We start from the raw sequence: 71500 nt of genomic DNA, 5'->3' as shown, positions 1-71500 counted from the left end.
TGAAGGGACACTCAATGGCCCATTAACAGAAGATATCTCCTGGAGGGAGGATTGGTTGTAGAAGAGATAAAGAAAACTGCCCAATGAACAAAAGATAACTGCCCCACCTCTAACAGATGGTGAAAGAATACACACCCCCAGCCACATCTTTTAACCTAAGACACCTTCCTAGGTGGAAAACTGCTTTTCCAGAGAAATTCAAGAGCAGGAATAGTAATAACAGACCAGGAAAAGTGAACATTTTTATAGGAGGTATTCTGCTCAGGGAGAGGCTCTCAATGAATTGACCCAATCCTAGGTTTTTGAAGGTTCAGTTGTCAAAATCCTGGATTTGAAAGTCCACTCAGGAGTGCTGGAAATGAATGGTTCCCTCTGCTCTAAATGGCAATTTTTAACTGGGGATGAGCAGTGGGAAATGCAGTTTCCCTGGACTGACATTGTCTTCCAGGTGTCATCCTCTTCCATCCTTTTCCAGAGAGAAGGTTCCAGTTGCCTCCACCTCATCTCCTTCCATGGAAATGCTGTTCAAATTCCTTACAAATGTTGAGCTTTTGTATTCCCTGTGCAGAACAAGCCTTCCCAGGATGTTTGGCACCATTTCATCCTCTTATCTCCAGAAGATTCCTTGCCTAGAAATCCAGTAATCACCAAAATCCCTTTTTCCACATAGAAGTCACTCAGACATTCATCCAAATCTGCAAACAATGCAAACAATTCCCTGGCACCAGGGAGAGGTGCTGACTCCAGAGAGCTGGGAATCAGGGCCTAGTGTTGGTTTAAGCACTCGGCATTGGATTGTGGAGAGATGAATGAGCCAGAGCAAAATGGAAGGAAAACACTGAGAACTAAGGACCTCAACAGGTTGATGGACAGAGAAAAACTGTCTGGAAGTAGCAACAGGGAAATGCAGGTCCTGCACCTGGGGAGAAACAACCACCACAGGCTGGTGGGGGAGCTGCTGGAGCAGTTCTGCAGAGAAGGACCCAGGGACAACAAGGTGTCCCTGCCCAGTAGAGTGACCTGGGTACAAAGAGCTAATGCGATCCTGGGGACCATCAGGAAGAGCATTCCCAGCAGGTCAGGTAGTGATCCTGCCACTCTGCCCAGCCCTGGCAGGTACCTCTGGAGTGCTGTGTCCAGCTCTGGACTCCTCAGCACAGCAGGGATAAGGAGCTCCTGGAGCAGAGTCAGCAGAGGCTGCAGAGCTGAATAAGGGCCTGGAGCATCTCTCTGATGAGGAAAGGCTGAGGGAGCTGGGGCTGCTCAGCCTCGACATGAGACACAGCTGAGAGGGGCCCTCAGTCCTGGTGTCCCTGTGTGCAGGGAGGGCAGAGCAGGGCCCAAGCTCTGCTTCGGGGCCCAGCAATGGCATCAGAGCCACGGGCAGGGTCTGATCCCAGGAACTCCCCCTGCACAGGAGGCAGAACTTCTTCTCTGTGCAGTGCCCAGCCCTGAGTAGAGACCAGAGAGGCTGTGGAGTCTCCTCCCTGGGGATATTCCAGAGCTCTGTAGACATAATCCTGTGCCCTGTGCTTTGGAATGGCCCTGTTGAAGCAGGGAGGTGGCACCAGTGACCCACTGTATTCCCTCCAATCTGACCCATTCTGGAGGATCCCTCTTCCCATACCTCCTCTCTTTCCTCACCTCCTGCAAGCAGAGAACAGCTGTGTTTTCCTGCCTTCTCTTGGGGCTCTTTCATACCTCACCAAATATCATTGCAGATAGACAAATTACTGTGTTTACATTGCTCTGTTTACAGAAGATGCTCTCGATTTAGGGGTTTTATTATGATACTTTATTTTTATGGCTCTCCGCATGATCTGTTTGTTGGCATAAATTTGAGTCAAAGGTTTCATAATCTGATTATGGGGAGCAGGGCTTGGGAAGAACTTATAAAACACTCAGAGTCCAGCAATGCACCTGCATTCCTAAGCACTGGCTGGGTTTGCTCCTTGATTCTCAACAACTTCTTTCCCAGGGCTTTCCCTGGAGAAGAAAGGTTCTGATGGATCTGTGGCCAGGAAAAGGGACAGAAAAGTAACACAAAGACTTTGAAGACTTGTTCCTTAACTTTTAAGGTGTTCTCTGCCTGTGCCCAGTGACCCAGGACCTGCCTGTCCATGAGTTTAATAGGTCCATTGTTACGAAGCAGAGTGATGCAGACTCCCCAGGCAGGTGCAAGAGAGAACCCTTCATTGCAAAACCAGGCTTTTTTAAGCAGTTAGGTCTTTATCAGTTACATTCCATTTAAGCACAACAAATGTAATTCAACCAACCACCATAAACCACAATGTGAACATGTAATGGTTATATAACTTGTTTTTCTACCTCTAATTCAGCTGAGTCAATTTCCCATAGTCCTTTTGTACTTAGCCAAAGTATCAGGCCTGAGCCATGTTTTTACAAGGCTAACAAGGGCCTCATTTTGTAAAGTTTTACCTATACCAAACATCTTCCCCTTCATTTTTTGTGTGAAGTGTTCATGTACCCTAATGCCAAAACAGTCTGCACCTGTAAGGCCATTATCTTATTAAGACTGTTACTGGTGATCTGCTGGACACAGGATAAGATACATGGAATACAGATCACAATCAATAAAAAACTCATCAAATACAACCATGCCACTGACAAAGAGACCCATAGCACAGGGAAACAAAAAGATGGTGTCCAATGCTCCCAGGAAGTGGAAATAAATGGCTACTGTTCCAAAGTTCATATGGCTGGAACTCAGGGGTTTTGCTGTTTAAGTAGCAGGAAGTCCATTAGCTAGAAATGCTGTCTTTGACATTACTGAATGTCTTTCTGGAAGCATGGAACAGGGAATAACTGAAGAAGGTCAGCAGGAATGCAATAACGTGATGGTGGGTGCAGTGGGACACAAGACCTCTGTTGGCAGGCTGCCTTCATAAGCTTCCAGACACAGCCATGTCCTGGCAGTCCTTCCCCTGCTCCTGCGTTGGCCACGAGGGCTGGATTGTGATTAGGTCATTTCTCCTCTCACTGGGCCTCATCTCCTTGGAGGCGATCGATGTTTGTCCAGACAAGCAGGTAGCCACTTTAGACGTGTTGGCAATAAAAACACATGCCTACCTTCACCCCTGGGTTAGTAAATCAGCTAGGCCTTGCCATTGCACATCCAATTGTGGATCTTTATGTAAAACTTTTAGAAATCGGTTCTGTCACGGCGGATGTTGTTCAGAGTGCCGTGACCTTCCCGAAGAAGAGTCTTGAAAAAGACACCTCAGGGGCACGGGCACGTCTGTGCTCACACCAGGTGATTTCAGCTCTTCTGTGATCTGGGCAATGCAGAAGGAGAGACAGGGTCTTCGTGTGGGGTTCCAAGGAGAGCCTTTATTGAGCTTCTTCCTCAAAAGGATCCAGGGACAAAAGAGCCACTCAGGCAGGGAAAGCAGGGGTTTATATAGGGATCTCAAGGGGCAGGACAGAACACCAGGGCAAATGGGATGAGGGCACAGGGGTGGAGCAAGGGGGAAGGGCCAATGGGATACAAGGAATCATCATAAAAAACCAAAGAATTCTGGGGATGCTCTTTTTGCTCGCCATAACCAAAGGGTTGTGGCTTAGGGGTCAATTCTCCAGGGGAGTGCAGCTGGCTTTTCCTTGGCCAGATTTCTGGCCTCTACAGGTTCTGCATATGCAGTATCGCTCTGCTGGGGACCAAATTGATGATCTGCTTTCAGAAATTCTTATGTAAGTATTGCATTATCTAAATGTTCTTGAGGAGCCATATTCCCCCTTCTTTGCTTTTTTGACAACATGTGCATCTCTCACTATGAAAATGAAGGCAACATAAAAGTAAAGAAATACATATGATAAAGCAATAAACTCACACCAAGCAAAAATAAGCAAGGTATACATGTAATAATCAGCACACAAGAAAAAGGATCGTGATTTAGAACGATACATCATCAATTGCCTAAATACTGTACCATCACCTAGAGTCTGCAATAGCTGGCAAGCCCTGTTTCACAATGAGGACCCAGAGAACCATTCCCAGGAAAGGTTTCTAGGTTCACCTCAAAAGGGGGTCCGGCTTTTATAAGCCCAATTTGGCAAGTCAAAGTGACTGGAGTACAGTTTTAGTGCAGAAAACACCTGGGTCTGTTGGCATACTTCCAACCAGCTAGGGCCGGGGCTTGGCCAGAGCGAAGGTCTTAACTGGAAGAGTCTCCCTAACATATCCTATGAACAAGCCTCTAGTAATAGCAGTTGGAAAAGTTCCTTAAAATTATACATGTCCTGCAGATAGCTACCAACAGTATGGGAAAGTTTGTAAAGCAGCTATGGGAAAGTTTGTAAAGCAGCTGGCTTTGTCATTCATCCTTAGCTAAGTAGTCAATGGTACCACAAACAAACTCCAAACAACCAAAGCAATTCATATGTGTCAACCTCAAATAATATCCTATGGATAATGCCCATTATGAAAAGTCAGTGAATTCACACTGTGACATCAACAACATATTCAGAATCATTAATACATCAACAGTAACCATCCTAAGAAATTGAGATTATGTTTTTCCAAACATCTATGCATATCTGACAATAAAGCAAAATAAAAGCAAGCAAGAAAGCACTAAACAGCTTACAATTAATAGCAGCCATAATTTGGAATTGTTACTCATTCCTCTGTGCTACCTATGGAAGATAAAACAGCAAAGATTGTTATGAACAATTATGTTAATTGATCAATGTAGAATGTTTATACCCATAGAATTTTCTATGAAATTAAAGAGCTAATAAACTGCATCCTCACTATTTTTACACAAATTTATATCTTATATTCTTAAACAGTTGCTTGCCAAATTCTTCATCATAATTGTTTCAGTCAGTTCCATCTTATCTCTATAACAAAAGAGCTGTATCTTGTAATTTAATGAGCATATTTCAACAGATCTTAAACTTAACGTCACCCAAACCTAACGTCACCCAAACATAACAAAAAGTATACCTAACAAAACTTAAAGTTAACATAACTGAAACAGAACAATAATTTATCTTAGTAGAATTTAAACTTAACAGAGCTTAACAATCAGACTTAAACTGAACAACACTTCACTTAAACTTTACAACACTTAAACTTGACAGAAATTAAACTTAACAGAACTTACCCTTAAAAGAATTTAAATTTAACAGAACCTAAACTTGGCAGAACTTAAATGTAACAGAACTTCAAATTAACATAATGTAAACCTAACATCACTTAAATTTAAAAGAACTTAAACTTAACATCACTTGATTTTCACAACATATAACAGAAATGAACCTTAACATCACTGAAACATAACAGAACTGAAAATTAACATCACTTAAATTTAACAAAACTAAAGCCAGAGTTGAGAGTGCTCCTTTAGAAGTTTCAGATACAAAAGAATTTAACCCATTTTGACTCCATCATTACAAGAAAGCTGTTGAAAATTTGTCAGACAACAGTTAAGTATCAATGAATAATGTGCAGGCAAACAACTGATTTGTAACAGAAATAGCAGCAACATGGATTTACTGGAGAGATTATAAAGGTGTGGCAAATGAATTGTGATTTTATATAATTTAGTTTTGATAATAGATCGTGGTAAGTGCAAATATTATTGAAAATATCTGTTCATAGTCAGGACTTTTGTGGTGTAAGTTTGCCAGGGTTTATTCAAGTGCAGCTTTACTCAGAAAAATGACAACAGTGTATATCTTGCCAAACTGTACTTCAAACCTGTTCAGTTCAGAGATGGTAAGACAGCTTTTCAAGATTGTCTGTACAATAGACTTGAGCTTGGACTGTTAAAGGTAATGAGATATAAATATTTAGCTATAAAACATCAAAGACCTATATAATACTGCCATAAGTTTTGCACATGTAACTCGGTTATGTCAGTGGGTGTGTAAGAGTGACATGTGGAACTAAACTGCTACAAAGTCATGGTTTCAGATGATTCTAAATGAGTGAGCTACTGTTTACTGTATTTGTGGTCCATCAATTTAAACTGTTTTAATATCAAGTCCAATTTCAATTTATAAGTGGCAAGTAAGAATAACTATATTTGAATCACTAAATAGCTGTACCTAACCAAAATGCTGTCACATGTGTCTTCGTGGAAAAAGATTCATAAAAAAATTACTTTATCATAGCTGCGAGGTAACAAGCAAGCAAACAGGTGAAGCCAGCACAATTCTGCCTACATTTACAGTGGAGAGTCGTGAGCTAATTATATCTAATTCTCTAATAGCTTCTGCAGATAACACTCAGGGTTTGCCTTCACACAAGCAAAGGAATGCCTGATTTATGAGTGGCATTAATTGCTGTGGCTTAACATTGTGTTCCAACAATATCCACCTGAAATATTTCCAAGGAGGAATCTACTGAATTTTCTAAGGAGCCACAATATCTTACAAATATTAATCTTCCTGTCCACAAACAAAAACATTAGCCACATAGTGATAAATGTGGCTCTGAGGGTAATGACTCGCAAATATTTTTCCAGGTATACAGATTTCTAATTTTTGTGGTAACAGCTAACATCATTATAACTTAGCAAAGGATTGGTATTAATTCAGTCCAATCAGACTTTTAAATCAAAATTCCTGAAAAGGCAGTATTCATCCCACATGGCAAGTTTTACCAATCATGCACTATATCAGCATTTCTGTTGAAGAATTTAGACCTTGCTAAGCAGACTCAATGCAAGAAATTACATAATGCAAACAGCATGTGGAAAGACACTACCGTCACACATCTAGCTTTGCATCTCTCCAATAAACAATCCTGTCAAAATCCACAGCTCACTGAAAAAACACGGTTAGTTTTAACAGAGTTCTGGTAATGATGTCTGTGTTCTGGGGTTAGAGTGTGCAGTGTCACCTGTTAACTGAATGACAAACTCTCCTGTCCCACTCTCCACAGGTGTCTGATAATGGAGTAGCCTAAGTCCTTGTAAGTGGGTTTGCACACAGTAATAACCAACAGATCTCCACGTTTCAATGCATCCTCTTGCCATTCAGACAGCGATGTGCTGCAGCATCAGCACTCTGTGTGCACTGTAGCTCTGCCATGCTGCCCCTGAGTTATGGTTCTGGGGTTGGAAGAATAGGCTGACCCAGGAGCTGCAGGGATGCTGTGTTCACCTGTGCGGTGCTCCTGGGACACTCATTGCTGCACTGAGACAGAGCATCAAGAAGGTGCAGCCTCTGACCAGGGGAAAGCCTCTTCCTCAAAGGGAGAGATGAGGAAGGATGAGGTGGAGGGTGAACCAAAGCAATGGTACTAGTTCTGGAGACTGGGAGAAATAGCTGCAGATGCAGTTGGACTGCATCTCTCAGTGCAAATCCCAAAGCAGTGCAAACATGTAACAGAAACACACTCCTGCCATTGCAGCCACATGACATGGAGAGAGACCAGCAGCAACACCATCAAAAGTTGCCCAGGAGCAGCCTGACAAGGAGCAGCCTGAGAAGAGGCTGCAAATAGTGCCTAAGAGCCCTTCTGTGGCTCTTAGGAATGATAAATTTGGCATTACTCAGCAAAGAGCCCCTGCTTTTCCCCTGCTGCAGGATGGCACATGCCATCCCAGAGCTCCTTTAAAGGGTCTGCAGCTGCAGACCTGCATCAGCAGCGGGGTGTTGAGAGAAAATAGAGTTAGATGAGACAGGTAAACTGCACCTACATGAAAAGCCTGGAATGGACTCCACCCAGGACCTATGAGCACCCAGAAGCAAAATGTGTAGATTCTGATTAAACTGCAGAAAATAGTTTAAATGCAACTGAGGTCCTTTGCACAATCTAAAACATAAAAGACAGTTTTGGACGCCAGGTTTCAAGGTCACATTCTGCTGGAGAAGCAGAGACATCTTCCAGATCCAGAGGATCCTCAGCTGCAGGGAAATGGCCCTGGGAGCCTGTGATGCTGGATTTCAGTCCCTCTGGGCTGTCTGCAGAAGTAGAGAAGAAGGAGAGCAACATGTAATTAGCCGATTAACTTTGTGCCAGAGCAGAAAAGCCCCTGAAACAGCTGCTGGGCCACAGCTGGAGCAGAGAGCCTGCCCCGAGCAAGGCAAATTTTGCTGTCATGCAGTGGGCATCATTTGACACACACTGGCTGGGTACCGTGTCTCTCCCCATCATTTCAAGAGACAAAGAGAGGAGATGGTTTCTTCCTCCTGAAAGATAAATGCCTCCAGATTGTAGCCACTCGACAGGTCCACTGAAATTCATCAGTTCTGACATGAAATGAAAGCTGTAATAAATCTCCCTGTTGAATAGGAGATCAAAGGCAGATCATTAGAGTTCTTGGATTACCCAGTGAGAATGCACTTCCATCAGCCACTGTGCTGCCAGTCCCCTGTGTCCAGAAGGACCCCTTTGACAGTGCAGCTTTGACTCTAAAGAAAAGGACAGCTTTCCTATGAGAAGGTCTGGGTTGTGCCCCTCTCCTTTATCCACCTGTTCCCTGACTTCTGTCAGACAGCTCTGTGTGGCTCGTGTCCACGTCCTTGGCAGCCACAAGAATGAAGTGGGACATTGGTCCACCCCACAGGCACAGCAGAAGAATTCGGTGTTGGCCAAGGCCTCAGGGAAAGCCCTTCCCCACATCAAAAACTTCCTGCATCTTTTTTCCAGGGAAGGGAAGTCCTCCCCAAGATTTGGGAACTATCCCAGCTCAGCTGCTCTCCTTTAATTAAAGACAGACCTCAAGAGCCCTGCAACCCTTAAGTGAGACCAGGTGTCCGTGTCACTCCTGTCTCTAGAGGGATGTAGGATGTTGTACTGATTTTCCACTCTGTTCTGAGGATTCCCAGCAGGAATCAGGAGCAATCTCTATCTCAGCCTCTCAAAACATATTTGTTGGCAGCAGCCAACAATATGGCCACAGTCTCAATCGGCTCCACAGGGAAAACATCCCCCTTTCCCAAATCTGTGTGAGCTAACCCCTTCTCTCTGCTTGAGCCATGAGATCCCAAACTCAGCCAGCCCCCTGGGCTTCCTGTTTTCTCATTCCAATCTCAGTAGCCATGTTCACACATCCAAGCTGGCATCTGTATGTGGGGGCAGGGGAAGGTTGTGCAGGAGGAGCATAAGGTAAGGAGGCTTCAAAGCTGCAGGTGGTGCCATCCTATCAGCAATACAGCTGCTGGTCCACCCTTCCTGGCTCCTTGGTGCTATCAGGGAGGATCTTCTCTCAAGTCTAATGCTGATCTGGTGAGACAGTTGTGCCTAAGACAGCTGGAGGATGCTGGAGAGCAAATTCTCTAAATACTAACAGCATATGACAAGTAGGTCTTTTCCAATGCCCTGGTCTGTGGATTGCTAGGTTTTAACCAGAACAAGCTGGAAACATCACCCGATGTCCCTGGCTTAGCACAGCTGGGGCACAGACTTTGCTTCAGGTGCAGCAGAGCTGGATCCAGGCTGTGGGCTGCATGCCTAGCAGTGCCTGGGGACAACAAGGGGACCAAGCACTGCGGAAGACACACAGAGGGAATTTTATCTCCATGCAAAATATGTTGCACACAACAGAATGAATTTCAACCCTGGAGAGATTTTTTTCCCCCTGAGACCAGGTTTGCTGAGCTTAGGTCTGAAATGAGGGACCATAATAAGTCCATTAGCTTCAGAGGAGTTATCTTGAGCACATAGTTCGGCCTGTGATCCTTCATTTTAAAAAGGGCTAAACACAGAGAGGATGTAGCAGTGGAAGTGAGAGAACCTCTGCCATTTTGCACGGCTGAGATGTGAAAATCAGTGCTGGGGTGAAAGTGGGGTTATGTGGGACTTACTTCACTGACTGAAACGTGATCCTGGTAATCAAGCTTCTCATGCTGTATCTGCTCTTCTGTTCTGCAGGATGGAGCATGGGGTGTCTTACACCAAAGGGTGTCTGGGTGTCCTGTGATACACCCAACCACACAAGTTATCTTCACTTGCAGGGTATCCCAGAGAATGGAAAGTCCTGACAATACACATATTGATACAAGACATTGAGTACCCTGAGAAGAGACACTTGGAGTGGACTTTTACTGGGTACCAGCCTGGCTGGCTGCAGGGAAATATCTGCAGCTGGGCAGAAAGCAACAAAAAAGGTCCCAGCACTGGGGCTCCGATAATGAAGAAACAACCCTGCAATTTGTAGCTGAGCCCAGAGTTTTGGAAGTCCATCTTCTGACTTTTGAAGTGCAAACCAGCACAACATCCCCCATTACCCAGCTCACCCTGGGAGCAGCCCCAGCCCTTTATGTCACCTCCAGCACAGAAGGTTTCCTGGACCCCTGAGCACAGCTCCCGCTGGACACTCGCACAGATGAAACTGCTGAGCAAGATCAAACACAAACCATTCCCCAGGCTCCTCCCACCCCGACTGCTCCAGCTGCCTGATAATCCCTCCGACTGAAAGGGAACCTGAACCCTGAGTGGTTTTGTGCACTGGGAAATGGAGCTGAGCCCCTAAACCCTCTTTGTGCTGGGATAATGGTCCCAGTGCCCTCCATCCCCACACTGTTCTGATCCCCACTGGCACTGACCAGCCAGGAAGATGAGCTCTGGAGCTGTCACCCCTCTGAGCTTCAATCCAGCATAAACCAAACTTTTTGTTTGAGGTAGTAGTTTAAAAAAAAAAAAAAAAAAAAAAAAAAAAGCATATGTCTTTGATCTTGAATAAAGCTTTTATCACAGTGCCTTCAGTCCCAGTGAGCGAAAGGGATTATCTTTCTTTCGCACAAAAGTTCACCTCCCAGTGCAGGTCACGGGAGGAAGATTTCACTGGATTGGGAGGCATTTTCTCCAGGGCATTCACCTCAAGTTCGGCAGGCAGCTGCTCCCAGGGAAACCTTTTTATGAGCTAACCTACTGCCTCAAATCCTTTCACATGCAAAGGGAACAAAAATAAGAACCCTCCAAAAGAAAGAAGCAGACGCAAACTCCCTGACAATCACTGCCGGTCTCATTTAGCAGCAAAGACCTCAGCTCAGCATCCTGCCAGCTCTCCTAACTCCCAGTGAACAGCCAGGACTCAGGGAAGTCACTTGAGGCTGTATTCAGGCCCAAATCCAGCCTGTGTGCAACCAGAGTAGGGACTGGATTTAGCTTTGTGCGGGGTCTACTCTGGATCTGGCCAAGGGTGTCCCCATGATTCTGCTCCTCATGTCAGGCAGGCTGGGTCCATGAGGATCATCCCTTTACCCACAATAGATGAATGCCAGAGGTGCTTGCTGCCTGGAATGGGGCTCATTACCTGTGCTCTGCACCTGCCCTGCCTATGCATCACACAGGCAGTGCTGGATTTACCAAGACTTGCTTCAAAACTGCTTCCTGTTCCCAGGATCTGGCAAGAACTGGGGGCAGGAGGCAGCATCACCAGCACACTGTGACCCGCCCATGGGGGCACACAGGTATGGCAGGGCTGCCTAAGGTGCAGCACCCACCTCCGCTCTCCTACAGCCTTTGGGAGCCATGGGGAGCAGAGTACTGCTGGCCGCCTGCTCAAGGAAGGGTGCTGTGGTGGTAGAGGCCCAAGTTCTCCCTCTCCCATGGACAGGGACATTAATGGAAGTGACAAATATGCTTTGACATCAATTATGTTGCTTTCTTGTTCAGCCAAGAAGTAATTAACTTAAGTGAAGCAATTAGGTAAACTTATCAAGGGAAGTTTGCAGTACCTTAAACAAACAGCTAATTGGGATAGGAAGGAGTGGAGATAAAAGGGGATAGGGTGAAACTCCCGAAAGGGTCCCCAGGGGCTGAGGCTGCTGCAGGCATCAGTTCAAGAGGGAAATTCTGCTATGAGGATGTCTAGAATGAAACATCCCTCCTCCCATCTGTACCTCTGAAATTGTCCCTCCTGCTCTTCTCAGGACACAGGCAAGAGGAAATGACACAGCCCCAGTTGTCTGCTAAACGTAGTGGTAAGAGATGAAGTGATCAGTGGGGACCCCCACTGTGTACAAGAGACTGTACAAGCAAGTCTCAAAGCATTTGCTGATAATAACAGGTAAGGCAGAAGATGGACATGGACACTCAGTGAGGGACTCCCTGCAGGGACAGGAAAGACACAAGTGGCTGTATCTCATTCCCAGCCTTCTTCACTAGAGGAGCAAGAAGGGCTGGGGTGTTCTGCTGAGACAGATGGTCACAGGGCTCCATCCCATGGAAAGGTAGGACAGAGGCATGGAGAGAATTGCCATGGCCCAGGAATACTCCTGGAAGCCCGTGTGCTCCCAGGACCCCATCACTTTATAAAAGACATAAAATTCTGAAAAAGGTCCCTCAAGAATGACAGAGAATCAGCACAACCACGCCAGCCCCATGTCATGTGTGGGAATGGATGGTGTGTCCCCCAGCCAGTGCCACTCCCTCGTGCAGTTGGTGCCACCATACTGCTCAGCTGTGTCCAGTCCACTGCCCTACCTTTCAAGTCAATGAACTGCTAACATTTAAGATCTAATTTCCAGATTTCAGAAGAATCCATAGCACAATCTGCTTTTAAAGGTTGCTAAGGTGTCAAATCAAAATGCAATACTATACATCATTAATGCACCCCTGTGTCGCAATGAAGCTGGAATATTTTAATCACTGAATAATGAAGTCAATACTCACAAATCTCAGCTGTCATTAGAAATTCACATGCCTCTGTGCACCCTGCTGGAGAGGAAATTTTGCAACTGGACTGGATTTACCCAGAGAAAGTGCAAGCAGAAGCACCGCAGCAGCAGTGGGACACAAGTGGATGGGTTTTGCAGCTCAGCTTTGTGACCAGCAGTGAGTCAGCAGGCTGCTCTGAGCAGCATGATGGACTTGTTACAAGGGCATGTAGTGATAGGACAAGGGGGAATAGCTTTAAACCGAGACAGAAAATTTAGATTAGCTATTAGGAAGAAATTCTTCCCTGGGAGGCTGGTGAGGACTTGGCACAGGTTGCCAGAGCAGCTGTGGCTGCCCCATCCCTGTAAGTGTCCAAGGCCAGATTGGACAGGGCTTAGAACAATGTGGGATAGTGGAAGGTGAATATAGTGGGTAGAATGGAAGGAGTTTTAAGGTCTTTCCAACTCAGATCTCTTTGGGATTCTGTGATTGCTAAAAGAAAGAAACTTGAGCTAACCTGTAATGTGGTTTCTGGTAGAAATAACAGTGGCTGGAGCATTTACAGTTTGGATGAGCACTGGGGTTTTGAAGCGAACACTACCAGACTGCTCACCTTGGTACCAGGAGAGTTTTGTCCACTCCCATTGAGGACAGCCCAGAGTGGGAATGCCCTGCGTTCAGGACCAGACACCATCCTAGAGCTGGAAAAGTCCTGGAGACAACATTGTGGAGACAACCAGAAAGGGCAGATCTGGAAGCTGGTGAACAGAAGGCAGAAGGGCAAAGTTAGAACAGTTCTGTGAATGCTGGGACATGCCTGAAGGCAGCAAGAACCACTGTGTCCCTGGCACAGATGGAGCATGTGGCTTGGAGCTGCAGCAACCACGCGTGTGGGAGGAGGGCTGGTCCTGCTAGGGAAAAGAGGAACACGCATTAGGCACTACTGAGTAACACCAGCTTCCCAAAGAAAGGAAACCCCTGGAAGCACAGCATCAGGATGGCAAACAATCATGGCCAGCACAGAGGCTGAACACAGAGAGAGGTGCTGATGTTTCTGCCTGCTCCGGTTAGGATGTTCACAGTGATGCACTGCTCAGGTGTGTGGTCCCACCACTTCTAGGACACACCTCATGGTGTGACAACAAGTCTGAGGCCCCAGCATTGCAATGGGGCTGCTATCCAGCTGGATGTCTGAATACTCTGGAACCTGCATGGTCAGATGAACATCACCAGGACAGAGGGACAGGACAGAGGGACCCATCGCTTCATACTTCCAGAGCTGGGTCCAAATCACATTAAGACAGAGCTGGTAGGACCTGTGGGAAGTGGAATAGGTGAGAAACTGCCTCTTTGTATCATCATAAAAGAAGGAACAGTCATAACAGTGTTCTCACAGGGCTATTGCAGTGGGTACAGAGCTGTCAAATGGTCACCTGAACCACAGGAAACCTCCCTGGCTCTGCACAGAGCAGACTGAAGTACCACACATGCTGGATAAGTGGCATAACTTTGAGTCAGACATTCCTCCTTCGGGAACCTGGTGAGACAAACTGTCCACCTTGAGTTGTCCTGCTCCAACCTGTCTTGGCAATAGGATTGCACTGGACCCCACATTTAAAAGTCTTTGGGTTTTGGTCCATTTTTTCTCTAGCTGAAGAATGGAAGCAGCACTCTTGAGTTCAGGATTTGCTTAGACTGGAGAGGGACATTTTCAGGGGCATTATAGTGACAGGACAAGAGGAAATGGCCTTAAGGTGAATGAGGGTAGATTTAGATTGAATATTAGGAAGAAATTCTTTCCTGTGGGGACGGTGAGGTCCTGGCACAGGCTGCCCAGAGAAGCTGTGGCTGCTCTGTCCCTGGAAGTGTCCAAGGCCAGGATGGATGGGGCTTGGAGCAACCTGGGATTGTGAAAGGTGTCCCTGCCTGTGGCAGGGGGTGGAACTAAGTGGGCTTTTAGGCCCCTTCCAATTCAAAACATTGTAAGCTTCTATGATAGTTCTCTGTTCCAGTTAGAGAAACACAGCTAAAGCCATGAATTCAATCCTCAGGGGAAAAATTGAAGAGATCTGTCAAAAAATTGCAATCACAGAATCACGGAGTAAAGAGACGTTGGACAGAAGCTCTGAAAATCACCTAGTTCACCACAACACCCTGCTCAAATCATTGTTGTACCTTTTTCTCCCAACTTCACTAAGCCCTCAGAGATGGCACGCTGGTGGAGCTGGTCACATCTCAGGGTGTAACAGCACAGAGGCACAGCAGGACATACAGCTGGCATCCTATGGGTGACATCAACATCAACAGTGCCCATCGGATATCACTTCTGTTTCACTCTTTTTGAGGTAATGATTTAACTGCTGGAGCTTCCTGGAACTGCCCCCATAGATAAGGGGGGCCTGGAGCAAGTCCTGCCAACTAATCCCTAAATTAATTCCAACATGGACAACACCATAAGCTTTGCAGCAGTGTAACAGGGTTTGGCCCTCCAACAGTGATAGCCAAAATATTTACTTAAATCTGAGGGGATACAGTGCTCCAAAGGGATTTCTTTCCCCCTCAGACTGCTGCAGAAGTGTTCATGTGGGTGGCAGAGGATTTTCACCTTTAGTGCATGAATCCAATCACCTCTGAAGAGGGGACCCTGAGTGAGTTGGACCAACATGGCAAATCCCATTTCCTCATCGATTTTCTTGAAGGATGCTCTGGAAGTAGCTGGGTGTATGTATTTGTGTGAACAAGGGATATTAGAGACTCATGCCGTGAGATTATATCCAACACCAAAGGTTGTTCTCTCCTAAACCCCTCTTTTAAGGCGTTAACAACTTTAAAAAAAACCCAACTCTTTGTGCTGGAGATGTCTCAAGCTTCATCACAGATGAAAGGGTTTTTTGGGGAAATCTGAGTCAAAGTCTGTGTGGCTGTGTTCTGCATTATCTGAGCTTGTATTAAAAAAAAAAAAAAAAAAAAAAGTGAGGCGGGGGAAGCACACTCTGTTAATACTGTTTGTCATAATCCTCTTCTTCCATCATCCTGCCCAGCAACAGCTGCTTGGGTCTGCCCCTGCTGCTCCTCTGAGAACGGGCTTGTGTGTGCACCTTCCTGCTCCCCTCTTTCCCCTTGGAGCCATCCAGTGCCCTGATCCACCTGTGCATGCATATAAGATGCCCTCCTAGACCACCCCTTAGGCAGGCAGCTGGGAAACTCTTGCCCCCCCATCACCTCCCTGCTGCCTCAGTTCTGAGTTCTCTGTTCTCAGTGCCAGCAGGGCAATCAGTAATGCCAGGACATGGCAGGAAGTAAAGAGGCTCAGCAGACAGTGGAATCATGCGGGCCATGATTCCACAGGGTTGTGAGGGGAATCCTCATCCAGCCTGTCCAGCACATGCAGTAAAGAGCATGGAGGAAGACTCGGCAGGAGAGCTCTCTGAAGTCAGGGAGTGACATGGCACAGTGGGTAGGGCCAGAAGAAAATGGAGCAACCCCTCAATGAGCAGAGACCTGCCTCAAACACACAAGACTAGAGGGTGGGGATAGCTCGCCTCAGAGCAGGGAGAAAGACTGCGCCAGCCCTCATCACTGCCCCAAATTAAACAGCTTCTGCAGGTGAAACTGCCAAAGCCTTGTTCAGGGTCCTCAGAGCTCCAGCAGTGTGGTTTCCTCCAAGGCACTGCCAGCAGTGCTGGGGCTCAGCTGGGCGCAGGGCCAAGCCAGCAGAGATACTCTGAGGATCAGAGATCACTGGAGATGCCAATGTCTGAACCCTCAGGGCCCAACCAGTGTCCCCAGAGGGATGAGAAGATCCTACAACTCCTGCTGAAGCCTATCACCAGCTTGGGGCTCCATTCATCCCCCTGACCTGCAGTCATTGATTCCAGCTGATTTTGGATTCTTTTTGCTTCCCATCATGGCGGACAGGAGTTTCCATATTTAAACCAACACCAGTAAGTCCCCACTCAAAATACAGCCAGAGGAATCCCCCCCAGCCCAGGGGAAGGGATTGTTCCCAACAGGAGACCCCTCCCCGCAAGCACCTGGCCTGAACACAACCCCAGGAATGAGCTTGTGACACAGAAAAAGGAAATTGTGTTCGATCGCTCTGGCAAGATGAGCTGCCTGCTCCCTGAGGGGAAAGGGGACTGCAGGATCCCTGCCAGTGTTGCAGGGTTTTGGAAGGGGGAGAGCAGCCGGGCAGGATGAGGGACAGGAGCACAGTAGTCAGTAGTGTGTGGGGCTGTCCCACGCCTATGTCCCACATCCCTGCTTGTGCTGTGGCTGACACATGGAGAAGTGCAGGGACCTGAGCACCCCATCGCTTCCCAGGGCTGCTCTAATATGCTCAAAATAATCTCTGTAGCATCTGCAATTCTTTGCCAAGTGCTGAATCATCTTCCTGCAATATTTGCATTAGGAATGCAGGAGTGGTAGAGCCCTTTGCAGAGAGCCAGGGAGGCAGGGACAGGTACTGGCACCCAGCTAGGAGAGTATCAGTAGGAATGGGCTCTCTATGTTACCTGCTGTGCTGGGCTTCCTAAGTGCCAGCACTTGGCAAACACCTGGGCACATCCATGAGAGACACAGGCTGAGTCTGAACACATGGCAATGCTGAGGGTTTAGTTTCATCACCATGAAATGAGTCACTGTCAACTCCCAAAGCAAGTCCACTCTGTCCTCATCCTCCAAGAGAGCTGTAGGGAGACCCAACCTCACTTGTGCAAAGCTCCTGGAATCCCAAATTCAATCCCCTACCATGGATTCCCATCAGCTGCATCAGCTCTTGGCCAGCTTTACCACCAATGATGTGAACCAGCTCACTGGGGGAAACAGCAAAGCCTCGCCTTTAAAACAGAAAAACTCTCAGCGCCACAGAGAAATGGATGAGTAAAAGCGGTGTATTTATTTAGACTTTGACAGAAACTTTGATAAGAATCCTACATTGGGGGATTTGAAATCTTTGAGCATATCCTGGTTACACACAAGGACACAAGAACTCATGTGTATATAATAGATCTACTGAGATGTGGCAGATAGCAAAGGATTATCTGGGTTAGTCTGTGTGAGAGGCAGAAGGGATCTGCGGAGGGAATTCACTGTTCACAGAGACCGGCTGTGTGGCGAGGGAAACACCAGTGGTGATAAACAGGAGTTCACACTCACCATGGGGATCATCTGACCTGCTCCTGAGTGCCACCAAACTCACCATCATCTATAATCCTGCTGGAAAAAGCCCCTGTCTACCACACAGCTCAATAATAACAGCTTTACATGCTCAGAGACAAAAGAAACAACTTCAGGTCTGAAGTGCAATGTACTAAACCAAGGTGATGTTAGTATGGCATTAAGGATCAATAGATGGGGCAGCTCCGCTCTAAGCAATGTCTCAGTGGACCCTCTGAAGAAAAATAAAAAGAAAAAAATAAAAAAACCACAAAAAAGTGGGTTTTTTTCCAGTCATCCCACCCATCTTCTACCCAGAACAGAGCCCTCCTTGTGACTCCTGCAGAAGGCCAGAATGGGAACTATTACCTGCAGCTGTAGACTTTCCAGATGTGCCTCTACACATCCCTACAGAGAGCAGAGCATGGGCAGACACATGTTGAGAGGTGCCACCTCCGTAGCATGAGCTTTGGGAAGAAGGTCTGGGTCACGGCAGACATGGGAAAAGTTGGTGTAGGGCTGGGGTGAATCGGCAGGGGACCTAGTCCAGGTGAAGAACAGCAAAGTGGAGGGACAAGGATGGCTGGCAAGAGCTGGAGTTTAACTTTTCCCTATCAAAGTGGTGGCCAGAAGGCCAAGGTCATCAAGTAGGTGACTTATGACCTTGGCATCCTTGGGCAGAGAAAGATTCACATGTTAAGGAAAGACATCACACCCATCAGCAGGTTCAGCACAGCTGGAGGGGCACAGATTATCTCCCCAGGCAGCCTGAAACCTGAGGCAGGGCTCTGCTTACCTTATTTCAGCCAAGAGGAGGAGGGCAAACTCCATCTCCAGCAGGAAGCCTCCAGTGGGTGGAAAACCTGTGAGCTGAGACAATTTTGCAGAGTCCCAAGCCAGATCTAATCTATCCAGACAGACCCATTTGTTGGCTGCTCCTTTGTGCTGCTAGGGAGGATGTGCACACCAGACCCATCCTGGCCAGCCCTCCCCATCAACAGGAGGTTCTGGGGACAGCAGGAAAGTGTCTAAGAGACAGAGAGAAGAGCTTTCCATATGCTGCAGGCCTCTAAGCATCCCTGATCCATGGGATGAAGGAACACAGGCCAACAAACTTGACCCTGAGCTCCCTGGGAGCAAGACACAACAGACTGACTACTCCCATTAGAAGTGGAAAGGTCACTGTCTGGACTGCCCGCAATGCTAGGCATCTCCAGGGTGTCCAAGACAAGTGAAATAAGGCCAGTCTAAGCATTTGCGCTCTGCACAGATCGGCCCTGACTAGTGTTGATGCTCTCCAGCACTTGCCAGAGAGCAGAGATGGCAGTGAGCACCAGCACAGGGGTGAAGGCTGCCACCAGTTCACTCCTCAGCCATGCCAAGCAGTGTGAGCTCCTTCACTCTTGTACTCTTTGGCAGATTTCCTATCTCTTGACTCGTGCTGGTAGTTGTTTCCTGCACAGTCTCCAGTTTGTCATTTACATGTCACATGCTGCTGTGGTGAGCAGCTGTAGGCAATGACATGTCATTGCAGTAACACTCAGAGTAGGGGCAGCAGAGAATGCCTTCTGACCTGCCAAAAGCAGCTCCTAAAGCCCATAAACATCGCTCAGGACTCTGCACACTTCTAGTTTTGACCAGCAGCCCTCAGGATGCGGTTACATGTCTGACCAGTTCCCTCCTGTCCTCATGCAGCCAGCATTGCTTCTTCCCAGGCACATGATCTGACATTTAGCAGTGCTGAGCTGCTCAACTGTGTCCATGTGCTGGGCAATTCAGATCCTACTGCTCCTTACTGCTTCTTCAGCCTCTGTCTCAGCAAGGGCTTTCTGTTTCCTTGCAAGTCACAGAAACCAGTGCCATGGCCCAATCCATGGGTTTGTCCCAGCCCCACTCTCATTGTAGATGAGAGCTCTGTACCACAACTTACAGAGCATCCATGTGTCTGCTATTACATGTACTAAGAACTACACTTTATCAAGTTTGCTTAACACGATTAGAAGTCTGGGTAGATTTCCTACTTTGAGTGATCATAAACAGTGCAGGAAAAGAAAAGCAAGAGCTTCTACTCCCAGTAAAAGGAATTACTGTGTTAACACAGGATAGCAGGAATTGTGGTGACTTACTGAAGGGGGCCCCATGCAGCTGATGGTACTGGGGGTTCAGGCACATAAATGGAGACACAGCTGAGCACCCATCATCCAGCCTGCTCCTCCCCAGGACAGAAGGTCACGGAGCCCATCTCCTGGGGACATGCATTAGATCTCACTGTCTGCAGCAAAACACCAAAATTTGGGAAAGCCCCTCTGGCTGCTGAAGCAGCTCATGTCTGTGTTGTGAAAGGGCACTCAGGTTTGCTGAGCTGGATGGAGGCCACTGGAGACATCACTTCCCTTTTCCAGTGCCCAAATTAACTGGGGACATACTGGCAGTGTGCCAGATCAATAATAAAATTTGCCAAGACATCAGCATCAGCTGGGGCTTGTCCAAATCACAAGGAGGGTTTTCAGACCACTGGTATCCATTTTTCTCCTGCTCTCCCTCACAAGAGGCTTCAAGGAACATCCAAACTGCCTCTGTGCTCCCGCCACTGCCATACCTCACTTCTGAACAAGCAGCAGATCTTTGCACCTAATTACAGACAGGCTGTATTTTAAAATTATAAAACCTTAACCCCAAAATGAAGTCTAGAGCACTATTTGCATATACTGTGTTAAAATAACACCTGGGGGCTGTGAAATGACACTTTACATGGAAAATGTCAAGTGAGGGCTGCTCAGGGCCACTAGTGTATCCAGGGCACTCTGCCTCCTTCCAAAGGATCCCACAGCAACAGGACAGACAGTGGGTTACAAATGGGAGCTGTGCAGAAAACAGACATTTCCTAATGGTCACAGGCTTAGTCCTGCACCCTAAATGCAAGGAGATTGTGCTGGTTTTGGCTGGGATGGAGTTAACTGCCCTCATAGCGGCTGATGTGGGGCTGTGTTTTGAATTTGTGCTGAACACAGGGTTGATAATATAGAGGTGTTTTTGTTATTGCTGAGTGGGGCTTACACAGGGCCAGAGCCTTTTCTGCTTTTCTTAAGGTCATGCTGGGGAAGAAGTTGGGGGTGCATGGGAGGTTGGGAGAAGGCACAGCCAGGACAGGTGACTCAGACTGACCAAAGGGATATTCCAGACCACATGACATCATGCTCAGTATATAAAGCTGGAGGGAAGAAGGAGGAAGGGGGGGACATTTGGAGTTACGGCGCTTGTGTCACAATCTGCTCAGAGGAGTGGGGTGTCGTGATGGTTCGTTTACCGATCCCAAAAGTGTAAAAAGGCAAACAGCAGGAGACCATCAGTTTAATCACAACAAATGCACCTTTATTGTAGAGTGCCAACAGCAAATGCGATAGAGGGATCAGAAAAGGAGATAAAAGATAGAAAGAAAAAAGACGGGAAAGGGGATTATAGCTACCAATGCAGATGACATCCTCACTGGTCCAGACAATGGAGATCTGTCTTGTTGCGTCGGGGAGAATCTCGAAGTCTTGGTTATCTCAGGGGTCTTTTACAGTCCTCCGTCGAAGTGGGGGAACAGGCAAAAGACAATGAAAGTCTATGGAAATCGTTGAGGGGGAACAAGTACAATGAAGAAATAAGTCCATTGAAGCCACCAAGGGGGAACAGGTCAGCAGTGAGCGAGAGCCATTGTCTTCTTGGTCCAATGACCACACCTGGGCAAACATCTCACATCAATCAGGCCAGCCCTCCTCCCTGTGATAGGATTATAGGGGTCTCAATCTCAGTCCTTGGGAGGGGGCTTCAATCTCCATCTGTCACAGTGGTCATGAGGCAGATGAGGGGTCTTCTGTAGCAGATCACCAGAGTTACCCCAGAAAGTTCATTTGGCCAAGAGGTGGGATAATTCGTGGGTTGAGCAGGTATTGTAAAGCAGGTGTAAGCACGTAGAACAAGCCGCTCCTTGCCAGGTTTTTGCCAAGCCCTGCTCGAAGCAGTGGTCCATGGTGGTACAGCAAATACACCTGCAAAAATAATCACCCACTTCTCCAAGCCGGAACTCCAATCGGGGTCTCCAGGATCTCAGTCTCTGCCATTGCGGCAAACATGAGGCAAAAATGAGGGGAACTTGGGACCGTCTCTTACAGCTTGTCTTCCCAAGTTGCTGTTCCATGGGATGGGGCCCTGCTCTCCTGGAAGTGTTGAATACTTGCCTGCCCATGGGAAGCAGGGAATTAATTCTGTTTTTCTTTGCTTGTGTGTGTGGCTTTTGGTTTCCCTATTGAACTGTCTTTATCTCAACCCATGAGTTCTCCAGCTTTTACCCTTCAAATTCTCTCTCCGATACCACTGGTGGGGGAGTGAGCAAGTGGCTGCGAGGGGTTTGGCTGCTGGCTGGGGTTAAACCAGGAAAGAGAGGCATAAGTCATAGAATCATATGGGTTGGAAAGGACCTTAAAGCTCATCCAGTCCCACTCCCTGCCATGGGCAGACACACTTTCCACTGTCCCGAGGTTGCTCCAATACCCATCCAACCTGGCCTTGGACACTTCCAGGGATGGGGCAGCCACAGCTTCTTGGGGTAACCTGTGCCAGGGCCTCCCCACTCTCACAGGGAAGAATTCCTTCCTAATTTCCATTCTAAATCTACCTTCTTTCAGCTTAAAGGCATTCCCCTTTGTCCTGTCACTCCACCATTACCTGATCTAACATCTTCCATGGGATGTCACTTCCCAGTTTGTTACAGGCACTCTGCCATTTCCCCAAATGCATCTAGCAGCTGCAACAGGACACAGTCAAGGGCAAGATGGTCTCATGGTCCAGCCTGACCTAAAAACAGCTTCTCTGCTTCCTTAGAGGATGGCACCAAGGTCAAGAGGGGCACACGACCCCCCCAAAACTCAACAGGTCACCCAGTACCCAGGACAAGACTTGAAAAAATAATGTTTTCAAAAATGAAGGACTTTTCCTTCCAGAGCATTGTTTCACATGAAACTCCACATATACAACTCTCCTTCTCCATATTTTATTTTTACAGAGGAAAAAAAAGTCTCAGCATAACAAGAAACCACCAGCAATCAGTATCTCCAGTGTGGTACACACCAGACCAGGACATGTCCTGGGAAATTCATCTCCCTCCTGGGTAAAACATGGGTGTTGCTAACGCTGCAATTTGCTCTGCTGTGCATATCTCATCCATCAAGAAGGAACTGGAATGGGGGGATGTGAGTTATTATCTCCTCATAATAATACGGGAGATGCTCAATGGACTCTGTAAAGCGGCAGAACGCTTGCTAGGTGTGTGCTACTGGCAGGACTCTGCTGAGGATATGTCCGCACAGGATCTTGCTGGGCAGAAGGGCAGGAGAGAAGGCCCCAAACAGGACAGATGAGCCTGAACCACTCCTGATGTAAACATCTACATTGTCCTCTTTCAGCTGTGGTAACACTCCAGCAACAAGGCCCAAAGGGCACAGCCAACAGGCCCCATGCTCATGTTCTGTCCTGTCTGAGCTGCCTCTGCCCTAGGACAGGACTAGAAATAAAGCAACTTCTCCTCAAGCCCTGCTGAACCTTTTTCTTTCCTTCACAGTTTTTCAGGAACAAAGAGAAATCAGATTCACTGTAGTGCTCCCTGCAGATATTTACTCACACATAAAGGCCAGGACACCTGTACAACATTGTCTGGACAATCCATTTCCCATGCCAGAGCACCCCCCTAGCTTGTGCACGACTTCCACAACTCCCAGCCCCTACAAAGTCAGAAAACGAGGAATAGCTTCCAACTTCACCAGCCTGTGGGACAAAATCCAAAGCTTTCCTCCCAACACATCTGTTCTGAAACCACCACGACATAGTTGCTTGTTCTGTCATTATCCCCACTGCTCATCCAAAGTGCCCAGGCAGGCAGGAGATGGGCTCCAGCAGTTTGCCCTCTGGCCCCTCTCCTCCTGGGCAAGGGGCATCCCTGGTTTTTCACCTCTTCACCTCAGTAACAAGTGCATTTCACTCTCTCCTCAGGTGGCTAAGGCCCAGTTTCAGGCTCTTTAAGCAGTGATATTCAGGGTTTGGAGGTGACCTGTCCAGGGCTTGGAGTTTTCCTTCAGCCTGGCAGCAGCTCAAGATTTCTGCACAGATGGCAGCCCAGGAGCTGGGGAAGGCCTGGGAAGGCTCAGAGGAGCTTCCACAAAGGTGCACCTGGGCACTAGCACTAATCCTCAAGGCCTTGAGCACCATCTCCTGGTCATTCATGGATTTAGTGGCAACTTAACCTCATTGCTTCCTCCATGTCACCATCCTTGCAAAGCTTGCAGGGACAAACCATACATGATAACCCTTCAAGACAAGCAACACTTCAGCAGGGTTGCTCTCATGCTTGCTGCCAGACAGGCAGAATGCCATGAGCTCCCCCAGCCCCTCTCCTGAGAACTCTGCTGCTCTCTTTTTCCTTCCAAGTTTTAACGTGAATGAACTTTCACACTGGCACAGCCACACTGGCACGCTCCTGTGCCACCACCTCTGCCTGGTGGCACTGAGCAGCCGGTGCAAGATGCTTCTGGAAAGCTCCAATCTGTCCCACTCCCGTGCTGCTGTGGCTCTGGGCAGCAGGATACAACAGGCACTGCTCACAGTGTGCTCCTGGGCTCCGGGATCCAGAAGAATCACCACTCTGTGTGTTAATATCACAGTGGCAGGGTTCAACCTTTTGGCATGAGGAAAAGGAAGATAAATGCTACCAGTCCCCTCAGAGCCACAGGAACCCTGCATCTAATTACACTTCATAATGGATTCAACAAGCCATTAATTATCAGATTATATTTTAGGAAGCTGCAGATAAAAAAGCTTTATGAAATTTAATCTCAAAGGAACTGGTGTGCACAATGAAGCTGTTGCATTATGCCAGTACCAGAGAAGCAAACTTTATAGCAGGTACTGAGTGCATTTTACAAGGCAGTGCCCTGTGTGCCAGGGGAAGGCACACAGGCACAGCTCCTTCCCTTTTTTCAGCATGTTCCTGGTGAATTAGAGGGTGGCAGATCTCAGGGCTCTTTGCTCACAGAAAGGATGGATATGCCCAGACATGCCTGGGACCCTCCTTCCTAACAGACCCACAGCAGAAACATGGATGGGATCAGACCTGTGTAGCACAAGGTGCCATCCAAACAGTGCTGAAGTAATTTAGCACAACTCCCAGGAAGTCTCTACTGGAGAAGAGAGGCCCAAAGGTCAGCTTTTCAGCTCTGTGCTGGAAGAGTTCTCCAGCTGCACAACAATGCAGGTGAGAGCAGAAGGAACAAAGCAGCCCTTACACCTTGCAGCATAAGATACCTGTGAACACATTACTGATTCTGCCATAAAAATCTCCAACCTAAATTCTCAGGACAGCTTTTTTTGGTTTCCTGTATCCATAAGGCCCAACTTTGTCCTGTACCAGTCCTCTGCTCTCTGTTCACAGCAGTGGAGGATCACACCTGATTCCCATCTTTTTCTCTGCTGCTTTATTTCTCACGTGTTGGGGGAGACAAGTGTTCTACCAGTGGCTGACTGCAGGGAGACTTCTCAGGCAGTGAATGTCTATGAACCTTCCCTGTCCGTGGTTATGCTGTGCTTGCTGCATGCCTGGGATTGCTTTCCCAGAGAAGCCCCAAATCTCCCAGGTGGAGCAGCACACTGAGCTCCTGAACAAGCCTAGTGGATACCAGGTGCCAGGCCCGGGCAACCTCCCCTGTCCCTCACTTGATTTCTTCACACATCAGAGTGATTGTCATCAAACAACTTCTCCTTAGTCACTGCCACCACCTCAGAGCCAGTTTGGCTCACTTGGGATTTGGGCAACACCACAAGTTTGGCATCATCAAAAGGGATTATGTGTTCTGCTGCTCTTTGCTCCAATGTCTGAGTCACCTGTGTGGAAGGAAGATGACCCAAGAGTCAGACGCATACAGTACCACTTTCCCCTGGATCCCTTTGCTGCTCACACCTTTCCCAGCCTCAGCTTAGGTAATAACATTTAGCTTTACACTACAGCTTCTGCAATTACAACAGGCATGAGACTAATAGGAAACACCAAACCACACACACCAGTGATGCAAAAGAAGACAGGAGAGTAATTTAAATATTTCTCTCCACAAATTGCTATAATTTAGCTCCACAATCAATCATAGACAGTAAACATTCTGTGATTACCCACTGGAGAAATGCCATCCCAGGGAATCTTGCACACTGGGCTCCCTCATCCAAGGAACTCTTCTTGACTGATGGATGAGATATTGAAGAGGATGAGGCTGGGTTTAAACCTAGCACTGGGCCTCCAACAAAAGAGCTGCAGTGTCACGGGGTGTCTTTGAGATACCCCGTGTATAATAACCCCTGAGTAACCAGGCACCTCCACACACACTGCCAATCCTCCTCCTCAGCTCCTTAAAGTCATAACTGTGCTGCTTTACCTCCAGCAAACCTGCTTCACGCCAGCACAGAAATCCCAGAGTACTGTGGGCTGGGGGTTTGCATCATATACCCCTCCAAGAATGGGAAATCATGAAGCAGAAGGGGAAACAGGGCCCACAGGGTGGATTTGGAAAGAATAAGAGCATGGGAGAGGAGGATGGGTGAACAGTGGAGCGGCTGTGACACAGAGCAGTCCTTATCTGCACAATGTGGGCAGTGGTGGCTTGGGAGAAGGCCACCTTGGGATGCTCAGTGTTGAGGTGCCCCTCCAGCTTGCTCTGGGAAGGAAAGAGCTCACTGATGAAGGTGCTGTCTGTGTGAAGTGCTGGCTGGTGATGTGGCTCTGCAGGGCCCCAGGGAGCAGAAGGCCATGAAGCAGTACGAGCAGCACAACTTTTGGGAACCTGAGGGAAAAGCACTGTCTGAGTCTGGCCTGGGACAGCCAGGGCCAGCCTGAGAGCACAGGGAGCTGCAATGGCAAGGGCACACAGGGCTGAAACCCAGGAGGAACTGGCATGTGCTAGTGTCCCTTCTCCTGGCTGCACACTGGCTGTCAAACAGTTTATGGCTGCTTGGGTTCATTTTGGCTCCCTGCAGCACTGGCATTAAGAAGCCCGGCTGGTTTACCTGCAGCTGTGCCTGTCCCTGCTCACAGGAATCCCTTCTTCCTGTTCCCTCACACCATCCAGCATTGTTCCTTGCTGGCCTACCTTGCATCTCCTGATCCAGCTATTCCAAAATCATTACCCAACTCAGCAGTTCTCCACTTTCAGAGAGAGCTTTTTCTAGGTCTTCTTCCTCATTCTCTAGGCTGCTGTTGGCTGCTCCCTCCAATGTCTCCTGATTTATATTCTCTCCTGCTATCCTATGCTCTGCCGTGGGGACCCACCATTTGTTGTAGACTGGTCCACCAGTTCACTCTGCCCTTACAGCTTGCAAACTTGCCAAAGCATGGAACTGGATGATTTCTGAAGTCCCTTTCAACCCAAACAATTCTACAATTCTATGATTTAAAGGATCCTTGACATGGTGTCCCCAAGCCCAGGTTTGTCTCTCATCTTTCTAGTGCTACACTCCCTTTTTCTTCAGTCTCCCACTAGCTATGTAGACAAACCCAGTGCTTGGGGTTCCATCCATCATCTCCTCATGCCGTTGTGTCCTCACCTACACGTAGCTCTCTTCTCTACTGTAACAATCTAATCCATAACTTTCCAGGATTCCAGTAGGTCCAAAAGCTTTACATGTCCCAGCCTCACCAAACCCAGTGTTTTTCCAGTTCATCCTCACTTTCTGTTTCTTCACACTTTTCCCTTACCATGTCCCTCTTCACCCTCCTGTTTACATTTCAGACATCACCAAGAGGAACCATCACTGCTCAACAGGTAACCTGAACAGCAGCAAAGGTGACAGACCTGAGTGCCTGAACTTCATGTGAACCTGCAGGAGAGCCAGTGTGGGGAACAGCTCCATGCATGACTCACTCATGGAACTTCACATCTGCAAACAAAGCCAGGAACACAAAATCATGCTCTCAGGGTCTTTTACAAGAGACCTTCTGGACCATAGCTCTCTAGTATTTCATCACCACCACACCTGCACACAGGCAGGATCATCCTCAGAGGAGCAGCCAGGAGCAAGCAAGCTGCAAGATGTTGAGATGAGCCAGAAGAGACTACTACAGTTCAAAAGAATCTACTGTGACTTGCATGAAAATGGGATGTGCAACCTTGTGCTACCACAGTTATTACTGCATCGGTCTCTTCTCCCACATAGCAAGAGATGGGACAAAGGAAATGCCTACAAGTAACACCAGGGGAGGATCAGACTCTGTGCTCTTCCACATTTTCATAAATGACTTGGAGATAGGACTGGAAGGAATATGAGGCAAGTTCACAGAAGATACAAAACTGGGAGGAGCTGCTGCCTCCCTCAAAGGCAGGGAGGCCCTGCAGAGAGACCTCGACAAAACAGAGGACTGGGCCATCACCAACCATGTGAAGTTCAACAAGGGAAAGTGCCAGATTCTTTACCAGTGATGGGGCAACCCTGGATGTGTGGGTGGACTAGGGAACAAGAGGCTGGAAAGCAGCTGCAGCAAGGGACCTGTGGTCCTGGTCAATGGCCAGCTGGATCTGAGTCAGCAGTGCCCTGGCAGCCAGGAGGGCCACCTGTGTCCTGGGGGACATCAGAGACAGCATCGGCAGCCAGGCAAGGGAGGGGATTGTCTCGCTGTGCTGTGCAGTGGGGCAGCCTCACCTCGAGTCCTGGAGCAGATTTGGGCACCACAAAGTAAGAAAGATATTAAACTATTAGAGTGTGTCCAAAGGAGGGTCATGGCAATGGTGGAGGGCCTTGAGCAGAAGCCATGTGAGGAGCTGGTGAGGGCACTTTTTCTGTTCAGCCTGGAGGAGACTGAGGGCAGACCTCATCACAATCTACCACTTCCTCATGAGTGGAAGAGGAGGGGCAGACAATGATCTCTTCTCTGTGGTGACCAGTGACAGGACTTGAGGGAATGGCCTGAAGTTGTTTCAGGGGAGATTTAGGTTGGGTAACAGGCTTTTCACCCAGAGAGTAGTAAGGCACTGGAACAGGCTCCCCAAAGAAGTGGTTCCAGCACCAAACCTGACAGTGATCAAGAAGCATTTGGAAAATACCCCTGGGCACATGGTGTGACTCTTAGAGATGGTGCTGTGCAGGGCTAGGAAATCGCACTCAATGATCCTTGTGGGTCCCTTCTAACTCATCATATTCTGTGATCAGGGAAAAATTCTTCATGAAAAGCATGGTCTGGCATTGGAACAAACTGCCCAGGGCAATGGTGGAGTTTCTCCATTGTCCCTGATGAGCTGAATACAGCTGAATCCATGATCCTTGTCTCATTCACTGCAGATCTCCTTTTGGTGTGAATTCTTGTTCCCTTGCAGCAATGTGGAGGTCTGCACAACATCATGATCTGCCCCAGGAAGGGCAAAGAGATTTGGCTTCTCACACACAACCTGCTAAAGCAGCCAGGAACTGAACAGCTTGGTTATTTTTGGAGACTTTCAAATTTGCCAGTAGCCCTAATTTTCCTTGATGAGCTATGTGGAAAACCAATTAGGGAAGAACTAATCAGAAAGTGGTTGTGCCAGTGGGGCAGGAGAAATGAGCTGAGCTGTGTTTCTCACACATGGAGCGCACGTTTCTCTCACAAAGAGCTGAAGGGAGGACAAGGACAAGATTTCAGACTATTACTTAATTATATTGTCCAGACTTCCACCTAAACACCTCTGCTCCCAGCAACCCTATCTGAGGCATGAGCAAACTCTCTTCCAGATGTCACATGCCATGGGGAGCCTCTTCTTCTTCTTTTTCTTCTTGGCCATCCCCACCATCCTGTGGAACTCCAGCTGATGATTCTCCAGCTCATTCTTTGTCAATTTGACCTCGCCACACTCTTTATGCTGGATCTGCTTTCCTCTGGCGACCTGATGGCATTTCATGTGCACCTTCAGGTGGCAGTAGAAGTGAAAGACCTTATCATAGGCTTTGCAGACAAAACTCTTCTTGGAAAAAGCTTTGTCTTGGGATTCCTTTGCTTCTTTGGCACTGGCACCTCCTGCCTTGTCCTTATCTTTGTCCAGAACTTCAAACTGGGATTCATTGTTCACCTTCCACCTCCTGATCCCAGGTTTCTGCCCTCTTCCCTCAGTCAAGAGACCTATGCAATTACTGTTTTGGTGGTGACCAGTAGGACTGAGCACCTGCCCCTCAGTGTCCCATCTCCTGAATGCTCCTACATAGTTTTCGCTGCTCAGAAGCAGCAGACAAACATCAGACATATTGTCCCATCACAATGGTGACACACAGCTCTGTGCAGAAGTGGTTCTGGCCATGCACGGTTAGAAACATAAAGACTTATCCTTGAATTTCTCCACCACACATGCAAGGGTCTACATGAGATGCCAAGAGCCAGGGCCAGATTTTCCTAAAAGCTTGTTTCTCGAACTCTTGCTTCCAAGCATTTGCCTCCTGCTCAGACACAAAGAAGTTACAGCCATGTTTGCAAACCTGAGCCTCAGGTATGATACTGTCAAAATCTGCCACTAAGAGTGGATATCCAGCCCTTAATTACAAGAAATCTCAGAAATACTTCACAAACACAACCTTTTTGAAAAGGAACAGATAATCTTGCTACGACCCTTTTGAGTCCTCTGCTCAGGGCCCTGAGGTATTTTAAACCATTCATCTTGTTCATTTCTTAGAAAGCACAAATGCCTTCCCGAGTCCCTCTAACACCATCACCTCAAAAAGCACAAGCTAGAAAATGCACCCAGGATCTCAATCTACCAAAAAGACCCACAGGATATGTATGTATGGGAGAAATCAAAATACTAACAGACACATTTGTCTTCTTTACTATAATGAGAACTGTGTAGCCGTGGAAACTGGCACAGACTTCTCCTTTTGCCACTATACAGGAAAACTCAGCCTGTGCTTGAAAAACTTAATCTCTGCCTTCCTCACTATGGGAAGAGCTCAGCACAGTGTCCTCTCACACAGCACCACTGCCCCAGATTTCCAACCAACTAAAGACCAGATTACATATTTCAATGGACCTGGAAATCTTAAGATACCAAGTGGTGATCCATAATCAGCAAATACATCAAGGGAGAACAGCAGACTGGAAAACTGGTTTCCAGTCTGTCCTGTTCTGTCAGTCACTGACTCGTGACCTCTAAGATTTCTTTCCACATCCCTTCAACCAACCCCGTCCGTTTTTCTGACCTAAGTGAAGATGATTTTTCAATCTACCAGTGAGATGGTAACTGTCCTTTTTTTTTAAAACAAGACCACGGAGAGGAAAAGGATTTTTTATAGAGCTATTGACACATTTCTAATATTTGAGAATAAGACCAATCTTGACAAACATGATCTCCTAAATGACTGTAGAGAGCCCTAGAAAGCAGATGGCTAGGGTGGAGGTTATGGAGTTGGCTGAAAGAGCCAAACCCTGCCCTTACATGCACCAGCTGCCAAGAGTGACAGTGCTCTGACTACAGCAGGGTTCAAAGGAGAAGCCAAGAGATTCCATGTTGTACCTTTACCAAAGAAACCAAGCAATTACTTGCAGTGCTGAGCATGGTTGGAGATGGATGCAGTTTCTTCCACAGGGATGCTCTGTGTCTTCCAAGTGCTTTGGTTCACCTAACTTAATTACCAGAAATTTTTGAGGGTTTTTTTGCAGTAGAGATGCAAAAACTGTTGTTTTCCTGTGGATGTGCAAATAGAACGTATCTCCATGCAGCACATACATTCTCAGAAATGTAAGGTCTCCTCAGTTTTAATAGGAAGCTCACACCTCTCTGACATGAGGCCTGCAGTTATCACTCATTTCTCATGCCAAAAGCCACAAGGTCCATAAAGTCACCTGCAATGTGTGGGCCTGGTAAGCAGTGAGGTCAGAGCTGAGTAGACTGGCCTCGAAATTAAGAAATGGAAATTCAGTGCAAAGATCTGTAGGATGCCAGAAAGAAGCTGGTACCTGGCAATCCTCTTCTAGACACTTCATCTAGAATAGATGTTTTTGTCAAGAAAATAACATTTTCCAGGGCTTTTGTTTTTGATGATGCTTCTTGCTTGATTTCATCTCAACCTTGGCTTGAAGCCCTGAAAAGCCACTCTGTGGCAGCAGTCTGCTCTCTTTGATATTGCTGCCAGAAAGGCAGCAGCTGCCAGAGCAGTCCCACTGACTACCCAGGCCCCTCTGCTACACACACCGAGGTGTCCAGGAGTTCACTCAGGCTGCACATTCACAGACACATGAATTGTTGGCTCATCTGCTCCAGAGTCATCAGGGCATCAGCCCGGGCCCATCCCACAGACACACAGAGTCCAGGGGAGTGTGACAAGTGCCTGCAGCATCAGAAAGTGACAGAATCAATGGCAGATAAGAAAGAGTTACCCTTTCTCTAGAAATCAAAGCCATGACCAGGTGAAAATGCCAGCTGGATTGGTGGCAGCTCTTGGTACAGCTAGAAGAGAGGATGTAGATCTGAACTAGGAATGAATATTGGATTTGCAGCATAGTACCTCTCTCAGGAGACCGCTGAGGCAAGGAATGGGAATGGAGCATGTGCTGTCATCCTTCAAGCCCTACAACTACAGCAGTCATCATGTGTTGAATATAGGTAGAACCTTAAAAAATAGGGCTTTGTTACCCTTGTAAAATCATGGCTCAGGCCTGCTACTTTGGCTAAGCAGAAGGGGACTATGGGAAAGTGACTCAGCTGAATTGGAGGTAGAAAAACAAGTTATATAACCATTATGTGCTCACATCGTGGTTTATGGTGGTTGGTTGAATCATGTTTGTTATACTTCAATGGAATGTAACTGATAATGTCCTAACTGCTTAAAAAGGCCTGGTTTCTGCAATGAAGCAGCTCTCTTTTGCACCTGCCTGGGGACTCTGCGTCATGTTGCTTTGTACAATCGAAATCCTTGGTTTTTTCTACCTGTGCCCTGCTCCTAGTCACCCACTCCCACCTTCCACCCCAGCAGCATTTCCTCACTGCTCCAGACCATAGGCAGGCCAACAAGCCCAGGGTTCAGAGGGTGACCTGCCCCCAGCACATGGAGGACAGGCTTTGCCTGTCCCTGCTACACATAAAATGATGCCAAGTGTCAAAGTCATGAGGCTTGTGTTCATTCATAAAGACTGATGGCCTTGACCCAAATTTGCAGATAAAGTAATCAAACCTTCTATCCCTAAAAAACCCTGACACATTAACAGCAAACTGCTTTTTGCTCTAACTCCTCAGCAAACTGATGGCATTTCCACACTGCTTATCAGCTAAGCAGCTCTGGCACCATGAGAAAATAGGAATGGATTGAGCCTGTACTTGGCTAAAAATCATACTGTGCACATCCCAGAGGACTCTGCAGTCCAAATAATTGGGATATGCTGGGAAACAGATGAAAATCTATGTAAGCAAACAGAATAAGCAAGCCACATTTGCATCCTTTCCGGGAGAACACACACCTGCAATTACCTCCCTGACCCTCTGGTATCCCTGTCATTAAAGCACCAAATTCAGTTAAGCATTTTTCCTTCAAATGATGGCTGCAAAGTTACAATTGGGCTCAGTTGGAAAGCCTCCCACAGCTCAGGGAAGGACTCACATGTGGTTATTGCTCTGCATTTTTTCTGGAGTTAAAAAATTGCTATCTGCATCTGTATTGTCCACAACTTTGCCAAATGAGTATTGCATGTAACATTGTCCTACTGCTGTCAGACCATAATAGGAGGATATTTATCTGTAAAGTGCATACAGAGCAAGACCAAATTAAAGCATTCTAAGAAAATTAACTCAGAAAATAGCCTGGGACTACAAACTGCATTGTCATGGTCATCTTTGCACTAGACAAGTGTGCTCTGTCATGACCTTTCCTCCGCATATCTAATGTGAATCTGCCTTCTGTCATCTTAAGGCCATTTGGCCTGGTCTTGTCACTCCTTGCCCGTACAAAAAAGTCCTTCTCCAGCCTTCCTGTAGGTCCTCATTTCTATAAAGCACCCACTAAAATATCCAGCACACTCTCACTTTGTCGTAGGCTGACTGTATGATGCTTTTATCCCCAATTGTCTGTTCTGTTTATGCTGAATAATAAGTTTTGCACCTTTAAGACTTGTTCCAGGAGTAAAGAGGGGGAGAAGAAGCGTGGAGTTTGTTTTCAGAAACTGCACTCACTCCTCCACATTCCTGCTCCTGGACTGCATTGTCTGCAGATGGACAGACAGTGAGACAGAGCTCTCCTCTGCTTTTTAGTTAGTTTTAGCTAGCTGAGGTAAAGGAGTTCCCTGGACTGTGGCTTTTCCTTTTCTTTGGACCCGCTCAAACCTGCTCTGGACTGAACACCAAGAAGAGCACCGGCAGCTCGCACCTGTGACCCAGCAGGCCGGGCCTGGGCCGCGGCATTTCCAGTGCGAAAGGGACTGATAAGAGACTGAGTGAGCCGAGCTGCAGCCTGGGGGGATTTTTCTGAGTTTGTCCCTCTTTTGGAGCGGCAAGAAGTTTCATTGTTTAATATTGTTTAGGTTTTCTTGTTTAATAAACAGTTTTTTCCACTTTTCTCCAAGGAGGTATTTTTTCCCAAACCAGTTGGGGAAGGGGCCAATTGAATCTGCCTTCTAGAGGAACCCCTTTGGGGGTTCTCTCCCAAATTTGCCCTGAACCAGGACACACTTCAGCAAAGGGGCACTTCCAACTTCAGATGGCTTCCCCAGCTTAAGCAATGACCCTTGATCTTAAGGCACATTGGGACCTGTCCACCCTTTGAGCCTCAAACCACGTCCACTACGAGAACATCCCATCATACCTCTTTCACTGCTTCCCTGAGCCCTGCCTCCCCCAAAGCCAAGCCCTTCAGGTCCTCTCTTTGCTGCATGGCTTGAAGATCAGCTTGCTACGCGCAGGATGATCTCAATGGCTGTGCTCTCACTGATGGTCACTGAAGGTGAAAATAAAAAGCAAAGGTATTAAGAACACAAACCCAAGAAGAACCTGAAGCTGACCTGTCAAAAGGAGTGACTTCTGCATGGCACAGAAAACAGCAAACTACCACATTCAAGCTTTGGTTGTACTAATTGCAGCACTGACATCCAGCATGAGGTCCCTGCAGACCTCTCTTCTCACTGCTTGTCCAAATTCAGACAAGAAGATTAGGTTTTCCAAGGTATGTTGCTGGAAGAGACAGTGACAACTTCAAAAGGCAAGGCATGGTTCTCCCAAGACTCAGGATTTCTTCTCTCCCTAGTTATAGAGATTCCAACTTCAGCAGAGAACAGGCATTCCTAGGCACAATTTGCCTCATCTGAGGACTGCCACATGAAAATTGGCTGGATGCACCAGGGCCCAGAGGCACAGTTTTTTCCAGTCAGAACACAGAGGGGATGGGGGAGATCAGATGGAGGCACCTGGCTGCAGGTGAACACCAGCTCTGTGCCCACAGGGCCAGCACACAAAGTCAGGCTCTGCTGCAGAGACCACCAAACTGACTACTCCTCACACTTGTGTGAGAGTTTGACAACAATTTAGAGGTACAAACACAGTTTAGGTTTTAAAGTAGGAAAACCGAAAGCCAAGGCTATAGGCAGGATAGGATGGTGGCTGCACAGAGACCTCCAATGATCCCTGGGCTCTCAGACTGATGTGCCCCCAGCTGACTGTTACCACAGAATGGTGGCCAGCTCTCAAAAGTTTGCTCATTATAAAACCTGCACAGAGCCACAAACAAAGCAGCTGTGTTTTCCAAAGTGCTTTTCCAGCTATAACTGTTTCACCAAGGACATGGGTGTGGAGAGGCACTGGAAGAAAAGAGGTTACTGGCCAGGGAGGGATGAGGAGTTAGAAAGCAGCTGCTGCCAGCAGCAGGAGAAACTCAGGGAAAGAGTAAGAGAACACTTATGAGGAAGAAAAATTCTGAACTGGGTTGTTTCTAGATATCCTTCATTAACAGTTTTGGGGATGCAGGTTCCTGCACAGCCATTAGCAGCTGCCAAACAGCAGAGACAGACAAGGACTGCTGCTCCAGCACTGCCAACACAAGGAAGGCAAAACCACCACCTCCTGCTCACAACCTGCTCCATCACCTTGGAGAGACCCTTAGGGAGGCACTAATAGGGACCCCACCCACCGGCTTTCTGCATCACACTCAGACACAGAATCCCCCAGAACTACAGAATATTCTGACTTGAAAGGAACAAGGGCATGACCAAGGCTCACCCAGACCCAACCTGCCCTTGCTCCTACCTGCTGCAGACCTGGCTCACAGTGGTGAAGTGGTGACCACTTAGAACCTGAACACATCAGCCATTCCCTCAGCTCGCTGTGAACAAGCATCTCTCCTCAGAGCCCAGATCAGACACTCTTACTTGCTAATCTTCAGCTTCATATAAATTACCTGCCTCACTCCCACTACAGAATACTAAGGAATCATTAAACCAAGTCCTGCTGGAGGACTGCCCCAAACCCAGAATGGCAGGTAGTAAATCAAGTCCTTAGCAATTCCAGTATTTCTCCCCAGATGTGGATGAAAACTCTGTATCTTCTTGCACAAGTGCAGGAGTCTGTTCTTCTCTCTCTCCGCAGGAGCCAGGCTCCATGCAGCAGAGGTGCCCGGCAGCAGCACCTGAGTGTCTGTCAGGAGCTCCATAAAGTTCTCTCGGTATTGTCACAACAGTTTGGCCCTATAATTCTCTGGGCTTCATTTGCCTGAATTCGGTGAATGGAAAAAGGAACAGCTCAGCTTGCAGCATCTTCCCAAAGGGCTTCAAAGGTAGGGGAAAGGCCCAGGCACCCAGTCCTCCCTAGGTCACTAATGCCCAGGGCCTTATGCTCATAAGCATACCCGGATTCACCTTCAAGCAGAAGATGAACATTACAAATCAGAACTTCTCCAATGCAGAGACAATACAGAATATCTTCTACCCTCACGTGCAAACAGAAATGCAACTTTGGCACCCAAATGTCTCCTGAGTATCAGTCCCAGTCTGAGCCCAGAGGAAGAAAGTCTCAGTGTTCAGCAGATGAACATGTTGCCTTGTCTGTGAAGGCAACACCGCCAACACCTCAAGATATTTACCAGCCTCTTCTGGTACCCTGGAATTACAAAGATTCCATTACTGACTCTTAACTAGAGTTTCATTGTAAGAGGACTCTAAGTCAGTGTTTGATCCACTCCACTGAGAAGGAGCTCAGAAGTGCCCTGGCTCATGTCCCTCTCATGCCCTTGTATGACTATCAAACACACCAACATTTTACACTCAGGTGGTCCAAGGTAATCAAGAACTCAGTGGGCTGAGTTGCCCTTGGTGAAAATGTTAAAGGAACACAAACCAGACTTGTGATTCCAGAGCAGCTGTAGTACCTTCTTCTGCCTCTCACACCAAACAATGCAACTTTAACCTTATTCCTTTCTCCTCTCTAATTCTAAGCTGGATCTGTTGAGTTTGCCTTAATGAATCAGTAAAATGATGACTCCAGACTAAACCCCCAACCCCTTAAAGACACCCCATCATCAGGACATTATAGACTAAGTCAGGAAGAGGAACAGTGTTTATTCAGGATGATGAAGAGACTTGGGCAAAATCTACTGTGTCCCCAAAGTAATCTAGGATTGTACTTTTCACTTGATAAATAAAACTGGAAATTGTCAAATATATTAATCTGAAAAGGACTTTTTCACCATTGCAGTTACTAAGTTGAAGAAAATGCACAGTTATACTTCAGTGGGACAAAATAAACCCAAAACCTGTAGTTCATCCTAGACATCAATGCATGATTTTTGTGCTTGTGTCTTTTAATCATTCTGGTTTGGTATCAACCAGAACAATCCATCGTTCTCACAGCATGGGAGAAAAGCAGGAAGCACAGCTTGGGAAAAATAGGTGAAGTCTCTGGGACTCAGAAAATACACAGTGCCGTGTACGAAGAGAAAACTCTCCAGGATGGAAAGGAAGCAATAGCAGTCTCGGGGATATTCAGTGGAAGATTCTGAGCTACTATGAACAGCTCCCTGAAAAAAGACTTCTTGAAGACATCAATCTGATCTCCAGCAAAGCCAAGGGAAATTCACAGATGAAATATTTTCCTTCTTCTCCCATCAGAATGTTTCTGATTTTATGACACAAAATTGAGTTGTTACGAATGCCCTCACTGCTCTGCCACCATGCCAAGGTGATCTCGAGAACCAGCACATACCATGTGCCACAGTGCAGGACCTCCTGCTCCCTATTAGCTGGACAGCATGGGACACCAAAGGTACCACAGTTAATTCATCAGTTGCCAACAGACTCAAATCATCCCCTCCCTCTTCATTTTCATCATAAGAAATATCTGTGCCTCTGTTTGTTCAAGCTGCAAATTGAGGAAATTCAGTTCCGTGTAATTAAGTAATGCCCCTCCTTGAAATGGGTATTACCACGAGATACTTAACCATGCTGGGAATCTGGTGTTTTGAGAAAGCAATCGTGCTTAACAAATTACAAAGCCAAGTGCCTGTTGGGAATGTATGCTACAATGGAAATGATCAGCATTATGAGCACGGTTTTGCTTTCTATTAAATCTTCATTTACATTTCACTGCATGTTAATTTAGTTTTAAATTTTATGTGACTTCAGAGTCTCTTGATCTGAATTGTTCAGGGTGTGCCTAAACCCACTTAAACTTGGAAGGTTGTCCCACCAGGCAAAAGATGGGGGCTCCTGTGTCCCTGAGCCATCACAGGCAGGGAGCAAACAATAAAATCCCACCAAAACGAGTAAGAGGAGTGGCCTGGCCATCCAACAGAATGATGTGCAATGGGGACACTAAGTGTAGAATTCCCATCAGCACACTGCTCCTCACAGGAGACCATGAGTCAGTGACCAACACAAGCAGAAATGCTACATGGATCAAGGAAAGAAGCACAGCCCTAATAAATTTTCTCCCCATCTTCCTGAATCACAAGGAATTCCAAGTAAGACACTGTATTTAACATCAAGATATCTCCAGCTTAGGGGAATTTTTAGGTATTTGTTTTCAAAGGCAGTCACTACCATACAGTAAAGTCACCAATAGAAGTTTAGTTTATTCATACCTTTACCATCAGAGATGTTTACTCTTGCCACCAAGTTGTCCAGCAGAAGCTGGAGTCCAGGAAGGATGCTTTCACAGCCCCCAGAAGCTTCCACTTTCAGGGTTTTCTCTTCATCCGCCTTCCTGAGCAGATTGTCCATGGCTTCCCTCTGAGAGCTGCCTCCACAGTAATCCAAAGCTATCTGTAACAAAGAAACAGCCACAAAACTGTGACAGCTTCCTACAAACTCTTGGATTTGAACAGAGATCAGACAAACAGCAAGAATACCACAATACTGCACTACCCACTGCTTACACAATTTAACTGGAAGGGGTTGTAGGGTGGCAGTTACAGGAACACTAAAACATGGCTGAGGTGTAACAGACATGTCTCCTTGAAAACAAACCTGGTGGGTTCTTCCACCAAGTCCAGCTCTTGGAAGTGGCTGACTAGCAAAAACTACTTAAAAAAAAAAAAAAAAAAAAAGTGGACTTAAAGAGAATGTTCAAAGCAACATTTCACGTAATATTTTTAGTGAATACTTTTTAAAACTGTCAGTCTCATTTCCCTTGTCTCTGCAATTTTTTTGCTTGCCATCAAAAAATTGATGGCCATAAGAAAATACTCTTATTATTTAAATAAGCACCTATTAACTGAATTATTATTTCTGTGACAAGGCCACACGAAACATCTCTTATGTGAGATGCAACCATGGTAGTCTGGAAAAGCTCTAGGATGCCAGTAAAGTACCTGCAAGGCTCCTACAAGGGAGAGGCAGTTGGCAAATACAGGGTGACCTCCTTTCCACTAGCACTGTGCTCCTGAGCAGTACCTCTACAGGGCACCAGCCCAGTTCCCTGATGTCAATAAGCACTACAGAGTCCTATCAATAAAATTATTAAAATCTGTCCTAAAACTAGTTACATTTTTGCTCCCTTTCCCCTGGTTGGTAAGCTCTTCCACAGTCTCAGTCCCCTGCCGATTTTTCTAATTTTCAGATGAAATTTATTCATGGTCAGTGTATGTCTGTTTGTTCATGTACCAATATTATCTTTTAGCGTTAAAAGCCTTTTAAACTCTCTGAGGTGTTTACCCTACCTTTCCTCTTTGATTTCATTATAAGAGCATGATCATATTCCCTCTCGGTCTTCATTCCCCTTGTCTAAATAAGGCAGCTCCTCTTATAAAACAGCTTCTACACTCCCCTGGACTTCCTACTGCAGATCTGTCAAGTTCCAGTATGAATTCACTTTTTTTGAACCAGACTGGAACAGAAATTTTGGATGAGGTCTTAACTCTTAGTTCTCACTACTGCACCCAACGCACACCCTTCACTTCATACCACTACATCAGTCAGTTCTCACTACTCAGTTCTCCAGCCATGGAACTCATATAGAATCATAGAATCATTTAGGCTGGAAAAGCCCTCTAGGATCATCAAGATCACCCATCAACTAGCACCACCACCATGTTCACCACTAACCCATGTCCTCAAGTACCACATCCACGTATCTTTTAAACCTCTCCAGCCTTGGGCAGCCTATGCCAGTGTGTGATAACTTTCACAGTGAAGAAATCTTTCCTAATATCCAATGTAAACTTCTCCTGGCACAACTTGAGACTATTTCATCTTATCCTGTTACTTGTTACAAGGGTGAAGAAACCACCTCCCACCTGGCTTGGACCTCCTTTCAGGGAATTATAGAGAGTGAGAAGGTCCCTCCTGAGCTTCCTTTTCTCCAGGCTGAGCTGCCCCAGCTCCCTCAGCCACTCCTTGTGCTCCTTCTCTGGACACTTCAGCTCTTCAGTGACTTTTCTGTCATGAGGGGCCCAAAATTGAATACAGTTCATTCTTCTCTCTCTTGCAGATCCTCGTCTGTGTGGACAAAAGATTTTGATTGTGCTCATCACCAAGATTTGCTAAACATGCCTTGGTATTTTTGTGTCCATAACACCAGTGTTAATATCAAGTAAGTTCCAAGAATCTCACTGGTGACCTTGCTACAAGTTGTGCATCCTGCCTTCAGCACAACCTGTGGTTGTCTCCCAGAGAAGTGCATCCTTTTTAGTATCACCGTTTCCCCTAGAATAACAACTTCCTGACATGAAATTCAAATTATTTGCTCTAGATTTAGACCAAGGCAGGAAAAGATCGCCATTTTTATCTCATCAAATACAGAACCCAGGTCAAGCAGAAGCAATTCAGTGAACACCTGAGAGGTACAAATCTGATTTTTATTTATACCTCGACATATGTTATGTTCTTAAAGGGGCTTTACATGTGCTTGCAACCCTGTCCCCAGGAAAGCTTCGCCGGGCAGTCAATCAAGGCAGAGAAAGCCTCCACGGTCGGACTGTGAGCGACACACACAACCCCATACACCCCCGTCCCTCTGCCAGTGGGGCAAATGCCCGGGTGCCGGCGAAGAACGCCGAGGAAATGAGACTGTGGGAGGAACGTTAGCACACAAAAGCAGCTAACTGCAACACAACAGGACCCATTTTCTTTGGGTACCTTGGAGGGAGCGGGGCTTGGCCTGTAGGGTCCGCTGAGCCCTTCTCCCTCCTGTCGCTGCTCGCCTTTTCCTCCCTGTGGTCCTGCTTCCCTGCTTCACCGTTCCCGAAAAAGCAGCTTGTCATCGCGACGACCTCGGGCTCTGCTGGCTCCCCAGTGAAGCAGGCGCTGCTGCAGCCAGCTGGCCCTCATGCTTCCCAGGCACAGCCGCCGCCAGCCTGCCCCCAGCCGCAGCACAAGTCTGCTCGCACCAGCCACGACCGCCGCTGCCGCTGCGTTTCCTGCGCTGCCCGCCGCACCAACCTGCCGCAGCACTAGCCCGGCGGTGCTAGTCACCGGCCTGTCGCCGCCGCCAGCACTCAGCTGCAGCCATCGCCCACAGCCGCCGCGCCCCGAAAACCCGTGGCTGTTCTAGGAGCGCGCCCGTGGCCGCGGCAGCCCGTTCTCCGGGCTGAAGGAACACGCAGTCTGCTATTGTTTGGAAATCACGCCCAGCCCACCACAGCAGCTACGGAGACGCGACGCGGTTCACAGCACACACTCTCTGCCTGCTAAGCTGATGCCGACAAACCACTGGGGTTCTTGTGGTAACGCTGTCCCTGTCTTCTTTCTCCTCCTCTCTCTTCCCCTCTCTGCTCCTTTTCCTATCCCCCTTAGTAGGAACACTTAAACTTTTTTATCAATAAAGAGTTCTCAGATATACTGTCACGTTTGCACTTTATTTTCATTCAAGAAATCCATCAGTAGAATCCTCCCCCTTTTATAGCAGAACAGGACGACAGCCTTTACTGCATTTTCTCCTTTTTTTTTTTCCCTTTTCTCTTACAAGTTTCATCTATATGTGCTCTCCTGCCTGTCCCAAAGAAAATGTCTAGTCCTGCTCATCAACTGTTGGGACCACTCTCAGCTTGGAGAACAGTAAGTAATAAGAAGTCTTCTGTCACGTGGATGGCACGGGTGTCAGTTCTTCCCATCTGTTCACAGAATCACAGAATAGTTATGGTTGGAAGCGACCTCGAGATCATTTAGTTCAACCCCCCCCGCCATGGTAGGATCACCCAGAGCAGGTGACACAGGAACTCGTCCAGGGGGATTTGGATTGTCTCCAGAGACGTAGACTCCACACACTCCCTGGGCAGCCTGTTCCAGTTGTCTGCCACCTTCAACAAAAAGAAGTTCTTCCTCATGTTGAGGTGGAGCTTCTTATGTTTTATTTTATGGCCATTGCTACTTGTTCTGTCACTGGGCACCACTGAACAGTCTGGCACCATCCTCTTGGCACCTCCCTTTGAGATATTTGTATGCATTAATGATCCATTCTCAGTCTTCTCCAGACTATCCAGGTTCAGCTACCACAGTCCCTCCTTGAAAGAGAAATGCTGCAAGCCACTCATCACCTTTGTAACTTCTGCTGGAACCTCTCCAGTAGCCCCTTGTCCTTCTTGGGCAGAACCGGACACAGCACTCCAGGTGTTCCTCACCAGGGACAAGTGGAAGGGCGGGATGGCCTCCCTTGACTTCCTGGTCACAGTCTTCCTGATGGCCCCCAGGATCCCACTGGCCCTCCTGGCTGAGAGGACACACTACCAGCTCATGGACAGCTTGTCACCCACCAAGATTCCCAGGGCCTTTTCAGCAGAGCTGCTCTCCAGTAATTCAGCCCCCAAGCTCTTCTGGTACTGGAGATTATCCCTCCCCAGGTGCAGGACCCTACACTTGCCCTTACTGAACCTAATTCGGTTTCTCTCCACCCAGTTCTCCAGGCTATCAAGGTCCTGCTGAATGGCAGCTCTGCCTTCAGATATATCAGTCACTTCCTCCAGTTCTGTATCATCATCAATCCTGCTCAGGGCCCGTTCTATCCCTTCATCCAGGGCATTGATAAATAAGTTGAATAAGTATTGATGCCTGGGGAATGCCACTCACTACAGACCCCCAGCTGGATTCTATTCCACTGTTCACAACCCTCTGCCATTCAGCCAGTTCTTGATCCATCTCACTGTCCATTTATCTAACCTATGTTGCCTGAGCATACCTACGAGCATGTTGCGGGAGACAGTATCAAAAGCCTTGATGAAGCTGAGGTAGACACCATCCACCGCGCTCCCCTCGTCAACCCATCCTGCCTTGCCGTCATAGAAGGCTTTCAGATTGGTCCTAATGGGTTGTTGAGGAATGTCATTTGAGTTGTGATTTTCCTTCACCTGCAGGAAATTTCTGTTTCTGTGTTTCTCCTGGATCAGGCTCCAGTCTAAGCCATGAATTTGCAGGTCATCTCTCCTTATTCTTTTTCTTGGTCAGACAATATCTGCTGTGATGCCCAGCAGCCTGATGTCCCACAAGCCTCTCCACAGCTCCACAGTACATTTGTTTGCCTGTCAGACATTTCAGCCATTCCCTGAATGTCCTAAAGCTCTTCCTCAAGTTATTCGCTCACTCATGTCTATAACCTCTCATATAAGAGCTTATCTCTCATTCAGGATGCAAACTTCAGACAGCTCCCCTACCTTAAACATAAAAGAAACTAATCCAACAGCTCCTCCTGCGTTCTAATGAGCACCTGAACTCCTTAATTAGTTTCTCTCATTTCTAAAGATCTGTACTGTTATAGACCAAACTCTGCTAGTGAACCTGCTGATGTATTTTCCCCTTCAATTCACACCAACCTGCCTCTAGATCCCTTAGTCTGAAGTCCTCTTCTGAGAAAACACAAGAAGAGGTACAAGAGCAGCATCCTTCGGGGAGTTCCCGCTGTAACCTACCACTGCTCCCAAGCAGAAGAAATGTCCCTGGCAGTGGGAGATGCAGTGGTGACATTTTAAGAATTATTTTGACACCACCAGGTGAGACAATTAGAAAACATCCCCTAATTCTGCTTGCAGTAGGATTTTTCTATCCCCAGTGTATCCAGTTATGATTCCTGCAGTGGCCAACAACCTGCTTGTACTATCCCTAATATCTGTCTGAGCTCTGAAGCAGCTTGGTTTGAGCATCAAGGTCTGCAGGCAATGGAGTCAAAAGGGAGAGAAACCACATAGCTCAGAATTCCCAGGTGCCTTCTAGAAGAAAGCCTAAACAGAAGGAAAGGGCTGATGTTTCTACTACTTACTCTGATTTTCTGGGTTCAGTACTGTATTGTGGACTGATCACTCTGAACTCTGAAACAACCTAAGCTGTGTGATGCACCATGCAGGAGCAGTTACCCACTCTTCCTCTATATCCACTTTTCTCTTAAGTGATAACCTGTATCCAAATCTTCCACCCCTTCCCAATTACAGAAACACCAAAAAAAAAAAAAAAACCACAGAAGTTAAGCACTCAAAAAAGAGAAAGGTTAGATTCAAAAGTTATCCAGAAAAAACAGAGATTTACAAAGATGCTTCACAAAACATTACGTACTGGTTTTCCAGCAAAGAAAATCAATCTTGCTCCATTGCACAGCTTGGACCAGGTACAGAAAGAACCCAGTTGCCATGAAAAAAAAGGCTGTTCCATGAGAAACTTGTACTTGTCTTGCTGAATAAATGTGTAGCTAATGATGCAGTGACAGTGAGAAGAAAAATGAAAGCCTCATCTTTATGAACCTCTGGAGACCTAGATCCCATCCCTGCCAGCCCAGAGCTCCAGTGCAACACTGGATGAACCAGATAAGACAAAACCTTCAGAGGTGGCTGCTAATTCCATGTTTGTTTTCCCAGTCCTACTCCTGAGATACCGGGGATCCCACCTGCATACATGCCATGGACCCATCATTTTAATCAGTTTAATTTCTGGAATAATTAGACATTTTCCCACTTTCTGGGTGAGAAGGGGTGGAATTAAACAAATAAACTCCTCCAAGATCAGTCTACACTTGGCAATTTCTCTCTTGTTTTCTTATGCCACACCAGGACAGAGCTCTGCCCACAGCCTCACTGGAGTGCTCCCCAAATAGATCTGTCATTTGATGGAAACTGTGAGCTGAAACAAGAGCATGAAGGGATCCCATAGAAAAGAGCAGGATTTTGTATTCAGAGCAGGGTTTGGGGGCTCTGTAGCAAATGGAGCACACAGTGACTGGTGAGGATGAAAAGAAACACTGCTCCTCCACCAAACGAAGCAGGAGGTCTGCAGTACATGATGATGCAGTTACAGGCTGTATCCTGTTCCCAAGAACCAGAATTATGATGGCAGAATGGTTTTGGTTTATTACTGGGGTGTTGTGTTTGGTTTATTCAATATGAAGTGTGAAAAAGAATTGTTGAATTTTAACCACCTAATTCTATGAAGACAAAGAGAAGAGTGCAGGGAAAAGGTGAAGCCTTTAAAAGAAAGGCTGCACTGCAACACGAATAGGAATATATGAAGATCCTAATCTCCCCACTGCCGATGATACTTCAGCTCCAGGCCCCGCACATGGGTCTCTGCTGACAGCCACAATGCCCCCAGCAAATGCCAACTCCTTTGCTGTACTTATACCCTGCTCTCTCCTCTAACATCTCCATTCCAGGCTTAGCTGTGTGCTTTCAGAGGCAAAAATTAATCAGTCACCATTCACACCCCAGTCACACCAGTCATACCCTAGCTCACAAGGACAGGACAGATGCCTCTGTTGGCAATACCTTTTTAGGTACCCTATTCCAATCTGTGTCTGTTCTCAGGGATTCTCCATGCTGAATGTGGTGAGGGACCATGGGACCTTAATTGAGGGGCTTATGAGCTGGGCAGAAGTTCTCAGCCCACCTGTTGTGGCTCTGGCCAGGCTTACTCAGACAGAAAGCAGAGATCATTCATGCCACTGAGCACAACTTTCCACTCACTATAATCCTGTGTCAGGGGAGCTCAATGATGTGACAAACTAGGACAGGAGGTCAAGCTGTGTCCTCATCACAGCATGTGAGGGCACCCTGTTATTTCCAGCTGCACAGGGTACAGCTAGCTCCCCTCAAAGACAAAGGAAAGCAGGTTATAAACAGCATTTGTCCTTTATGACTTCTGCAAATCAGCATACAGAGTGCAGTTGCTTACAGAAAAGGAAAGCAACAGTCCTCTCCACCAACTGCTGCCTACAACACAAAAAATAAAACCAAATTATTTAGTGGATGTTCTAGTCTTGCAGGCAACTGTGTGTTAAGAGTTGCAAAAATGACATAAAGCTGGAAGGCAGCTGAAAGGGAAGCTGATGACCAGGAACTGACAAGCAGGTAGCAGAGAGGTATTAGTGGTTATGTTCAACCTCCCCTATAGAGCCTTGTCCCTGTTCCCAAAAAGGCTTCTTCAGGGTATGAGGAGTACCAGGTACCTCCTCTTGCCCAGGCTCCCCTTGCAGGGGTAGTCTGACACTGATACTGATCTCCAGGTTGCCTTCACTGCTCAGTTTTCACTATTCCCACACTCCAGCACAGAAGGACCTGAGACCACACACATGTGCAGTCGATGCTATGCAGAAGGCAGGTGGAAGTGCCAGGTGGGCCTTGCCCATCATCTGGTAAACCATGTGTATGATGCTGCCTTGAAGACACACACACCTCACCCTGTCCACAAAGTTTTCCTATTTCAGATTTTTTCGCCCTCTTTTCTGAGGCAGTCAAGAATCCCTCTTCTGCTGCCTCCAAAACTCTGTGATGGGGCTCAGCTGTGTCATGCTCTGGATCAGCTCCTCCCTGCAGCACAGCAAGCGAGCGCTCAGCGTCGCTTCATCGGCTATGCTCTCTGGGGGGAAAAAGATTCAGAAACACAAGAGAAGAAATAAGTCAGTCTGAAGAACTGACAGGTTTCTGAAGCAAGGGAGACTCTCTGAAAGATCTAAGTGAATAGCAAAGTTCATCCCAAGCACAAGCAGCAGAGGAAAATCACTTTACTATTCTCTTTAAACTCTGTGAAAGAAAAATGTCTCATTTATCTAATAGAGCACAAAGCCATAAAGCAAGCTGGAAGTTAACACCAGGTTTGCAAAGCCACTGTTTTGTGTCAAACTCGAGTAAAAAATAAGTTTTCAATCCCAAGCCTCAGTTGTACTCACACTGGCTGCCAGCCCTCCAGGCAGCAGTGGGGAGAGCCCTGCACAGGTACACCTCCTGCTAGAGGCAGAAATGCTTCAGGATCTCGGCCAGCACATGATAAACCTCCCACATCCGGATACAGGGTTTCTCTGTAAGGTTCCCACTCACTTTGCCAGAGGTGGCACCGAATTTCCTACCTGCTTGCTGTGGGGCTTCTTCGCTGCCCTGTTCCCTCTCCGGCAAAGCCACTCTCAGCTCAGGATTCATGTCTTGAAACAGCTTCAGAAAAGACACGAGGGTCTGAGTGTCCAGGGGCCAAGCATCCTGAGTGTCACTATCCTGGGTGTGAGCATCCTTAACTTTGCCCAGCAGCTTCTTGAACACTGAATGTTCCTCTGCCTTGGCTAGACAGGCAGCCAGAGCCTACAGCAGAACAGAAATGCAGGATGGTTTAGAGAGCAGATTCAAATGCCCTGTACAGATACAACAGGCAGAACCCTGGGGTTTAGGCCAGGGGACAAAAAATTAAACTGAAAAAAACCCAAAAACCCACACAGACACACACCACTGAATGCAAACTCTGGCCTGTGGCCACCCACCCTGGGAAGCAGGGCAACAAGCCCTGCTGCCAGTCCTTATCCATATAGCAAATCCCACAAACTGGAGCTGGTTCCAACACCAAATGTTTCTTCATGTCCAGCTAGCCAAAGACCACTAAGTATAAGAGTCCTGATAAAGCATGAATTTAACACTGCTACTTTGGAAGGCAAAGCTAGGGCATTTCAAGTGGAACTTTCAGGAATCTCCATTCTCAATCACAATGGAATTCTGTCTCCTAGAGAAAACTCTGGAGAGGAGGCACACAAACGCTGAGTGCCATGGGCTCTCAGCACACCTGGCAATGAAACCTGGATCTCCAAAATCTACTTCAGTGATCTGAAACAGCAACCAGAGGCAGATGTGCTTGTACAGTTATGGAAATAAAAGGCAAATAAATAAGCTAGAACTCTTACTCCCATTTCCCCAGAGTCCTTTAATGCTGTAAATGTTGCCCCTGAAGACTCATGCTCCCCAGCTCTCCAGGAGAGATGCCAGCCTTTTGGAGCAGGCAGCCTTTATTGGAGACTCCAGGGATTCAATAAAGGTACCTTTGAAGTGGGAAGTTCAGCTCTGCTCCAGGGAGAATGGCCATTTTCTGCTGTCATTGTCATTTTTATTCTGATGATAAAAAGCCTGTATGCAACTGCTTGGGGCCGCACCAGGGGCCGGGGGACTGGGGGACTGGCTTTTCCTAGCAGATGTAAATGCTCACACATTAGGGCAGTGTGGCAGTGCAATGACCTATTGCAATGACTCTGCAGAGGGGAAACTGCAGCAGTCCCAGCTCTTCCCACTCAGAGCAATTTGCCTGCCGAACAGAGAGTGTGGATGTGAAGGGCTCTGGTGTATAGAAAACACAGATGTGCTGAAGAACAAATGCAAAGGTATTTTTAAATGCAAACAATAATTTGTAATGAGACTTGATAACCAGATCATGTTTGTTCCCATGGTTTACATGCCTGGCCCCTTCCAGATCAAAATGAGCATATAAAACACAAAATATCTCCAATCTCACCACATTAAAGGTGTTCAGATCCTGCCAAATCCATGTTTGCACTAATATGGATGAAAAGTAACATGCGTTGTTGCAATATATTTTTCAATTTTAGGGGTTTTTAATTAAAATCAGTACAGCATTGCTACCCAGAGCCCCAGGTAACATCCCTTCCTCAGTGCATGGATTTGGTTAATAGAAATGAGTTTTCAATAACTGAAATATTCTGCTATTTATAGGCTCTTCCCAGAAGACATTTCCTTGGACACTTTGCTCAGTGGGAACAACAGCCCTTTAGCATTGCTGTGAAAGACCACACAGTATACTTCAGACTTACATTGAAGCACTAACAATTCCCAAAGATCCTGGAAAAAAATTGAGAAATACTGATACCAGCAGGAATCCCAGCTTCCCCTTAGTCATAAAGTGCCCCCACATTATAGCCTGATCCATCAGGCTTTCACTGCCTGGGACACTGCAAAACTCTTCATGGCCAAGTTGGCACAAATTAGCATACATCCAGCTTCCACATGGGAGGAAGAGACTGCTTTCTGCACCAGGAAACTGCATCACCAAGACCTGGCTTACGTGTGGTCAGAGCTGTGCAGATTCCAGATTCCAAACAGATTCCATAGCACTCCAGAGGTGTGGTCCCCATTGAGGATATCAGTTCTGGTGGCCAAAACACTCCCACCTCAGCACCATGGAACACATCACACACCATGGAACAGCCTTCCCAGTTCATCTCAAACATGCCCATGTCCACAGCAGCCCCATGGCAAGTTCTGAACAGGAACCTCTGCAGGTTAAGGATCCAGGAGATAGGTCTCCTGTCTCCATAGCATATCCACATCTTCCATGTTTTTCCAAAGACCTCAACCACATGCGCAAATAATGTACACCCCCCCTGAGCAATGTGCAGTGACCCATAACTGAGACTAAAGAGGGATGTGAGGAGAGAGGGACGTCACGCAGCACAGTCATTAGCCCAGCTGGCCATTAACTCTACTCTGCGGGTGGGTGAGCATGGTTATGGCTTTTCATGCTTTATCCATGCTCCTGCTCCTACCATGAGAGCACATCCCAGCAAAAAGCCACTTTATTGACTATTTCTGAGTGATCTTCAAGCATCAGCTTTAGAGTGAATGCAAGCATCCAGAGGGTGGTGGGTAGGGATCTGCAAGAGACAGATTGGGAAGCACCTGTTCAGGGTGGCAGAAAAAGCTGACTCCCTTCAGACCTGAGGGACACTTAGGTACACTGCAGGAGGTTGGGCACTGTGGGGAAACTTCCACAGCCATAATCATCAGTCCTCTGTAAATGCACACTGCTTTGGGTTTTGATGTACAGAAGGTGATGAAAATATAAAAAAGCGATTGGAAACCTGCAGGGTTAGGGACTGTTTCACTGCTGGCTCTTCTGTGTCTCCGTGGTTATCCAGCCTTTGGAAGCTGAGCAGCACCGTTCCACAGGCTGCTGCTCACAGGGTCAGTGGCATGGACAACCCCAGGACTGGCTCTACACACCTCTCCCTCAGAGAAGCCCCCTGGCTGTGACCCCACCATTAAGTCAATCAACCATCAGTCAACTATTGTATTGTGCATACAATAATCAGAGAAAAACTGTGTTCATGTTTTTCCTTCAGAAACCTAAAAGGATTTTTTTTTCAAGGCTGCATCTGTACATGACTCTTGAGGGATACCCCAGGAAGGCTCTGTGGAAAACAGTGACCCCCTGCTTGGTCCACACAACAAGAACAAAAGCACAGCCCAAACTTGAACAAAAATACACCAGAACAGAGGAAAAAAAAGTTCTCTAGCTCTGCCACAATGAAAAAAAAACAGACCCAAATCCTCACAAGCTCTCTCTCCTAATCAGGATGCAGAAGATAACAGGAAACTTCTTTCTTCTGCCTCATCCAGAAATCCCTGCAGCTGCAAATGAAGGGCGACAATGACTGGACAGGCCCACAGGCAATGGAAATGATCCACAAACACAGTGACATTTATTCTACGTGGGAGAATCAACGCTCTCCCACTTCATCTGAACCTGGTAGTAGAGGGAACAAATGAGCTGTGCAATAATTTGAATTGAGTTTCTCTAAGAGAGCACAGGAAGATAAGACTTGACATTGGCAAAGCTCTTCTGCGCTTCCCTAAATTACTGCAATTTCAGTCTTGTTCTCCTTTCCAAGCAGGTTTCATCCAAGCCAAAACCAAATTAGATAGGAATAGTTTATGTGAAATATACAGAGAAACTATAAAACAGCAACAACCCCAAAAATCACATCTTCCTAAACTGAAAAGCAATTCATCTGCATTTTTCAGTCTGGGGAGCAGACAGAATATCAAACTCAGAGAGCAGCAATAGTTCTCACAAAAGCCAGCCCTGCACCACAAACCTTGTTGGGGAAAAACCCCACACCCAAATGAGTCTTCACTGGAGGTAGGAGGAAAAAGGCAGGAACAGTAGAGGGGAGCAGACCAGAGTGCTGCACAGAACAAGATACCATGCAGGGATGAGTTCACCAGCAAAGGAAAATAAATAGAGAGGCATCCAAGGCCAAATACCACTAAAACCACAGGAGCCTGAACACCAGGACAGCCTTGGTGCCAATAGGCAGGCTGACAAAACTCCCCAAAACTTTACTGCCCAAAATAACCAGTGCTTTCCTAGAGAGATCAGCTGCTTCCAAAAGGGTCCCAAGAGAATACTCCCGAGGAATGGGAGATCTCCCCTGCAGCAGGGCAAGTACACCCAGCAATAATGCTTTCTACACAGAAACAGTGTCTCACCGGCTTCCAGACACACTTTCACTTGCCCCAAGGCACTCGAGACTTCAAATAAATGACTAGTGAAAGAATACAAAGAAAGGGAGGGGGAAAAATGAGAGAAAAAAATCCATTGACATCTACCATTGGCACAACCTCAGCCTGAGTTACACATCCCAGTTTGGCTCTTTGGAGATGAACTTGCACTTCAATATGACTTTAAAAATACACTGCTGTGCTTCCCCCCAAAGAAACACTAGGATCTTGTGGGGAAAATCTGCTCTGTGTGCTGGAAACAGACTCAGTGCTAAGGTCCACAGGTCCTGCTGGTCCCAGAGGAGAGTTCAGAGAGGGACAGATCTGGCTGAGCCCTTGCTTATAACAGGCTGCAGCCTGTTCTCCCACTGCCCTGGGGCTGACACTTTTCATGCTTGTCACAGTTTAAAAGTGATTTTTCAGGAAGCCTTAAAGAAAATCCATTTTTCATTTATTCAGCATTTATTTATAGCTGCAGAAAAATTGTCCAGCTACCACTGTGCGGTCAGACACCCAAACTGGCTCTGAGCTCCACAGCCTCTCCCTTGGCTCCTGCTGTAACAGCTCATACGGGAGCACAAAAGGCCAAGAATGGATCTGTAAACCTTCCCTAATGGGTCTGAAGTGGTGAAGGAACACGAAACGGCAGCGATGGCAAAGCAATAGCAAACAGGGCTGTTGTGCAGTGCAGAAGCTGCAGCTCAACTGCCTGGGCACTCCACCAGTACAGCTCTGCCCTCCATATTTAAGGGCTCAGCAGAAAACAATCCTGCACTCCCCAGCTCAAGGGAATTCTCCTCCCTGCTGTTACAAGTTTGGGTTTTTTTTCTAATAAAGACGTAGTCCTGGGCTTTTATAAGCAGAATGCCACAATGGTAAAAACATACCATGTCATGTGATCACACTGATACTGGAGGGACTTGGATCCAGACAGCTGCCAGCCAGCAACTACATGGGAACTTAAGAGAGCATGGCAGCCCCCAGCCTACGGAACAGCACTGCTCAGCTTCCAAAGGTTGAATAACCAGGGAGCCACAGAAGAGCCAGAAGTGAAACAGTAATACTTTTCCCCCTTCAGAAAGGCATGCAGGATAGTTCATGCAGCTTGGTATGAAAAATGCTCTACCAGAAATGGCTGGGCTGAGAACAGCAAGCACAGTCCCATCCTTGCTCTACACTGGCTACAGCTTTTCTGCAGACCCTGGCACTGCACAGCAGTGTGCAGCCAGCACGAGTGCCCACCGAGACTCACCACAATCATTCACAGGCTCTGCCTCCTCCTGCTCCACTGTCACACCAGTACAGACATCACATTCTGCTTCTGGGACAATGGGTGGCATCTGTCTACCACAGCTCAGAGCCCAGAGAACCCTTCAGCATCCGCCCAGCAGCAGACTCAGTTACCCCCTCCAACAGGAATGGAGCATCGTTTACCAACTCTGACTGCTCTTAAAGCAGCACGTTGGCAGGAGAAGCACCATGGGGCAGCACCCAGCTCCCCCTGTCACACCCTGTCCCTCTCCTCCCTCAGCAGCTCTGCTGTACAGAGAGCAGCAGATGCTTCACAGCAAGACACTGCCAAGGGCTCGGGAAATCTATTTTGGGATCTCATATGTCAGCCATTTACATGTCGATACAATTCCTGAAGCAAATGCCAAAAGCAGGAGGAGAGAAATCTGTGCTGGAGCTCTCCTACAACACAAGGATGTCTTCAGGGCAGGACATAGTTCTTTACCTGCATGCCTGAGCAACTTGCACTTACAGATGCTTCTCTCTAGGGTGTTGCTCAGGTGAGTGCATGTTGCCCTTCAAACAACCAGGCACCACTTTTCCATGAAACAATTTCCTAAGCAAGGCACAAAATATTACAGCCTTTAGCAAGGTGAAGAAAAAAACTTGCATGATTTATGGAAGTAAACACACCTACCTCCTTTTGAGAGGCATCAATTTCTGTGCAATCTTCAAGTCTTTTCAGCACAACCTGGGCATCAGAAAGAGCCTCAGAGAAAACATTTTCAGATCAAACAAAGAAATCCATTTTATAGCTTTTGCTCTCTGCTGCTGTGCGAGAGAAACAAGATGAGTTATTTGCTAATTGAATGGATTTGCAGAAAGCATTATGTGATTGAAAGGCATCAGTTTGTAACCAGCACATTGGCTATAAAAGGAAAACTGTGACTTATAAATCCCTTCTGAAGACATCACAGAGCCTGGAGGGAAAACCAACAGTTTATTTAACACCAGTTATAAATGGAACATTTATTTTGAACCCAGTACAGCCTCTGTTTTCCTCCCATGCTGAACAGGAGTTTAAAGGATAAGGTAGCATTAGCAAGCAACTCTATTCACTTGCTGTTAGACAGATTGTCTAATCAGCCCTATGTCCTGCAGTCACACAGATCCCACTGCATGGCAATCACATGCCTGGACAAGAAAAGTTTTGCTCACTACAGCTCTGGCAAAGCAATGAGCATGAAGCAACTACAAAAGCCAAAGGAAGAAAATCTCTGCAAAACGTTGCTGTTGTTCCCAACCCAGGGCAAACTAAAACAATTAAATAGAGAGTAAAAATACCCCAAAACAGGCAAATGTGAGCCAATGTGTTGCAAATAAGAGGCAATGCTGTGTCCAGACCCATGACATCTCACCTAAATCCCTTGATTGCCCTTTCCCCTCTGGCAACTCAGCAAGTTCCTCATCCATACAGTCACTCCACTCAGCATGGGCAGGCTGGTCAGGGCCAGAGCCTGAATCCTCCTGGAGGGACCTGGAGTCACTCAGCATTGTGTCCTGATGAACCCAGGTATGATTCACAGTAAGTTCCTGGCCAGGAGGAGAAACACCTGCTTCCATTTCTGCTTCTGTAGGGTAAAGGAAAAATGCTCTGAGTGAGGATGATAAATGTTTTTTCTTCATCAGGTCTTCCAGACTGGGGCAGGTAATTAGCTTCAGCTTGGTTTCCAGATGAATCTGCTTCCTAGCTGGAGACTCCTTTCACTACCTGGTCCTGAGCAGAACAATTTATGAGATCCCTGAGGAGGTTTTTGCAACTAACAGCCACATCAAACATCTGCAGACTACCTGCCACAGTTATCTCTGTGAAATTTTCTTCCATGAAATTGTGTTTCCCCAGTGGGAGTTTGTCACTGTACATAATCTCAAGTAAGAGTGGAAACTCCTCAGATTTTACCACAGAAGCATCAATGGGAGATGGTGTCTGTGCTGTCCAACACGGATTTACACAGCAGGCTGGCAGGAACCCAAACCAACTTGTGCACTCTAAAATGCACATTCCCAATGAAGATGGTGCAGTCACAGAAGTGCTGCTCCTTGCAGAGAGTGTACAACTGGGGCAGCAGCTGCCGGCCATAACTGGGATGCTCCTACTGGCTTCCTCTTGCCTTGGTCTCCACACTGCTTTCACAAAGCCCAAATAATGAAAAGGAAATGGGTCCTGGAAGCATTTCTCTCTACAAGACAGAAAGCAATAGTAAGAAAATTACTTTTCAGTTTACATGTTTTAGTAGTCTACTATGCTTCAGTTCTTTGGCTACAGCAAGATCCTCATTCTGAACTTACACTCCTCAAATTCAGCAACTTACTCTGACACCTGAAGAGTCTAGATAGTGTTCAAACCTAAATGAGCAGATATGGACTGAGTACTGAGTCCTAGGAGCTATAAAAAGAGAGTAGAGCCTCCCTGATGTGACACACATGTCATGGAGGTGTGAGTGCCCATCAGATCAGGCACTGCAGTGCCAGGCTGTGCCTGCAGCCAGGGGCTGGAGCTGATGCTGAATTCACCAGCTGGTTTCTGAAAGGGCAGGTGGGGAAGCTGTTGCGGCACATGTCCGACCACCGGTGTTCTCTGACCCAGCTAGCAGCGGAGGGCTGAAGACGGGTCGGTAACAACACCCTGAGGGATCTGCCGGGCACATGGGGAAACCCTCCGGTCTCGGGAGCTCAATGATGGTGTGGTCGAGTGGCACAGCAACAAGGAAGGGACAGGTACAGCTGAAGTGCCAAAACTGAAGATATTAATTAAATAAATAAAAGGGCACAAACAAGGGTGCAAAACAAAACATGAAGAGGCTGCTTCAGAAAACCCCGAAGCAGAGACGACATGCATATATATAGTCTCTCATAGAATGTAGTCTCTCAGAATGTTCTAGAAGCCTTCTGGCTCATCATGGGCTGTTGACCTGCATGGCCACTCCTGACTGGTCCCAGAGTCTTTTGAGAGTCCTTTGCTCCTCACCATAAGCTGCCTGGATGTCATCAATTGTGGCTTTGTCTTTCTTGACACCTGATGTTGGTTGTCTGGGGTGTGGCTGTGTGGCCAGTCCCTAGCCTGTCCTCTCCAGGACAAGCTTGCACAACTCCTCCCTCTTTCATTTAAAATGAAAAGTATAACAATTACAGTAAAAATAACAGTCTTATTTTAACTAAAATGACACTCTACTTAATGGACTTTAAAATCAATTTAACTAAACTTGAGAACAAAAATACATAGAATACTGTAAATAAACTTTACAACTAAACAATGGGTTCATGCTGCAAAGTTAAATAAATAAACAAATGGGTCAACTGGTCTAACTCCAATGGTCGCCCGGGGTCAACTGGACTAACTCAGAGGGTTGCCCAAACAAATAAAATAACTAAACGAGTGGGTCAACTGGCCTAACTCTGAGGGTCACCCACATAACTAAACAGGAAATAACGGCAATCTCTGCAACATGAATTATAACAAAAATGGGGAACTGCCAATTTTATATAATAGGAAAGTGGTGGTAGGGTTGAGGGCTGACAGAAAGCAGGTTAGGGTAGAATCCAGGGCAGCATGGCCAGTGCTGTCCTGGGTAGGGGACAGAAAAGGAGGGGAGATGCCAGATGGCAAGTGGCTCGCCTGTACTCTATGGCAGGTTCCATCTCCCATTCTGTTCTCAGGGTCAGTAGGTTCAGGGACTAGGGGGGCAGAATGCAAAAACTGGGAAAGAAAGTCTGTTAAATATTGTACAATCAAAATTAAAATTTAAATTATTGTTACCCCATTGTAACGAAAAATAATCTCTTAGCATCCTGACAATGTAACAAAACAACACAATAAATGCCTCTGAAAAGAAATCAATTGTTTAAATTTAATAAAAATTATAGAGGGGAGTGGGGGTTGATTATTTTGATCTTAAAGTGTTGATGTAATGGTTTTAGGGTCTTTTTTGGCAGCTTTTAAACAAAAGCAAGACTTAAAATTGAAAGCTTACATCCCCTTTCTTCTCTGCTGGTCCTCACAAAATGTTGTTCCCGAGTACCAAAGCCCACAGTGTTCTAGGGCCTCACATTGGTAGTCTGTCTGCACTGTCCTCAATATCCCACATTTGCTGGGGGGGTCAACGCTCTTCAGTGCCCCACACTGGGTGCCCGCATTCTCCACCACTTGTTGCAGCTCGTCTCCAGCTGCTCTGCTGCTAGCCAGGTCAGAGAGATCACCGGCAGTTGGATGCATGCTGCAGCAGGAAGCAGGGCATGAAGACCGGTTCAGATCATCTACCAAACACAGAGGAGAATCTGAGGTGTTAGTTCAAACCTGCAAAGCACTAAGTGATTTGGGACCATTTCATTTTCTCCCCCAAATCAATGGTAAGATGAGCAGGGCCATGTGAACATTAAAGACAGGGCTCTGCTTGCAGCCTAAGGCCTTCAGCACCCCCTTCTCAGCACACCATGGTCTCAGCTCATCGATTTATGAGTCTTTTCCCCTAAAATGTAATTTTTGGGGGAAGTCCATAATCCTAATCCTATCTACCAGAGCCCCTCTTTAACCTCCACCCCTCCCCACCCCATTGCAGGAGGGAGAACAGATAGGACATCTGCTAACAGCATTTCTATCAGTAGGTCATCTGGAGTTTTTACCTAAGATAGACAAGATAAAGATGTTACTGCCTTGTTCACACACTAGGATGTCTAACACTGGCATGTTAGGCAAAACAGAACAGAATGAGCATTAGAGAAAGAGCACCTGGATGGTCATGAATTACATGACCTTCAACACTTAACATCTTTGCACTCAGCTTCCTGCTGTCTTGTAGATAACAGGACTAATATAGCCTATCACGAGGGTATGAGCTTTAACAAGCCAATGTGCATACACCAATCTCAAAGCTCTTCCTCACATGAAATCAGGCTCAGAGCAACTCCCAGCTTGTACCAAATCACATCATAAGCAGACGTTGGGTGCAGGCTGAGCTGACGTCTCACTTCTTCAAGGCACCACCTCCTCTGAAGCTCAGTTTTTGTGGGAAGCAGGACTTCCTGTCCACAGGCAGGCAGGACCCCAGCCGTCCTTCTGCATGGCACTGCCCGTGGTGGCTGTGGGAAGACAGAAAATAGAAGAATAGAAGAGAATACAGACATCACCTCAGAGCTACAGTAGGCTGAACAACAAGGTTGGTAGATACCAGAAATGCAGAAGAGCTCTCCTGTGCAGCCAAGAGCTCCCTCAGGCTTTAAAGATGAAGTGCTATGAAACTTTTTCAAGCACCAGGAGAAGATCACAGATGGTTTTGACATCACCTCAAAGCAGAGGTGTTATGCTCCTCAGTACTTCTGAGTACTTCTGAAGCAAGATCACAGGGTTGGTGGGTCCTTCTCTGGAAGGCAGAAAAACCTGAGTGGGCTGATATCCCACCCTCCTGCCCCCCAGAGCCAGAGCTTCATCAGGCACATCACTACCAAGGGCTGGCTGATCTGCAGCTCATCTTTCCAAGTACCAGAACCAACCCCTCCCCCATGCACAGGGCCAACCACCTGTACTTCCAGTCGATCCAACACGCAGGATCCGCTCTCCTCCTACACCATTTTAAATCACAAGGAACCAAGCTGCCATCAGCAGAGTTGCTGCTGGTCGTGGGAGAAAACACAGACCCAATTCTTTTGCCAGACTCCATGTGACAGCGGTTTTAGTCCACTCACTCCTTCCCAAGAGGACTTCAACTAGAATTCCTTCAGATGAGTTGAAATTGGGTCTGCTGGTTAAATAATAATAGTGACAGCTCTTCCTACAAAATGATAAGCAGGAAAAATGCCCTGGAAGAGACATCTGCTCACTTTGCCATGAATAGCCTCCTTCATGAAACTGATTGCTTGCACTGCTGGCAAGCACTGTCTGCTCCCTCTATTCCTGGCAGGAATATAGAAGACATATTTGCTCATGAAAGCTCAAAACAGTGAAGCTCTAAGCAGCCAACTAGCACATCCCCTTCTTCATTACAGCAACTCAGAGCACTGGAAAATGTGTTCTGAGTAATTAGCACAGACATATTTGTTTAAATACATTTTATTTCTTTAATTATAGGGACCCAAACCATTCAGTACCATCAAAGAGAACAGGCATTTATAACAAGGGATGTTGGCCAAGACCAGCCCCAAGGCATTTGCACCCTATTCAGAGGACCCAAGAGCCAGAGGGGACCACCATCAGCAATCTTATTGCTCATCCATCACTGCCGCCCAGATTTCCAGGCTCAGTAACTTGGGTTTGGCTAATGTCTCTCTTCCAGTAAGGAGCCCAGTCATGATAACTGATTTTTAAGTGGAGTACCTGTTATGAACAAGTTCAATATGGTTGGAGCTTTTAAAGCATTTACCGTTTAGGTTAATAAATGTTACACCCTTGTTACACCTTGCTCACTGTTAACTCCCTTGCATACGCCCTCGTTACACCCCCCCCAATGTAAACTCCCTTACATCTGCACTTGTTCACTGTTATCTCCCTTACATACACCCTGGTTGTACCCCCCCCAGTACCCCCCTCCTTGTTAAATTCCCTTACATATACCCTGGTTGTACTCCCTTTTACCTGTCCCTTTATTGGATCCTTTGGGTATTGCCGCTGCTGCTCCCTAAAATGGCGTCCAGAAACTTTCCCGGGAATATGCAAATCAAGAAAAGCTCAAGAAAACCCCACAAAAGACCCTGGAAACAACGAGCCAACTTAAAATTTGGAAAACTAAGTGACTGGACCTACTGGGGAGAAGTTTCTCTACCCTTCCAAAGGGTTTTAAAAGTCACCATCACCTAAGTGGAACTAGACTAGAATGAGGACCCCAGCCGACGAGCCAGAAATTGTCTTCATAGACATGCCCGTGAGGACGGAAGCCCCAGCTCTGCTGTGAAACAGACCTGATCACCTCCTCCTCTGCGTCGCCAAAGGGAGCAGTGGCGGTGTGCGCGACCCCTTGGGCCCCTACCCAGAGCTGATCACTTTAATAAAGGCATCAAAGGGAGCTGGTCTCCTGGCCCATTTATTTCAGTACTCTCCACTGCAACACTGTTAAATTATGTCTTGTTTCTCACCCAAGTTTGTGTGACTACGTCTCCCAGCCATCCTCTAGATGACTTTTGGGAGATTTGGCTGGGGGACTGGGCAGAAATGGGTATCTCTCTCTGAGAGCAGGTAACTGATACTTCAGCAGCAGTGAGTGCTGACAAAGCCTGCGCTGTCTGCGTCTGCCAACACCACTGAAAAAGCCAATTGCCACTTCTTCAGCTTAAAGCTGCTTCTCTGACTCCTCTCAGGAGTCAGGCCCACTGGGGACTTCAAACTTAAGGTAAAACATGGCTTAAGCAAACTGTTCCTGGGTTGTCTGACACCTGAGCCACATGAGAACTGCACTCTTCCAAAACACCACTCACTGGAGTCAGAAAGGGGACAAAGGGGACAGGGCATTTGCTCAACTGAGCTGCACAACAGGCCTTGCAAAATTAATCCTTTGAGGGGACATTTTAAGCTTCATCCTGTCAGCTTTCCAGGGGAAGCACCAAGGTGGCTTAGGAGCTTTCCTTCCACTGACTTCCAATGAAACTGCAAGATCAATCCATTTAAGCCAAATTTTCAACAGTGCCTACAATTTTTAAGGCTCTACTTGACAACATGTTGATAAATGTCCCCCAGTCACCCTTAAGCAACAGTTGTCATCTGCAACTGCTCTCAGGACACCCACTTCAACAAAGACTTTTTCTTCTGAACTGCAGAAGTATAGGAGGTCCAGAACATGTCTGCAGAAAACATCACCCTCCACTGTCCAGTTTCAGCTCTTTATGCCTTTTTTCCACTTATTTCTGTCCTCCCACATCTCCACAGTTTGAGGCTATCATGTTGTTTTCTTTAAACCACATTAGAACAGAAAAAAGATCTCTTGATAGCAGCAACCTTTCTTTCTTTGGGGAAGTTGAAGGAAGAATGAAGGAGGAAAGGGGATACCAAATTCTATCCACAGAACTGAAAAGTGTGCCCAAATTAAATCACTTCTCTTCGTTATTCATATAATTACTTGCATCTAGATCAAACAGACTCAAAAGCCATGCACATCACCAGGTCCATCCAAAGATAATTGAAATTTAAGACCAAGTACTTTAGCAATCAGACTCCACAAAGACAGGTGCTCCAAAGGTGCACGGATGAGACCATCCCTCCCTCACAGTTCCTGCTGCCACAGTACCCACACCTTCGGAACATCCATCACAAGGCACAGGAAGAAATGTAATGCCTCTAAGATTTAAGCAAAAGCATTCTGTATAACCCTTGCTATATAATTAAGGACTTTTACAAGGTGTGGTCAACACAGGTGCTGTCATTAGTAAAATAACAACAAAAGCGCTTCCTGTATGCATCTCAGTGACTAGCCTGAGGATGTATTCCATGCCTGAAATTCTCACCAGAGATGCACATCGAGCAGGCTTTTTGTACCTTTAAAAAAACAACAAAAAAAAAAAAAAAAAAAAAAAATTAAAACCCAACAACTATTGCCGCACTGCCAAATGATGAAGCTGTCAAGCATACTTTTTATGTGTGGCACGGACCCACAGCCTACTGCTCTGCAGCAGCCATGCAGAGACAGGGAACTTGCAGCGCTCACATGGATAATGAAGCTGTATAAAATCACCCTGCACACCCAGTGCAAAACTAGAAGACGGGGAGTCCTATGCAAGCTCTAAAAAGCTAAAACTAAGAAGGCGGGGGAAAAAAGTGGACAGAAAGAGATAAGCAAAATGGAAGAATCCAACTTCTCTGTCCTCAGTTAATGCCACTTCTGTTGCAGCTGATCAGAGGGGCTCATAGGAGCACTCCCACAACACTCCTGTTCCCCATACTCAGCTCTCTGCTTGGGGAGCTAAAATCCAAAGTGGTCATTGCAGGAGAGTGGTTGCCAGCCCAGGGAGGCTATCTGCCCTGTGAGAAGAGTTCACCACATCCCAGCCGATTTGCACTCAATCAAAGGCTCATTTCACAATCCTCACCGAAATCAGTGAACAAAGTAGGACCGAAAGCTGGGATACATCTCTTGTGTTGCTCAGGCCTGCAGTCCCTTGGGCATGACAGTGGCCTCTGAGTGAGGGGGCAATGTTCTGTTTTTAGCTCTGGGGAGTTAAGAGCTGTGACAGCCTTAAATCACAATCTGAATACTTTCTGCACCTCTTTACCAGTTTCCTGTTTTCTTGTTACCAAGATGATGATTTTACGCTGAGGGTTATTGGAAAGCCAGAAAATCAAGGACTGCAATTCAATTTTCTTACCTCTCCCACAAAAAGTAATTCAGCCTTTGAAGTGCTGAAAGAGGCTGAGGGGTCATTACCTGTCTCTGGGGTGCTCCAAAGGGGCAGAGCAGGCAGCTCACCCAGAGGATAATGTGAAATCCAGCACAAGGAACCAGGGCACACCAATTTGTTTCTCAATCTATTTTGTTGCAGTTCAGAGCATCAGTGCAGACTAGTAACAGAGGAAAATAAGCAACACTTTGACTGAATTCAGCACTCCACAGTCTCTAAAGGCAGCAGAATATACCACTCAAACCCCACACATTTTGGCTGTCTGCACTGATGCTCTGAATAGAAATACAAGAGATCAAAAAACAAATGGCTCTGCTACAACTCTTAATGGCAAGTTTTCTTCAAACCAAGAGCTGCCCTAAAAAGCAAACATCATGCAGTGGAAAACCTGCACAAACCCAAAGAAACAGCCACAGTTTGCTCCAGTCACCGCTCACCCATGGATCACCATGCCCAATAACACCAAAAGTGCAAACTGTATTTTGAAGGTTCCCTTAATATCCTCAAAAAAAAAAAAAAAAAAACAAAAGCTGAGCATCTGAACTGCTTTTTGTCGGGTAGGTTTACATCACAGTGTATTGCAATTGCTTAGTGACTTATTAAGAAAAACAAAACTACACTACTTTGACCAGTTTTTGTGACCCATTTTGCATCAGCAGAAGTACAGGAGCCATTTGTTCCACAGCCAAGGGCAGACATGGCTCTACACACCCCTAGGGTGCCTTGATGCAAAGGCCTTTAAAATTATACTTCTCAGGCATGGTTACCCCAGAATGGCTCTGATTACCTCAGACTTCTCAGTAAGTACACAGAATCACTGGGAGCTGAGTCTATCAAGATACCTGGACTTCCACCACTGTCACCTCCTGCATCAGGCTGTCAGAGAGGCACCTCCTCAGCCCCAAAACTCCACTAAGACAAAAGGACTTTCAATAACTCTTCAAACATGAATGCAGTGGCTCCAAAACAGCAGAGGAAGATGCCTCATTGTGAAAGCCAAGTAGGGTTCACCCCACAAAGCCAAGATGTCTCCTCCATCTCCTGGAAGATTTTTTTAACTGCTGAGCTGCTTTTTGAGGAACAACAGGGACATTTTCAGGACCTTCTTTAAGCGGTATGTCCAGGCAGTTACAATATACTGGAAAGAGAGGAAACAAGAGTGAATAAGTAAGGCACAGAGGCTGGGAAAGGAGCTCTCTGTTCTGGTCCATACTCCAACAGGTTGTTCCTGTACCACCCTGTCTTTGAACAAGGGTGTAAACCCAAATTCCTCCCCAAACACAAGACACTTGGCAGATCTTAACCAAAACTCTGCAGGACCCTGCTGCCTTATGTTATGTCTGGCCCATAAATCAAGTGTGTCGATCTTCCTGACCAGCAGAGTAGAGGAAACTGCCCCCAAACCTCACCTCACTGTGCAGCCTCTCCCTCTGCAGGGAGGCGATCGGTCCTGGTCAGGACCCACCACAGCATCTCTTGGTAACACATCTCACCTGGCCTGGGGACAGGGACAGCCCCGAGGCTCTCTTCTCCCTGCTCCCCTGCAGCAGCTCAATAGAGCTGGAGATCACAGAGGAAACCAAATGAGACTCCTCATTTTTCTGGTGTAGTGAAAAAAAATTGTTCATTTGTCTCTTGATGGGTCAGTCTTGATAGATCATCTCAAAGAACAGATGTGAGCAGTGGTCCAAAGCAAGGAGAGGAATCTGCTGTGACCAAAGTACAAGATAAACCCCTTCCATGCATATCTTTAAAAAACTCCCTGGAGGGTCACACCTGCCCAAGCAGGGGCACAGCCCTAATGCACAGGTAATATAACACTTTTGGAGGGTAATGGAACCCAGCAGAAAGGTTTTGGCTCACTGGTAGAGACAAAATTTCAGAGGAAACATCTTTTATGTGTAGGTTTCAAAAGTAAAGGCCTCTGCCACAAGGCAACGGTTGAAGATGGGACATGGGGAGTGTTTAAAATGAAAAGGACTGCATTTTTTGGGCACTAGAGGAGCTCCTACAAGGCTGACTTTGATTTAACATGGGTGGGGTGTGAGGGTCCTCGCACCCGGCCAGGTTGAAGATACAGGCACCCTTCGACCCCCCTCAATCTCCTCATCTGCCTGAGAGGCTTCGTAGGGGCTGGTCCCTCTCTGCGAGTGGGGGAGGCACCCACCCGTCCCGTCCCCCAGCTCCCTGGCACGAGGCGAAGTGCCCCAACCCCTCCGCAGGTCTGGCTCCAAGGCAGGGTATGAGGGGTGGCTGGAGCCGGGACAGCCGGGCGACGTCAGGGGGAGCCGAGCAGAGCCGAGCTGCCCGGAGCCCCCGATGCCAAGCGGGCCCGGCCGGCTCCGCCATGGTTTTACCTTTACTGGGCACGGCACGGCGGACACAGCGGGCAGCAGGAACAATAAAGCTTCAACAACAGTCGCCCCTGTCCAGCCCGCTTCCCCCTCATGATGCCGCCATCTTAGGGCCACAGGAGGCCCTCTCGCCACCTCCGCCCTGCTGTCTCCAGTCAAATTTTATGTCCCCTGGCTGTATTTTCTCACCTTTTGTAAATGTAACTGATGTAATCAGATAACTTCTCGACAGAAAGTGCTTAATGAAGAAAAAAACTCTGTGTTTCAAGCACTGCACAAGGTCACATCACCGATATTAAATAAGCATTAGGCTGGCGGAATATGCGTTAGATAGGCAGGTTCGTATGAATGTTAGTGCATAAGAGATACGGCTTCTTAGCCCTTGGTGTACTTAATTTGTGGAAACCTCCACCTTACAGCATGTGCAGATTAAGCAATGTCTCCTTTCTGAACTAGACGTTGTGTCTGTGTTTTGAGAGCTCCTTAAACCGGTAACACCGGCGCCCTGCTCCCGGGCAGCCCTGAGGGACCCGCTGGCCATGGTTGACTGTGGTCACACGCCCACCTTGTGCCCTCACGACTCTGCCGCCGTCGGACTATGCAAGGGGCTGTCCAGGGAGGCAGAACCCAGGGTCTATGCGACCACTTCCTCAGAGAAAACATTTGTATTGGGCTGTACGATTTGGCCAGAACAATAACAAAAGGATGTGTAATTCATCAAAAGATCAACCAAAAAGTAATGAGGAAGATAGAACCCGGAGGAAGAGAATTGGCTTTAAGACCATTTCAAAACATCCAAATAGACTTCACTGAGATGCCTCCAGTACAAGGATATAAACACCTATTGGTAATAGTAGACCATCTTACCCATTGGGTAGAAGCTTTTCCTACCAAAAAGGAGACTGCAGAAGTGGTTGCAAAAATAATCCTTAAGGATATCCTTCCTCAGTATGGTTTGGTTAACACTATCGATTCTGATAGAGGACCTCACTTTGCTGCTCAGGCCTTACAGCGGGTAATCGAAGCTTTGGGAATGAAATGGAGGCTACATACTCCATGGCATCCCCAGAGCTCAGGCAGAGTTGAAAGGATGAATAAAACTCTCAAAAATGTATTAACAAAGTTGATAGCTGAAACCAAATTACATTGGCTCAAGTGCTTACCTTTAGCTCTGCTATGCATTAGAACGAGACCCCGAGCAGACATAGGGGTGTCCCCTTATGAGATGATGTTTGGGCTTCCCTTTTTACTATCCCCCTACAGTACTGGAAGTTAGTTGGATGGAGAAGAAGCTACCCAGAAATATTTAAAAGTCATTGGAAAAACATTAGAAGGCCTTAGGAAAAAAGGATATATACCTCAAACTTCTCCCCACGATGCAAATGTGCATGATATTCACCCAGGGGATTGGGTATTAATTAAATCATGGAATAACATCCCTCTAACACCTAAATTTGGAGGTCCCTTTCAGGTGTTGCTGACCACACACACTGCGATACGGACCCGAGAAAAGGGCTGGACACATATCACTCGAGTTAAAGGGCCAGTAACTCCTCCTGACGAAGGACCCAACTCCCTTGCACCATCCGCAGGACCAGTAGAAAGAACCCCACCCACCAACTCACAGGAGTGGACAGTAGTCCAGAACCCAAAGGACCTAAAAATAATTCTCAGGAAAAAAACAGGAACTGATAAAGACTGAAAATAGAGTTAAAGAGTGTGCTTTATAAGTTGTTATAAGCTAGTTGTAACTAATGTTGTGAATGTTAAGAATTGTTCTGAGTTAAGGAGTTATAAGTGTTGAAGGTGAAAACCCCCCATATAGAAAAACAGTAAAAATTCTCCTACTGAGCCTTCCTAAAAAGGTGATAAAAATTAGTGAATAGAGAGTGAAACAGCCAGGGGTGAAAGACTCTATTGAATCCCTAAGGAGACCTCAGCTCCAAGAGGCAAGACCGGGGGTGTCAGCACGGGGAAATGGTCCCTACCGGACTCTTGGGAAAGCTAATCCTGATGCTACTGATAGGTGGTACCCTTGGCGGAGAAGGGAACCCCTGCACCAAATGCTATCATCCCATCTATGATGGGGAAGACCAGAGGTCCTTATTCAGAGTCCACACTAATATAAACCCAAGCTGTTTTAATCACTCTCAGTTAATTATCTGTCAAGAGGACAGGAGAATTTATTGGACCACCAGAAATACAGCCTCTTATAGGCAGCGCCTGCTTGGGGAGTGCCCAGTAGGAGAACACTGGTTCTGTTTCGAGCACGAAGGGTTAAAAGACCTAATAAAGGAAAAACAATTGATGTGGAAGAAAGATGATTCTGACATCCCCTTAGGGAAAAATCTATTCATAGATTTGGTCAAGATGATTAGCAAAGAGTTAAACTTGACTGAATGTTGGATCTGTGGAAGTACCCAAATGACAGAAATTTGGCCTTGGGAGGGGATTAGTCTAAGCCCACTGGAAATTTTGAGATGGAAGAAGACAAAACCAAACTATGAACTTTTGGCATCTAGAGGAAGGGGAAAATGGGATCTGAAATCAAAGGTAATAGGTGAAGAATGCATACTGAGAGCAGGAAGAAGATACAACACCCCTGTAGGAAAAATGGCGTGTAAAAGATATCTATTAGTAAAGAATTTAGAGACCAAATGGGTCCCAGGGGAGCCCAATACATATTGGGCTGTCGGGAAAACAGAAAAGGGATGCATATATCATGAAGGATATAAGCTTCATAAATGTACAGAAAGTGGAATAAACCCCTTCTGGGAAATTAGAGAACTGTGAAAGTTTTGGGAATTCCCAACTGAAATCAGAGATGGGTTCTGGCAAGTCCCAGAGTATTTATTCTGGATCTGTGGGGACACAGCATATACAAGACTTCCAGGCGACTGGGCAGGGAGTTGCACCTTAGGAGTCATCAAACCAGCCTTTTTCCTACTAACTAAGAAATCAGGAGCACACCTAGGAGTCCCAGTATATGATGATCTGAGAAAAGATAATAGAAAGAAAAGAGACCTAATTGATATGGGAGATACACAAGTATGGAAAAGTAAAGTGTGGACTCCAGAAGAAATTATTCGAACTTATGGACCAGCTACCTGGGCTCAGGATGGATCCTGGGGCTACGGTACTCCCAATTATATGTTAAATAGAATAATCAGGCTCCAAGCAATGCTTGAAAAAGTATCCAATCGAACAGCATTAGCATTTGAACATATAAGTGACCAGTTGTCTCAAACAAGAACAGTAATTTACCAAATTAGATTGGCAGTAGATTACCTATTGGCGAATGAAAGGGGAATATGCGGGAAATTCAACTCTTCTGAGTGCTGCTTGGAGATTGATGACAGAAGTGCAGTGATTAAGAACATCTCTAAGGAAATTTGAAAATTGGCTTATGTAGGAAATCAAGAATGGACACCTTTAATAAATAGTAACTGGTGGGATGAGTTCTGGTCTTTTAAAGGAACTTGGTGGGAAAAGGCTGCGTTTATAACTGTCTGTTCCATAACTGGATTGTTGTTTCTACCCTGTCTGTTCCCCTGTTTAGTTCAGATACTAACATCCACACTGCAAGCAAGCATCCAGCTTCCCGAGGCAATTAACAAGAAGGAAGCAAAAAATATGTTGATGGAAAGCCAGAAGCAAAAGCATGAAAATGCCAAAGAAATATACAATAAGTACCAAAGACTCAGAAAATTTTACTTCCAAGAGCCAGAAATAGCAAATTGATGCGGGCATCAACCCGATCAAAGAAATAGATGGGGAATTGTTATGAACAAGTTCAATATGGTTGGAGCTGTTAAAGCACTTACTTCAGGCTAATAAATGTTACACCCTTGTTACAGTCCCCCTCACTGTTAACTCCCTTACATCCACCCTTGTTATACTCCCTCACTGTTATCTCCCTTACATACACCCTGGTTGTACCCCCCCCAGTACCCCCCTCCTTGTTAAATTCCCTTACATATACCCTGGTTGTACTCCCTTTTACCTGTCCCTTTATTGGATCCTTTGGGTATTGCCGCTGCTGCTCCCTAAAATGGCGTCCAGAAACTTTCCCGGGAATATGCAAATCAAGAAAAGCTCAAGAAAACCCCACAAAAGACCCTGGAAACAACGAGCCAACTTAAAATTTGGAAAACTAAGTGACTGGACCTACCGGGGAGAAGTTTCTCTACCCTTCCAAAGGGTTTTAGAAGTCACCATCACCTAAGTGGAACTAGACTAGAATGAGGACCCCAGCCGACGAGCCAGAAATTGTCTTCATAGACATGCCCGTGAGGACGGAAGCCCCAGCTCTGCTGTGAAATAGACCTGATCACCTCCTCCTCTGCGTCGCCAAAGGGAGCAGTGGCGGTGTGCGCGACCCCTTGGGCCCCTACCCAGAGCTGATCACTTTAATAAAGGCATCAAAGGGAGCTGGTCTCCTGGCCCATTTATTTCATTTCTGGAGCTGTTCAAGGAAACACTGGACATCGTGCTTAGTGCCATGGTCTAGTTGACAAGGTGGTGTTAGATCATGGGCTGGACTCAGGCTCTGGGGCATGTGATTCTGTAATGAAACATCACCTAGCTGTGTCAGAGCCAGGGTTCATTCCCTGAGGGAGGTGGCAGTGGTGGCCGGGCGCAGGCTGTGGGCAAGCAGCCAGCAATGAGGGGCATGTGGGGCTGAGGCAGCAGGAGGCATGTCTACCTCAGGGTCACCTGCCCTTGGCCTGGGCCTAGGGAATGCTTGGGCAGTGCTGGACCTTCCAGCCCACACTCTGTGTGTACTTTGAGGTGCTGGCTATAGGACATGGGGAAGGTGGACACGGTCCTGGCTGTTGGTCCTGATCTGCTGCTTTATTAGCTGCTTGCCTGGTTTCCAGCCTTTGCATCCCCCTGCATGCTGCAGGCACAGCCCCTCTGCGCCTTCCTGGCAGCATCTCACTATGGTGTGCTCGGGACGATACCTGAGGCACCGGGTCACCTGGGACAGCAGGTCTAGAATTGGGGTGCTGAAGGGTGTGTGTGTCACAGGCAGGGACCCTGGGGTGTGTGGTTGCCCTAGGATATGCAAATAGCTAAGAAGGCCCCTGATGTTGAATGCCACCATGCTTGCCCATGTTTTGTGCATGTCAGCCATGTGTCAGTCTGCGTGCAACAGGATGCAGGGTAGGACCAGGCTGTTCTCATAGTCCATGTGCCGGCATCCTGCTCTTGGGGCAGGGGTGACAAGATCCTGATCCATATTTCTGTCATAGCAGGGGTGCTCCTTGTTCCTTCCCAAGACCCCAGTCTGTATTTCTGCCATAGCAAGGGTGCTCCTTTTTCCTCCTCGATCTGTATTTCTGCCATGGCAGAGGTACTCCTTGTTTCTCCCTGCGACCCCTATCTGTATTTCTGCCGTTGCAGGAGAGCTCCTTGCTCCTCCAGGAGACCTCGCTGTGTTTCTCTTCCCTGTCCCTCTGTTGGTAACCTGTCCTAGCCCGTGGCTCACAAAGGGCCTCCAGCGGCATTTTTCTTCAGCAGCTCTGAGAGCTTCCAGATGGCCCCAGTGAGTGGGACTGGCCCTGATACCAGCAGCCAGTGCAGCGAAGGCCACAGAGTGTCTCCGGTGGCCTCACTAAGCCACAGCTGTATGGGGACTGTGCCCTGGCCGGCTCATAGACTCCTCTCCCGCATGCTAAAGTGGAGTAGGCATTCTCTGACCTCTATATGGTTCCACACCTGAAAGGTGCTGGTCCCTCTGTGCTTGGCTCTAACAGAGCTCTGGGGAAGTTTTGTCTGACTTGTGTCATTGGAGAAGCAGAAAGATTTTGGCTGAAATTTATATGAAAAATAATAACTTAAAAACCCCATGCTATCTCACTAGGCAGTACACAGAGTAGCAAGGTAGTTTCCATTCACATTCCCAGGCCTGGAAGGGCGTTATCTGCTCCTTCTATTGATGGATTGGAGAGGAGAGACAATGAACTGACTCATTTGCATAAACAAGTGCTAATTTCGAGATAGGTGTGCAGAGGTGTGGAGAGTGATATCCTGGGCTGTGTGTGACCTGGTGACCAGCAGCAGGCAGGCAGTAGGGCCTAGGACTGTGGGTCCTGGCGACTGCCAAGCCCTGTCCTCAAGGAAGAAGATGAAATTCTAAGGCAGGCATGTAGTCAAGCAGATCAGCTTACAGACAAATGGGTATTAATTAGAAAACCACAACTTCATGATGAGACCTGTTCTGCTCTGGGGCCTCTGTGCTCTTCCAGGGAAATATGCCTCTCGGTGAGCCTGTCAGCCGAGACTGGCATGGCAGCTATTCTGCTGTTACAATAGAAATGGTATCGCAGCAGCAGGTTTCAAGATCACTTTTGGTGAATGCAACAAAAGCGGGACAGGCTGTTTTCTTGTGGAGGTGTAGAGAGAGGTTCATGGGGACCTGCTCAGACTATCGTCCTTTGCCAGTCTCCTGCACTAAATTGTATTTGCTACAGCTGTCAATTGCCTGCCGCTCTATGAGTTTTCTCCTGAGTGCTCCCATTCTATGTGTTGAAGAGATCCCTGTGAGAGATCTGGACCCAGATCTAGTTATTTTTATCCCCAGGCTGGTGATCAAAGCAAGATGATACCTTTAAGTCACCAGTGATATCACCAGCAAGGTGATACTTTGAGAAGTCACCAGTGACTCTTGCTCTATGGCTGCTGACAGCAGCTGACCTGGAGATGACACCCCAGCTGTGAGAATGACCTGCTCCAGGCTGCTGGGGGAGAGGCTGGCATTTGCCAAAGAGTATTGATGAGATGAAGGGCAGTGGCTGCTACATTAGAAGCAACATCCTCATCACTGTCAGATCTACACTTGCTGCAG

General features: G+C 46.9%; 1 protein-coding gene and 3 long non-coding RNA genes across 4 annotated transcripts; 2 read left to right on the top strand and 2 right to left on the bottom strand.

Moving 5' to 3' along the window:
• The first annotated feature begins 13977 nt into the window (after positions 1-13977).
• LOC137461853 (uncharacterized) lies at positions 13978-23308 on the top strand. The gene is made up of 3 exons (XR_010993511.1): positions 13978-14120; positions 22785-22889; positions 23062-23308. It is a non-coding gene; the product is annotated as an uncharacterized lncRNA (long non-coding RNA).
• Positions 23309-25194: 1886 nt separating this feature from the next.
• ZBTB40 (zinc finger and BTB domain containing 40) lies at positions 25195-55540 on the bottom strand. Its single transcript, XM_068212773.1, is given in 22 exon segments — positions 25195-25510; positions 25512-25642; positions 26386-26513; positions 26516-26557; positions 26560-26598; positions 27607-27674; positions 27676-27691; positions 29465-29511; positions 29513-30027; positions 34556-34628; positions 34630-34687; positions 35641-35802; positions 36277-36450; positions 38816-38996; positions 46859-46902; positions 46905-47000; positions 47488-47713; positions 53619-53752; positions 54340-54560; positions 54562-54896; positions 54898-55074; positions 55496-55540. Coding segments are annotated over 22 exon segments (2943 nt in total). The 3' UTR covers positions 25195-25479.
• A 1074-nt stretch (positions 55541-56614) lies between these two features.
• Positions 56615-65188, bottom strand: LOC137461852 (uncharacterized). Its single transcript, XR_010993510.1, has 3 exons — positions 64654-65188; positions 56953-58338; positions 56615-56678 (listed from the first exon to the last, which is right to left on the bottom strand). It is a non-coding gene; the product is annotated as an uncharacterized lncRNA (long non-coding RNA).
• A 4495-nt stretch (positions 65189-69683) lies between these two features.
• On the top strand, positions 69684-71278 carry LOC137461776 (uncharacterized). Its single transcript, XR_010993478.1, has 2 exons — positions 69684-69962; positions 70007-71278. It is a non-coding gene; the product is annotated as an uncharacterized lncRNA (long non-coding RNA).
• The last annotated feature ends 222 nt before the right edge of the window (positions 71279-71500 follow it).

This window comes from Anomalospiza imberbis, chromosome 23 (genome assembly GCF_031753505.1).
Source record: "Anomalospiza imberbis isolate Cuckoo-Finch-1a 21T00152 chromosome 23, ASM3175350v1, whole genome shotgun sequence".
NCBI classification, from domain to species: Eukaryota; Metazoa; Chordata; class Aves; order Passeriformes; family Viduidae; genus Anomalospiza; species Anomalospiza imberbis.
Note: the sequence above shows the minus strand (reverse complement) of the source record. Positions and strands in the feature narration are given on the sequence as shown.